This window comes from Trichosurus vulpecula, chromosome 2, assembly GCF_011100635.1.
Source record: "Trichosurus vulpecula isolate mTriVul1 chromosome 2, mTriVul1.pri, whole genome shotgun sequence".
Lineage (NCBI taxonomy): Eukaryota > Metazoa > Chordata > Mammalia > Diprotodontia > Phalangeridae > Trichosurus > Trichosurus vulpecula.
The window spans coordinates 180,808,435-180,880,523 of record NC_050574.1 but is presented as its reverse complement, the minus strand read 5'-3'; the positions used below and the strand labels follow the sequence as shown (position 1 = coordinate 180,880,523).

The window sequence follows — 72,089 nt, the reverse complement described above, 5'->3', positions numbered from 1 at the left end:
AGGAACAAGAATCGCACAATGCAAATGTGAATGGGCTATAATTTGTTCTATCATGGGGAGTTAATCACAAATCCACCAAAGAAGGTCTGGAAGAGAAGAAAAATAAAAGTAGTGTTTTGTCACTTTAGTTATTGCTAAAAAATATTCAACCCGACAAAGTAATACTCCTGATACATATCTGACCATCTGACCATGACATTACTTCCCTCTCTTCAGCAGTTTCCTATAGCACTTCGGATAGAAGGTAAAGTCCTTAACCTGGCTTTTAAGACCCTCTCTAACATGTCCCCAGTTTACCATTCTAACCCTATTTCATGCTCCTTGCTTTCACACACTCCCTAACTATGTCCATAGTTGGATATTCCATCCTCTGCCCCCATCATTTGCACAAGCTGTCCTCCATGAACGCCTCCTTCATTTCCACCTCAGAATCACTGTCTTCCTTCATGGCTCAGCTCAAATACCATGTCCTTAGTGAAGTGTTCTTTGATTGCCTCTCCCAGTTCTTAGTATTCTCTTCCTCCTCAAATTTCCTTCAATTGTACTTATTTGTGCACATGTTGTGCTTCCCTAAGTTCATTAATAATAGGGACTGTTTTGTTTCTATATCTGTCTCTTTATGCCTGGAAAAAATGCCTTCCTTAGTCTTAGTGTAAAGCCACAAGATGTTAAGAGAGCCTATGAAGAAACCTCCAAGATCATCGATTCTAATACTCTTATTTTAGAAGTGAGAAAATGGAGTCTAGTGACTTGCCCAACATCACACAGGCAGTAATCATCAGAGAAGGGATTTGAACCCAGGTCCTCTGACACCAAACCAGTGAACTTTCTACTTTTCCAGCTCTGTCATCAGATACTAGATGCTTAATAAATATATGTTGAGACCCAGGGACTTAGTTAAGGTGAAGTGATTTGTACAAAGTGGTGGAACTGGGAAGAGCAGCAGTTCTACTGACTCCTGGTCCAATGTACTTTCTAGAAGGGCATGATAAATCTTAAAGTGCTAGATAGTAGTAATGATGATGACAATAGCTAAAATATAGGAGATTTGCAAAGTACTTTACAAATATTCTCTCATTTACTCTAGCTGTATAAATGCTAATTCTCATTATTATTATTATTATGAATATTGTTATCATTATTATCCACACTACCTCTTTTTGTCCTATGAAATCAGCATCATTAACTCCATTCCTCAGAAATTAAGCGACAAAATATCCTCCTAAACTGTCAGGACCTGGCTGAAAAGGTCCTGGATTCTGATTCTAGTTTGATTGACCTCTTGAATACCACTCCTGACTGTGTCCTCAGAACGTTTACTACCTTAGTCCTGGACCCTGATCCTTGTTCCTGACTCCTTCCCATAAGTCTCTGTCTCAGTTCACTTCCTTTTTCTGGCTCCCAGGTATGAACCCCAAACAGAGGAACCAGAAATGGAGCAAAGCTCATTTGGAAACTGGAAGCCCCGTTCTATATGTCAGGAAAAATGTAAGCATTATAAAGGTAGATTGATAGTCAATTGAATGGAGAAATCTGAAAGGCTGTAATGCTGTGAGGGAATTGGGGGTGATAGCGGACAGGAAATTAGATATGACTTAGCAAAACTGATACAGCAGCAAAAAAGGCTAATGTAGTTTTGGGCTTTGTTCCCAATGGCTTCATCCACAGAACCCAGAGGTGATAGTCCTTTTTTTTAATAGCCTCTCTCTAACCCCACCTGGAAAACTACATTAAATTCCAGGCACTTCAATACCATAAAGCAGGAGAAAAGCTAGGGGGGAGTTCAGAGGAGAGTAATAAAAATGATGAGGAGGTTAGAAGAATTGATTTATTAGGAAAGATTAAAATAACTAAATAGGTGCAGCATGGCATGGTGGTGACTGGTGAGGAGCAAAGGGGAAAACGTAGCAGCCTATAAATAATTGAAAAGTGTAAACACCGGAGAGAGAAGAGCTAGTTAGCATGGTACGAGGAGGCACAACGCAGAGTAATTAGGATGAGATGGAGAAAAGGAAATTTAGGCAGAATAGCTACAAACCACCTTCGTGGTGTATTTGAAGCTATATAGGAGTTTTCTCCAAATTTAAGTGAAAGAACCACCTTCTGTACATGTTGTCTCTCCCATTAGAATGCAAACTCAAGAGCATAAACTATCTTACCTTTCACTTTGCATTCCCTAAGTTTTACACATAGTAAGCACTTAATAAAGGCTTCATTCATTCATTCAGTAAATTCTATTGTTCTAAGATTCTGAATTACTGAGTGAAAGAAACTAATTATTTTTGGGGGGCCAGATAGGACTTTTCCATCTCTGAAAGGTATTTGATACTTAATAGTTTAAGTTGATTCAGACTCGTGATTTCATAAGTGTGAAAAACCCCTTTTCTAATCCAAATCAACAATTGGTCTGAAACTTTTAATCTTAGAGTCACTCACCCAGGGCATTGAGAGCTTAGCCCTTGGTTAAGGTATTTCTAGAGGCAGGATTTGATTCCTGACCCTCCTGACTCAATAGCCAGCTTCCTATATGTGAACAATTACCACCAAGGAATTACCATGTGCCAAACACTGTGCTAGGTGCTAGATAGACAAAGAAAAGGTTAAAATGGTCTCTACCCTAAAGGAGCATATTGAGGGGAAGATAGAATATGTACATATATGGATATAGACAAGAGACATACAAGCTAGATACAAGGTAACCTTAGAGGGGCTAGCACTAGCAGCTAGGGAAAATGAGGAAAGGCCTCCTGTAGAAGGTAGTGCTTGGGCAGAGACCTGATGAAAACCAGTAATCCTAAGGGGAAGAATGATGGAGAGCACTCCAGTCATGGGCGTATCCAGTGCAAAGACCGAGGAGACAGGAGAGGGGGATGTTCTGTGTGAGGTACATCAGGTAGGCTAGTGTGCCTGGATTACAGAGTGTGTGGAAGGGAACAATCTATAAGAAAACTGGAAAAATAGGAAGGGGATATGTTGGAGAAAGCTTGAAATAGCAAATATAAGAGTGGATATTTGATTCAAGAGGTAATAGGGAGCTGGGAGAGATGTATGGAGAGAGACTTGATAGAGGGAGATCAATGAAGACACTATCACAAGAGCGCAATGACAGTTAATGAGAGTCAGCACTAAGTTGATAACTTGAGTGAGTGGAGAGAAAGGAACATAAATGAGAAATGACACGAAGATAGAAATTACAAGATCTGCCAATGGACTGGATATGTGGGGTGAGTGAGAGGGAGAAATCAAGGATGACACCAAGGTTGTGGGCCTTGGTGACTAGGAGGAGAGTAGTGCCCTTGACACTAATAGGGTGGTTTGGGGATGAGATAGGGGAGAAATAAGATCCATCTTTGACAAAATGAGTTTGTGATGCCTATGAGACGTTCACTTCAAAATGTCCAATAGGTTGTTTGTGATCCAAGGCTAAATGAAGTTCAGGAGAGAAACTAGGGTCATATCTGTAGATCTGGTAGCCATTTGCATAGATATGATCATTGAACCCATAGGAGCAGATGAGATCCCAAAGTAAGAGAGTGTAGAGAAAAAAGAAGAGGGCGTAGGCAGAGCCTTAAGGGAGTTAGTAGGCATTTAATAAATATCTTTTCTCTTCCCCCTTCTTCTTCATACTACATATCTCCTTACCCACATTACCTGCTTAACTGAATCACACTAAGGTTGCAGAAATTCTTATTATGGCTTTGTCCTGAATCCACATCTGGTGCTCCTTCCATGAATTTTTTTTGTATACAACATGAAACTGTATTGTTCCATGAGCTACATGGGCAAATAATCCATTGCCAAGTGGCCATAGTGCCTGCTGGTAATGAGTCTCTCCATGCTTATTTAGGCTGGTTTTCAGAAAGTCTGCTTGGTCTGTTGCTGGCAACATATTCAAAGTCTTTCCAGTATGGCAGGACTTGCTAGAGCTTATGCTTATGACATTTGTGAACTCGAGCTTACTTCCATGCTACAATGAAGCACCATAGTATGACCATGGGGGAAATTATGACAGGAAGCTGAGAGGGAGGGTTAACTATTGGCTAGAACGATCTATATCTTAGTAGATAAAATGCCATAGGGAGAAATAGAAAAAGTCTGACATGGGTTCAAAAATTCAACTTCAAAGGTACTGGATGAGGTAGGAATGGCTAGGCAATAGGTAATATGAAAGATACTTAGGGATTTTAAAAGACTCCAAGCTCAAAATGAGTCAGCAATGGGAAATTCTGGCCAAAAACCTAATGGTCACCTGGGCTTCATTGATTCAAGCGCGGTTTTCGGAACAAGAGAGGAGATAATACTGTAATGCTTTGCTCCTGGCCAGACCACATTCTAAAGTACTGAAAGAACTGGCAAATTTGAATATTGTAATTCTTGGTAATCTATGAAAATTTAGTGAGAATCAGACAGGTGCCTCAAAACAGGATGATAGTAAATATAATCTCAATTTTCAAAGTAAAGGAGAAAGTAAAATCTGCGAATTATGAGCCAACAAAGTTGGCAAAAATGGAAAATGACAAATATTAGAGGAACTGTGAGAAAACAGAAATATTAATGTATTGTTAGTGGAGAATTGGCACTGCCATTCTGGAAAACAATTTGGAACTGTGCACACCCTTTGACCCAGGAAATACCACCACTAAGGCTGTACCCCCTAAAGAGATCAAAGAAAAAGGAAAAAAGACCCTATGAACAAAAATATTTATGGGAGTTCTTTTTGTGGTAGCAAAGAATTGAAATTTCGGAGTGCCTTTCAATCAAGGAATGGCTAAACAAATTATGATATATGACTATAACTGAATACTGTTGTGCTATAAGAAATGATGATGGGGAAGATTTCAGAGAAACCTAGGAATACTTGTATAAACTGATGCACAGTGAAGTGAGCAGAACTAATAAAATAATTTATACAATAACATCATAAAGACAAACAACTTTAAAAGATTAAACAACACTATAAATAGCAACAATTCCAGAGGATCTGTAATAAAGCACACTACTCACCTCCTGACAGAAAGGTGATGCATTCAAGTGCAGAATGAGCCATATATTTTTTGAACATAGCCAATGTGGAAATTTGTTTTACGTAAATAGGTAGGTGGGGGAAAGGGAATGAGCATTTATATAGCACCTACTATGTGCCAGGCACTGTGCTAAGCATTTTACAAATAGCATTACATTTGATCCTCACAACAACCCTGTAAGATAGGTATTGTTACTATACTCATTTTAAAGTTGAGGAAACTGAGGCAAACAGAGGTTAAGTAATTTCTTCAAAAACACACACCTGGTGTCTGAGGCCAGATATAAACTCAGATCTTTCAGACTCTAGGCCCAATGCTCTATACACTGTGCCCCTACATGACTATGCATATTTTTACAAACATTTGGGTTTTTTTTCCAGTGAGGGGAGGAGTATAACAGAGGTGAGAGAGAAAGAAATAGATTGTTGTTCATTGAAAAACAATTAAAGTAAATTTTAAAAAAACAAAATATTGCCTGACTTAGATTCCTAGAACAATTCTCAACTGCATTATTATTAAAGTTGCATTGGGTTTAGTTTGGAGTACCATTTTAGGAAGGACAGAAGCTGGAGCTAAGTACATCCTAAATGATGAATCAACCTGAAGACCATGCCCTAAGAGGATCTATTCAAGAAACTGTGGATATTTATCCTGGAGAAGAGAAAACTTGAGGGATGGAGTAGGGGATGGAGATGATAATTGTCAAGTATGGAGGAGAGAGATCGTCTGCATATTCCCCCCAGGGGCAGAGCTAAGAAAACAAAATGTGGCAGTTGCATAGAAATAGAAAACTCAAACAACTTCCTAACAATTCGAGCTTTCCAAAAGCACCCAGAATTGCCTTAGAAGGTAGAGGATTCTCCTACTCTTTAAATTTTCTAGCAGGAACTAGATAGCCATTTGTTAGGGATATTGGGGGATGGAATTCTTGTTTGGATATGAGTTGGATTTTATAGCCTTAGAGGTTCCTTCCAACTCTGGAATCCTATTCTTATGTGATTTCTTACTTCAAATCTAGTCCTCTCTCCTCTATGCCACATTCTCTGGTAAAGTGGCCCTGGGTTCTGCCCTTGAAACTGTTCTGCTCAAAATTGTTGTTAATGACTTGAATAATGGAATAGATAACAGGCATATCAAATTCACAGGTGACATGAAGCTAGGAAGGATAACTAATACACTGAATGTCAGAATCAAGCTTCAAAAAAATTCTCAACCGCTTGGAAGAGTGGGCTGAATCTAAATAGATGACATTTAATATAGGGCTAAATGTAAAGTCCTACACTTAGGCTTAAAAAAAAACAACTGAGCTATTATAGAATGAAGGTGATATGGCTAGACTGAAACTCACGTGAAAAAGAAAAGACTATTGGGGAGATGATAGTTGACTGTGTTTGAAAAGCTGTCATGAAGGGGTCAACCAAATCAACAGATAGTACTATGATAGCCTCTGAGAATACAAAGATACAAATGAAACAGACTCTTCTCTCAAAGGACTTTACTTTCTCCTGGAGGTTGTAATATGTACACAAGTAAGCAAATACAAAGTGTATATAAGGGAATTTCAAGAAAGGAAACAGATATCTGGGCAGAATAGGAAAGACGTTATTATGTAAGAGAAAGCACCTGAGCTGTGCCTTTGAAGGAACCTAGAGATATTACAAGATGACAGTACATCACAGACATGAGGTTTAAAGGCATGGAGATGAAAAATAGAATGTCATGGATGGGGAACAATAGGCTTTGTTTGACTGGAACAGAATCTATATTAAAGCAAATAACACAAAATAAGATGGAAAGGTAGATAGGAGCCAAACTGTAGAGGGATTTCAGTGACAGAACACAATTTTTATTAAATTTTATTCTACATGCCATAGGGAGCTATTGACAATTTCTGAGACAGGGAGTGACATAGTCAGATTGTGTTTAGAAATGCTAATTTGGCAGCTGTGTTGAAAATGGATTACAGAAGGAAGAGACTAGAGTTTGGGAGACCAATTAGGAAACATTTGAATCAGTGCAAGCAAAACACAATAGGGGCCTGAACTGGGGAAGCAGTGATCTGAGTGAAGAAAAGGGAACAGATACAAGAGTTACTGTACTAAATGTTTTGTTGCTGTTGTTATTGTTTCTGGGTCTTTGGGGGTGTTTTTTATTGGACTCTAGAAGAGGAAATGAAGAGCAATGGTGGAAGGTGAAGAGTGGCAATTTTGGTTTGGCATCAGAAAAACTTCATAAAAATTAGAGCTGCTCAAAGAGAAATGAGTTTGCCATGGGTGATGGTGAGCTTCCCATCATAGTATCAAAGGACGTAGGAGATTTCCTGGTCTTGAGATTAGACTTAGAGTGAGAATGGTCATTGGATTCAAAGGTCATGTAGTCCAACTTCTTTGTCTCCAGATGAGGAAACTGTGTCCCAAAGTGGTAAAGCGATTTTTCTGGGCTTAGATAAGGAGCCTTTGAGAAAGGACTGATTGTCCATTTGTGAGGAACGTTGTAGAGGAGGGGTCCTGCTCAGGTGCAATTTAAACTACGTGATCTTCCTTCCACCTCTGAGATATCATGGAGCCATCTAGTCTAACCCCCTTATTCTATACATGGGGAACTGAGATATAGATAGGTTGTGACAAGGTCACACAGGCAGTAGATTGAATTTTTTCATTTCGGCCTCCAGGATGGAAGGACAAAAGCTCTCTCCTGATAGAAATTCAAAATAAATGTTTTACAGCACAGTTGGCTGGATAATAATTCTATTGGTTCCCATTACAAAAAGGGGATACTGTCTCTCCAATAATTACGTGACTGGAGAAATAGGGTGAAGTTTCAGAGAATGATCTTGAGAAGCAGTAGGAGGAAGATGCAAGAAAGCCATCTTTTCAGTATCTTAGATAAATTCACGGCTCACAAGAATATACAAGGGTTTTTAAGCTAAACAAGGCATTTTCCTCACAATAACTCTGGGAATTACATAATGTAAGTACTTGGTAGCCCTGTTTTACAGAAGAGGAAACAGGCTAGAGTCTTGCTCACAATCATCACATAGCTAGTGTCAAGGGAGGGATATGAACCCAGATCTCCCAACTTCCTGTCTGGTAGACTTTCCTCTATGCCACCCTTTATCTTCCCGGAAGGAAAGGTCCTGATGTGCTGTTGCTTCCAAACATTTTTGCTACCTCCAACTATTATGCAACATTAGAGGTGCCAAGGTGAAAACATAATTAAGCCACTGAGGCTTAGTGATTCTTGTATGTGGAAGCAGCTTGACATAGTGAATTGTACACCTAAATAGGGGCAGCTTGCTAAACATCTTGCCCTACTACTTCTCTGACAGTCAAATGTTGGGCAGTAGAAAGGTACTGAACAGCTAGGTGGTGCAGCAGAGAGAATGCTGGACCCAGAGTCAGGGAAACTCATGTTCCTGAGTTCATATCTGGCCTCAGACACTTAATACCAGTGTGATCCTGGGCAAGTTACTTCACCCCGTTTGCCCCCGTTTCTTCATCTGTAGAATGAGCTGGAGAAGAAATGGCAAACCATTCTGGTATCTCTGTCAAGAAAATCCCAAATGGGGTCACGAAGAGTCAGACGTGACTGAACAACAAACACCTAAATAAGATTCATACCCAGGTTCAAGTCCCAGGTCTGACATTTGTTAGCTAAGTGATCCTAGGTAAGTCACTCAACCTGACTCTCAATTTCACACACACACACACATGCACTTAGAAAAACATGGATAATAACACTTGCACATTTGACCCCCAAGGGAATGTCATAAAATACAAGGAGAAAAAGCACATTGTAACTGAAAAAGATAGAAATAGGACCTACGGTTTCACTGGGATAAGGAATTCCAAATGAGGAAATTCTCTCCAACAATGCAGCCAGCCCCTTCTCCGTAGTTTATGATCTTAAAACAGTGGTATCAGACTCAAATAGAAACAAATCTCTGATGCAGCAGATTGACTTAGGAAATACAAATCAACATTATCTATGTTATATTGTATTTTGGGGGATAGCCAGGTGGTGCAATGGATAGACCGCTCAGTGTGGAGTCAGAAAGACCTGAGTTCAACATACAACCTCAGATACTTACTAGCTGTGCGACCCTGGACAAGTCACTTCACCCTGTTTGCCTCAGTTTCCTCATCTGTAGAATAAGCTGGAGAAGGAAATGGCAAACCACTCCAATATCTTTGCCAAGAAATTCCAAAACTGGGGTCATGAAGAGTGGGACATGAGTGAAACAACTGAACAACAATTGTATTTTTATTTATTTTGTTAACCATCTGCTGGCAGCTGGGAGTTTTGTTTGTCACCTCTGACCTAGAACACTGAAAGATGACTTGCTTAGGGATGTGCTCAAGGCCAGCTCTTCTCAGCCTCAACACCAGTTCTCTGTCTACTACTCTGTGCCGCCTCTAACTGGAAAGTATGCCATATCAATGTGTGTTATTATTAGCATTCTTGGTCCAAACTATCTTGGTCCAAAACAGCAGAAGTGCTGGATGAGCTGTCTGCTTTCATTTGAAGGTGTTAGGGCCAAAAAAATTACCCCTAGATAGTATTCTTCTTACTGCCAACATAACTCTTTGGTTCATTCCAGGGGACTTGCTATTAGGCAAATATTGTAACAATCCAAATACCATTACATAACAATAAAACAAAAACAGATTTTTGCTTTTTTTATTAAATCATTGAGGTAGAAGAATAAGTATGTATATTTGTACTTTTTTTAAATGAAATAATAGTCACCTGAACATTCAAACTGACCCACTCTTAGGATGGCTAGTTGAAAATACCACCTATTCTCCCACTACCTAACATGCTTCTATTTCATGAGATAGCCAATAGCGCTTTCTAACTCTGGTTTTTGGATGTTTCCTGAAGTGGCATCAAGAGGCATTTACACAGTGCAGTCACGGCCCCTAGTAACAGAGCACCAAACTCCAAGATGAAGGACGGGATGCACAATGGTGCATAATCATGGGCTGGATGATGAGTTTTAAACAAGATTGCTCTATTCAAACAAATGTCTCCAGAGCTAAAAATAAACAGTGTGTTTACCTAAGATTACTTTTTAAAATAGCAAAGTCATTTTCCATGAAATTAACTATTCAAGCTCAGCAAATCTCAATGGGCCACACCACTTGAGTGTTATTTTTTTTCTGCCCCTCTAATCCCCTACTAAACAAAATTGTATAGAAATGGCTTTGTGAAAGAACCAGCTTGCAAATACTAGGAGGATAGGAAGTCAAAGTTCCCAGAACAAGTCTGCCACTGGAAGGAAAGAGCTAGGCTCTCTCAGACTGCTCCACTTGCCAAGAGTCTTTCGGCTCTAGAGTGAAATGCATGATTTAAAATACTGACCCAGAAGTAGTGGGATGGTATAAGGAGAGCTGGATTCAGGATCAGAGAGATTGCATGCCTTGAGCCGGCTACAGGCACTGGTTCAAGTCACTGCTCATCTCTGGGCTTCCCTTTGTGGAAAAGGAAGACAACCCTGCCCATTAGTTACCTCTCTAGAATGTGGTGAAGGCAATTGAGATAACGCCTAAGTGTTTTGCATTCTTTGGCAATGGGCACCATAGCCACTCGGTTAAGGCTACCAAAGCAAGGAGACATTTTTGAGGGACCAAGCCTTGTGCAGTCATTAGTTAAGAAAACCACTCCCATCTGGGAAATCCATTAGTTGTTTTCCTAAAACTCAGGGTTGAATTGCTGAATACAGCAACTTTTTGTTGGTTTTATATTATCTAGCTCACTTCAGCAAACAAATATTGAAGAATAATACGATAACAATGATGCCCTTTATATGATGTATGTTTAGTAACAGTTACCGTAAGTAGACATTGATATAATATCAGCTGAACTCCTTGAGGGCTCAGTCTCTCTTTTGCCTTTCTTTGTAAGCTCAACACTTAGCACAGTGTCCAGAACACAACATGTGCCTAATAAGTGCTTATTAACTGACTGCCTGACTGAACTCCTTTGTCTTTGAGTACTATTCTCCACAGAGCAGAAGCCATTTAGGACACGACACATGTCGTCCTTTAAGATCACTAGTGTCCCATTTAGTCCATTAATGATGTAGACTAGTATTATGTCAGAAATATTGTGCAAAGTTCATGAGAACAGGCTGTAACTACTTCAGCTCTAAACAGAGCTTTGCTTTATTCTAATCTTTTTTTTTTAAGTAATCGGGGTTAAGTGACTTGCCCAGGTTCACTAGCAAGCATCTGAGGCCAGTTTTGAACTCAGATCCGCTTGACTCTGGGGCTGCTATTCTATCCACTGTACCACTTAGCTGCCCCTATTTCTTATTAATCTTAAAGATGAAAATGAAGCCGACTATTACTTTCAGATCATATGTGGTACAGAAACTCATCATCTATAACAAAACTCAGTCTATGACTTGGCAGATAAAGAGTATTATTAGAAGCATCTAAATGAGAAATGACTAGCCCAGGTCATAGAACCAGTCAATGACAGAGACAGAATTTGAACCTAGGTCTTCCTGATTCCAAGCACAGCCCTCTATCCTCTAGGCCACACAGAATGGATCACAACCATAAACTTGAAGCACTGGCATGGACTTGAGTCTAATCCCAATGTAATGAATCCTGTCTACAATATCCCCAACAGGGGATCATTCAGCCTCTATTTTATTACCCTTGTGAAGCAAGGGAGGACTTAAAAAGGGCATTTTGGTGTGAAATTCTGTCCTTCCAATGTAGTTGGTTTCCAGGCCATTAATCCATAATGCGTCAGGCATGACCCTTTGTGTCATGTCTCACATAGAAAACCAGTAAAGTACTAATGATCAGCTGTGTAACCCCTTTTTCAAGTTCTCTGCATTCTCTCCTGCCATCTCTCTCAAACCTCACCATTTTTCTTGATGTTGTGGCATGTCCTTCCAATTCCCCCAACCTCTTTATTTTGAGAGATCATTCATCAATAAATTGGGTTAATAAATTGTTCACACATTTATCACCTAGCCTCTAATAGAATTTCCTTCAGAGTGTTCAGAGTTAATGGGAGAGGTTTCCAACTAGGTAAACAGCCATGTGACAAATTGTCACTTTGCTAAGTTGAAAACAGTCAAGCAGGAATCGTGAAAATTAACTACTGTTCTGTCCTAAAAATATACATAACTGCCAGTTGCACAACATGCCCGGATTGGTATGTTAGGTTACATCCTATTGACTTCTTCACACTTTATTTTCCAATGGCCCCTTTGCATTCAAAAGCTGAGAAAGGAAAGCCGATCCTTCAGCTACAACAACAGGGATCTCTGCTCACTTTAAACCATAAGAAGCTCCCCAAATGATCTGAATAAAATGTATTCACTGGAACTAGATGACAGCCTATACTGAATCCAAGTGTAGTACTCCCCCAAATGATGCCACTTCCCTGCAAGACACCTCTACCTACTACACAATCCAGCGCATCTGTGACAGGCAGAGGGAAGGAATGCAGGTGGGTAAAGGAAGAGAGAAGACAACCTGGAGTGGATATTTTTACACAACTTATTATTTCATATTCTTTCTGCCCACCCACAAGGTTCTATACCCTTTCACCAACCATATTTTATCTGGAAGCATACCCTCATCATTCTATTTACACTTTGACAAAGGAGCAAGGATTGACTTCACAGCTAAAGGATATGAATTCAAAAACATCCTCTGACACTTACTACCCCTGTGACCTTAGGTATATTATTTCACCATCCTGATCCTCAGTTTCCTCATCTATAACATGGAGTCTATAACCTGTAGGAGTTTGACTCAATGACCTCCGATGAGGTCAATTTCATTTCTAGGTCCACGATCCTTCCAATGAACTTCCCATTTCTTTCTTCGGTGAGGTTTTATATACCATGCTATACGCAGGAGACAAGATAGACGATTAAATTTTGATGTGGGAACAAGTTGGTTCACCCATTTTAAAAGGATTCGTTTTAGGTAAAGGAGCCCCATTCCACCCCCATTCATTCCTCTTAGTATAGAATCAGTCATGGCTCTAGAGATGAATGAGACCTCAATATCATCTAGTCCAATCCCTTCATTTTACAGCGGCAGAAATGGAGACCAAGACAACGTCCATCAAAGTGACAAAGTCAGGATTTCAAACCCAGTCCTCTAGATTCCAGAGACAATGCTTCTTCCACTACACCATGCTGCCAGAGGCTTCACCTCTCTAAACAATATTTTTACTCACCTTTATTTCCATTCTATATTTTCTACAACAGCTAACGTTTATATAGTGCTTACTATGTGCCAGGCAATGTGCTCAGTGCTTTATAATTATTATCTCATTTGATCCTTGCAATAATCCTGGGAGTTAGGTGCTATTATTATCTTCATTTTACAGATGAGGAAACTGAGGCAAAAAGAAAGTAAGTGACTTGCTCAGGATCACACAGCTAATAAACCTCTGAGATTGGCTTTGAATTCAAGTCTTCTTGACTCCAGGCCTTGTACGCCGTCCACTGCACCACTTAGCTAGCCATCATTACCTTCTTTTAGGTTGAGAAATATTTTTTTATTTAATCAATTAGTTGCTTGGGCACCCAACCCAAAAACATGCTGGGTATTCCCCTACCAGATGCTATGATATTTCAAATAATTAACACAGTCCTGAGGATGAGAGAATTGGGATCTCTATGAACCATAAGACAGTCTTGAAACAACCAGTCCTGAGGATGAGAGAATTGGGATCTCTATGAACCATAGAACAGTCATAGAAGCTGCTTCTGGTTCATGACTTCAGGTCCCACAGGTATTCAATTACACCCAGCTCCAACGTGGGGTTTTTGTTGGTTGGTTTGGGTCTAGACCTGTAATTTCACCTGTATCTGGAACTACCAATGTAGAAACTTCCTATGCTGAGACAAATGGCCTCAAACTTAGTCACAGAGAGTTTCTTGGGGCAGTAAGAAATGAAGAGACTTGTCTATGTAGAGACTAGTTTATGTTAGAAGAAGGACATTTGAATGGAAGTCTTTCTGATCACAAGTCCAGATCTCTACTCCACCACAGTGCCTCTCTTCCAACATGATAAAGGTATTAAGATTAATTCTAGACATGGATGCCAAGTAGTTAGCAGAATATAGTTTCGATAAGGCAGTTGTGCTTATAGAAATTAACATTTCATATGTGTGGGGGGTGTAAATGTCTGTGCTCCCCAAATGGGACTTGGACAGGTACATTTTGATGTGCAAATTCAGCAGTGGGCAGCCATAACACCTGAAAACGCTCCCAAAATGTATTGTTAGTCAAGGTTTGTTTAAGTGAAAAGGGAGTCCCATGCTACCATTGCTTCTCCCTCTCCTTGATCTCTTGGTTGTCGCTAATATTCGCTCTCTTACCAAAGAACACACACAGATTGACCACTTAAAAAGAAATCATGAATCATGTTAGCTATAGACCAAGTCTTAAGAGAATGGCTAACCTAGGAAAGATGAGTAAGGACAGATATGAAAACAAGGGAGCACATATGCTACAAGAAGAATTGATCAATGAATAAATACATTTGTATTTAAATGCTTGCTACGTGCCAGGAAGAAAAGGAAAAAAAATGCTTGAACAAGTATAGGTCAAGAGATGCCAGCAGGAAATATACTACCTTCATACACTAATCTGAGGAGTTGCAAAACTATTTCTACTAGAATAAGGTTCCCTACCCCCACCCTCAGTGCAGGAGCCAGCCTCAGCCAACTCAAGAGAGCCAATTGTTAAATTATCAGTGTGAGCATTTACACCCCAAATATCTGACACAATGCAAAGCAATGATTTAGTGTTTTGTTGATTGTTTACACTGAATAAAATAATAGAGAAAATGTTTCTAATGTAAACTGAAAAGTGTATACTGCGCACATTTTTTCCCAGAGTACCAGTTGTTAAACCTAAATACCCCTGCCCTCACCCACCCACTAAAAGGAATAAGTAGTTCAAAAACCAAATTAAAGTTCAAAAATATTAATAGTGCAACCTACTTGCACGGGAAATGTGCAAGAGGAAATATATGTGTGCATGTATGTGTGTATATATGTATGGTGTGTACATATATGTGCATGTATGTGCATGTATATATGGGCATGTGTGTGCGTTTCTTGTGCCTACCTATCTATACAGACATGCTGATATACCAGTCTGAGGCAGCTGGTGGCACAGTGAATAGAGTGGTGGGCCCAGAGTCAGTAAGACCTGAATTCAAATCCAGCCTCAGACACTTAGAAGGTGACCCTGGGGTCAAGTCACTTAACCTCTGCCTGATTCCGTTTTCTCAGTTGTAAAGTGGAGATAAGAACGGCACCTATCTCCAAGGATTGTTGTGAGAATTAAATGAGATAATATTTGTAAAAAGCCAGTAGGTGCTGTATAAATGTTTATTTCCCCTCCCATATATACATAATATATTCCTGTGCATACAGGTCCCTTAGGCCTATACATATATATGTGTGTGTTTACAAACATATATGGTATATATCTATTCATATTTGTTTTATGTATACACCTATATGTCATACATGTATGGTGTCCTTTGTGCCTATATACAGATATAAACACATGAAATAGATGTATTAGGTTTGTGTCATATATGTGTGTGTTACATATGTATATGTGTGTATATGCATGTATATTAGGTATATACATATAGGCACAAGGAATATGCACATACATACACACCTATAAAACATTTCTATGATAAATCAGAATCACTGCAAAATTCAAATTTGCTTCTGTGGCAGATCATCAGAAGAGATGTTATCATTTCCACCACAATCTCCCTTCACCAAAAAGCCATTCGTGATCCTCTTTGGAAGAATGTGCTTTAGAGACTCCACAAAGGGAAACAGAACAGATAGAAATGTTCTCTCCCTCAGTTTTGCCCCACCAATGGAGAGACCAGCATGATTCTTGTCCCAAAGGATGGAGAATATGTTTTTATGCCAACATGCACTGTTTTGAATGCTCCCCTAATTGGATTAGGCAAGATTTCTTAAGCTAAATTGAGCAACATCAAACTCTTTCAGGCAAGGTCTAAAGTCCCATCAGCTATTCCTTCATGAGCCATCCATCACTCTTTGTCAGTCCTACTTGTTCAGAAACATGTCTCTTCCTAATAGGGGTGGAGCAAGGGGGAGTCATGCCCTTCCCTGGAACTGAAAGAGGAAACCAAAAGGAAGTAAAACTGAAGCCAAAAGTTGATTAACTACAGATTTGTATTTCTGGTGGAGACAAACAAAATGAGATGTTTTATCCTTCTAACCAAAAATACATCATGTTACCCCTCTAGTAATAAATAGCTATGGTGATATGCCCATTTTTCATTGAGCCCAGTTTTCACTGTGTGGAAAACATTTGCTGGGAATTTTTTAAAAGCACTATTGAAAGTTGCATTAACTCTTTCAGGCCATAGGGCATCATTTAGTAACTTATTGCTTCCATCACTTCCATCCGATTCAATTCAGAAAACTCTTGTTAAGCAAGGCATATCCTAAAAACCAAGTAAATCCACAGTTGATCCACTTTGGAATTCTCTGCCTTTTCCTTAGAATTAAAATGGGAAAGGTCCCATTCTGCTTATTCCAAAAGGAGCTATTGATTTCCAAGGAAGAGTCAAAACACTAGAGGAGTCTGATTCATAAGAGCCTAGCATGACCTTTGAAAAGACTATCCTACTTCATGCTTTGTAGCTTTAAATGGGGCTTGCTAACCAGGCTCTTTTACATCAATATAAACAAAATGCAAAATGAAAGAGAACTCTGAGGTTCAGGGACAGTTGCCAACACTGTCCCCAGCACCATATAATCTGGACATCCTAGTCCTACAATAGCTAAATAGGAGCTCTCCAATATTTATTTGTTTAACAATTTACTTAGTGCCCAGTAATGCACAAATGGGCACTTTGCTGATTAACATTTACAAGTGGAATTTCATCTTTTTTTCCTTTAAGATGAAAAAGGCACCATCTCTACAATTTCTTTATAGGAAGTGGTGTAGCATAAAGGAGAGAGTGATGAACTTGGAATTAGAAAGGCCTGGGTTCAAATCTGACCTCTAACATTAATGTATTCAAAATAATAGTATGACTGTGGGTAAGTCACTTAACTGCTCTGAGGCTCCATTCTTCATCAGATAAATGAGAGTACTCACTATAGCATCTATCCCACAGGTTTCAGTGAGTCTCAAACAAATAATACATCATACAAGGTGTCCCAAAAATTTTTGGTGCAGTAATAAGCCACAAGAGCTTACAATTGCACTAAGACTTTTTGGGACATCCTATATAAATGTAACCTATTGTGAATGACAGTGAAAAGAATATTGCATTTAGTATTAAAGGACCTCAATTCAAAGTAGATGGAAGGAAGGAAGGAAGGAAGGAAGGAAGGAAGGAAGGAAGGAAGGAAGGAAGGAAGGAAGGAAGGAAGGAAGGAAGGAAGGAGGGAAAGATGGGAAGAAGAAAGGAAAAATGGAAGGAAGGAAGGAAGGGAGGGAGGGAGAGAGAGAGGGAGGAAGGAAAAAAGGTACACAGGTACACAAGCATTTGTTAAGTGCCTATTATGTGCCAAGAACTATTATGTATGTCACAAATATTTTTTCATTTGATCCTTATATCAACCCTAGGAGGTAAACACTATTATTATCCCCATTTTACAACTGAGGAAACTGAGGCAAACAGGTTTAAGCATCTTGCCCAGTAACTGAGACTGGATTTGAAATCGGGTTTTCCTGGCTCTAGGCCTCGTTCCCTTTCCACTGGGCCCCCTATCTGCCCCTACCTCCAGTGGGGCCTTAGGCAAATCACTTAGCCCCTGTGAGATTCAACTTCTTCATCTATAAATAAGAATATTGAATTAGATGACATCTAAGGTTCTTTCGCTCTAAATCTATGATTTTGTGCATCATGCTTGACATGTTACATGGATGATATGTGAGGAGAAAAGTATGATAAAGGAGCCAAACAAAAGACCTTGGGGCTGGGGGGAGGTTGCACATAGCAAAAAATTCATCTGACTGAAAGAGTCCAGGTTTCAGTCACAAATCCACATAGCAATACCAATGGTAAGGAGGCCATGAGTATTGGTCACTGTTAATCTCCAACCAGTTGGTTTTAAGTCAAACCAACAAAGTCTTTTCCATTAGAGTGGTATGGATACACTCAGCTATGAACAATATTCTTGAAATATGCAGTTAAAGAGTATACAATTTTGGAGTTGAATGACCTCATAGGTCTAGTCCAACCCCCTCATGTTACAAATGAGGAAACTGAGGCCCAGACAGGCAAAATAATTTCTCCAAGGTTACGTAATAACCTTAGTAGATAGTAACAGAACTTTGACAAAAACACTTCTCCTAACTCTTAGTCCAACCCCTCTTCGCTTGACCAATGTCAAATTATCAAAGTATAAAACACACTGTTGGGTTTGAGATGTCATCAAAAAAAAAAACATGCGACTGAAAAGAACAGACTACCATTGTGCCTAAATTAAGTGACAACATAGGCAGCCTTTATGCTTCCTTGATATCCTTGTGATATCCAAAAAAAAGCAAGGAAGATCCACCAGTACATTGAATGGGCCCTCTGTGCTGAACTTACGGGCCAACCTAGATGACAGTTATATACAAGGTCTGTGGGTAGTAATAGTAAGAGCTAATGTAGTGCTTATATGTCAGGCACCGTGCTAAGTAATTTACAATTATTATCTCACTTGATCATCACAATATTCCTGGGAAGTAGGTGCCCCATCCCATTTTACAGATGAGAAAATTGAAAATTATTGCCATTTACAGATGAAGAAACTGAGACAAAAAGAGGTGAAAAGACTTGACCAGGGTCACATAGCTGCTAAGTGTCTGAGGACAGATTTGAAGTCAGGTCTTCCTGACTCCAGACCTGGTGCTCTATCCACTGTACCACCTAGCTGCATTGGTGAGTTCCCAGTATGAAACATTCTTTTAATATGTTTAGAGGCAAAGAGATTACTGGTTTTTCCACCAAAGGATAAATGGAGCTCTGAGTATTGCTTCTCCCCAAACTGGCACAGCTATAAACTTGAGTATCCACATTCAATGACTAAAAAGGCCCTCCTACTGGTTAAGAGATAGTTGGGGAAAGTGCTCAGAAAGCTATAATTTACAAACCCCGGGCACATGTACACAGTAGAAGCACTAGACAGGAGCCAGGTTGAACTTAGGCTGTTTTGCAACAGCCCACAATATGGTCAGGAAACAGGAAAAAGCATCTATGAGTATTTTAGAAAAATCCATTTCCCGATTCCTGAGCCTGGCCTTACATACTGTCAACAATGTTTTCCACATTCTTCCCAACCCGTTGTCCACACTTTGGATGTTCCCATTGCACAACTTTTAACTCCTTGGTACCAGGCATCAGATTTTCCTGGCACCAAGTTCACTCGTGGCAATGAAATGATGGCAAGAACTACCAGTGCCAGAGGTCGGACTGTGTAGTATTAAGGGAACTTCTGGTTGGGAGCAGGGAGAGACAGAGCCCAGACAAATCCAACTGCCAAGAATTGTTAAGGAATTGTACATTCCTACACAAGAAAAGAAAGAGGGATCTCAATATTCTCACTCCCAAGAACAGCAACCAAAAAAAAATCAAATGGGATGAGATTAAAAAGATGCTAATAAATAAATGAGAAACTACTTTCAAGTGATGAAATTAGAAGCAAAATGGAAAGCTCTTTCTCTGAGTTGCTAACTCCAATATTCAAAAAATGGAAAATTTGAACTTGAACTCCCCCTTAAAAAGGTTTTTTTTTATTAGTTTTAATTCACTTGGACAAATCATGGACTCATGGTGAACAAAGCTTCTCTGGGGAAGGAGAAAATGTCTAAGTATGTATCTCAAGCTGGAGAGCTTCCACTGTCTACTGAAACAGCAAGGAAACTTTCGCTCCCAGCATTTTACTCTTCCCCTGTGGCTTTCAACCTGATATCCAACCCTGGCTGGAGATCAGGCACTCACTACCTGGTGACTGCATGGTCTTTATGCCTCTTTAGAGACAGGAAAAAAACACATATTAACGTATTAGGACAGACAAAAAAATTGAGAAAATATAGATTTTTATTTTCTTGGTATATAATCACTACCGCCTTGCCCCAGATATCATATTTAAGACTTAGTAAGAACACTTGAACAGGCAGGAATGACTTAACTTGCTGAAAGAAAAGGAAACCTGCTTAACCAATGTTTACATTTTTTTCAACTGCTCTTACCAAGCCTTCAGAGGCTAGAGGGGAGGGAGGAAATGATGCTCCTACTACAGCTGCTGGGAACCTTGTTTGATGTCTGTTCAGAGAAATAGTCAGGAGGCATTTGTCCCTATAATTCCTCATCAATCCCAATTTAACAGCAAAATATGAGCTTAAAGAGGAGAAAATTTCTTTGGATAGAGATGGTGTATATAATACATAAGTATGTGTGCATGCGAATATATACATATATAACATAAAAAAACAAAACTGCATGCATTCATGAGTTACTTGGAATTGTCTTTTCTTGTCACCTGCAATATCTCTCTCGCTGAGATTTGCTTATTAGACTATTTAGCAAATCACCAGGTATAGCTGATCTAAATCTAGCATATAACCAAGATCAAAAGATGCAGCAAACTAACTATAATTTCTCCTTTTTCCATTCACCTCTCCACATTCACACACACACACACACACACACACACACACACACACACACGCACGCACGCACACCGTCAAAAGCACATGCACATAGGATTCTTTTGGTTCCAAGTACCATCTTGGAAAGCTGTCTCTTCGAATTTGCAGAAAAGAAAAAAATATCTTAATGTGTTTGCTTCCCATCCCCTCCTCCATACCCTCAACACACGCACAACAGCTGTAAGCGCAAGGAGAATATTTTTTTTTCCAAATTCCAGTGGTTCATGTAGGCACAGTCATCTGAAGCAGCTCTAAAATGGACATCAAGTAAAAAATACCATTTTTCAAAAGTCTGTAATTATGTATTTACACAAATTACATAATTGTGTATGTATTTACATACAATTACAGATTATCAGGTAGATAACATGAAGTCAATGTTTAGTGTTCATGAGAAGGGGTGTCATAGAGTGACAAAGCTGTCCATTTCTCTATAAAACAGGCCCAGGCAGGGTAAGCACCCACATAACTCTGACCTGCTCATGTCCTTCAACACCACTTGGGAAGGTTCACATGAGAGATGAAAGGATAGGTGAGTTGGTCCATGCCCATTCAGTCTTTGACTAAGGTGCAAGTTGGCACCAACACACCAAATGGTTTGGTGGCATGAGCATCTGTCTATGAAAAAGCGAACAGCTCCTTCCATAAAGGTTAAGAGCTGCCATCAATTAGACCTTTGGTCACTAGTGACATGAGATGGGTATGAATCAACAAGCTAGAGATGAAACACTCCATAGCCCAGCAATACAATGCCCATGCCAAAACCCTGAGCCAGCAAAACCCCCCTCCCAATAACACCTATTTACATAAATCACATAAGTCAGCACTTATTTATTTACACACCATTATGGAGATTTGAATAATCCATTACAATTTATTGTATCACTTGCCAAAAGCACATAACATTTTACTTGTTTTTCTTTCTCTTTAAAAAGAGACCAGAACAAAATGAACTCCCAAAGTACACATCAAAGTAGCATTCTTGCATGAACTAACTCATAGGCATCTTAGCCTTTTCCATGAATCTCTTTGTGGTTGGGTTTTGTTTTCTTTGAGGCTGGCTATCTGACTTCTAATGCTACTTTAATGAGGCTTTTAGCAATTGACTGAAACGAACTTCTTCAGTGCTGAACGTCATATCTTCTACATCTCAGAAATTTGGTTTTCTCGTGAGCAGATACTTAATACTTTCCATCAAAAGAATCAAATATTTTATGGAAAACTAAAGCCTGAATATGTGCATATTTCAATAGCAGTGAAGGGTTCAAAAATAAATAAGAATCTTACTTGTTGGACTTAAATGCAAGTTACTATTTAGACATATAACTAATCCTAAAACAAGGGAATAGGCAATTCTAACCTCCACCTTAAATCAACTCATTATTATCACTTCTGCCCACTCCCTCCCCCCAAAAAATTTCCTATTTAATACCACATTACTAGATTTAATTTTTCATAATGCAACTCATGAAGAGGGCATTGCTACCTACTCCAACTTAAGGACCTCAGAATACAAGCTCAGGACACTGAGACATGTAGTGATGTTTCCTACCTGCTTTAAATTTGCCAGTGCCATATCTTTGTCCTACATAATGTGCATCAGAGCAAAACAAAGTGGGAATATTAAATTAAAAGTAGTTCAGGAATATGAATCTCCAAACATTTTTTTAACTGTCACTCTCAATTTCCCATCATAACTGGCTAGAAAGGGCTAGCTGTGGTGTGGGAATTTGTTATAAATTCCTTTTTTCTTAAATATTGCTTTAAGAATTTGGCTCTATTTTCCTTAGTATATAGTAAGAAATATTCTCCCTTGCCCAAGGGCAAGTTCCAAAACTATTGCTACTAAAGAAATATGTATTCCTATGCTTGACAGCATAAAACATTATAAAAAGTCTTGTAAAAGATATTATATATTGTAACCTCCCCCTTAAAAAAAACTTGAGCGCTTGTGAAGACCATTTTAAAAAACAAAACACAACCAACAAGTATAATGCTTTCCCCCTCATTGTCATTATCAATAAAGATTTATTAGTTTCATTTTGCAAGTTTTACTTTAAGAAGGGTGCTAGTATAATGTATGATGACAGTTCACACTGAAAGCAGTTTTCCATAGAAGATGTTACAATGACCCCTAAGGAACTTTTATCGTTTCATAGTAGATAGCCAAGTGAACAAATAAAAAGTGTTTACAAGAGTGATCCTATTAACCTGATTCTTGCCTCTTGAAAATAATTCTGTGCTATGTAAGCTTTTTCTTTCTTTTTTCCTTTTTTTGAGAACCTTAAATTAGTACAATGGTGATGTTAGTCCTGCTGTTCTGGAAATCTGCTAAAAATAAAAAGCATATTTATTGTTTAGCTTTGGTATAATTTGCAATAGGTTTAAACAAGTAGAATATATACCAACCCTTATACTTTTCCACAACTGTGAAGTTACAATGATGGAATAAGCCACTTAATCAGAGAGGAAATATTACAGACACAGAATAAGAGTTTGAGACCCAGTTTGATCTTTAATCCTCTGGGGGGTAAGCTATGAAACAAGCAGTCTGAAGAGTGAATACTCAGGGTCATGAGTGGTGTGCATACTTGTACAATAATACGGGCACAAAAGAGATTGTCGCCTTTCAGTACATTAGGGTCACTAGAATTTCTCGTATCCATGCACCTTTATAGTTACTGCATGAATTTACCACAGGTTCGTAGCGGACTTTGCCATTTAATGCTTACATAGCCTAAAGCTTCCAAAATGCCTATCTGGCCTGTACATATTTCATTAAAAATAAACTCTATATAATAAATAAATATATAAAATAAATAAAATGTTGCCTTTGGAATTTCTATAAATAAATTTAACTTTTTATTTTTTTTTTACTAAGAGGTCTTTGCTTTAAGCTCACTGGGATGATACCAGCAAGCAATTAAACTGAAAAGTCTTTTTTTTTTTAAGTAAGACTGCACCCTCCATGCCTTTGTCAATGCAGCGTACCCTTGAGCAGGCCACCAGCCAGAAATCCTGATGAGTCGAAGTATGGCAGCTATGCTGATATATGATGAAATACAACTGTTCAAAAATTTAAAAGCGTGTCTATTTCCCAGCATGCATCAGGCCTTTTTCCTCTTTGCTTTCACTTCTAGCTTCCATCTCCCCCTCTCACACCCATTCACTCATGCACTCATATTCTCTCTCTCTCTCTTTCTCTCTCTCTCTCACTCTCACTCTCACACTCTCTCTTTCGTAATAAATCAAGCGAGTGGGCATAGGCTCTCCTCCAGGAGGACAAACCTTTAAGTGCAGAACAAAATCAGCATGTTCCATCCAAGCCTCCATCATACATTATGCATGCGACAAAGTTTGGCAACAGTGGAGCTGATATGATGACACAGCTAATCAATAAGAACCCACCGCATGAAACCTTTATAGTGGTTACTTTTTAAGGGCTCAAGTGAAGGAATTGTCTTTGTCAACTTTGGCTTAAAATATCCTTATATAGTTCAGGTACTTTCTCAGGGTCCACTGGTCTAGGTAAAAAATGTGTAAATTTTTGATGCCGTTTAGTCCTAGTCCCTTCTCTTGGAGTCCCATCTTTATTTAATGCAACGTAATATCGTCTTCCAGTGTCCACGTGTTTGTATAGATTCGATGAGTATGTATTATACCAATTTTCTTCAAACTGCTCTCTGAATACACATTCTTGGGTTAATTTTTCCTGTGAAGACAAAACAGAAATAAAATACTTTACTAAAAATAATCAACTTTCAGTGACATTTAAAACAATCCTACAGCATGGTATGATCTTGATAAAGAGATGCTTTTTAAAAAAAAAACTATTTTTGCAAATTTCTCAACCATAAAAATTCAGCCCCATTCTTATTTCCCATTTTAATGGCTTACTTAACAAAAAAAAAAAGAATTAAAATAGCCTTAGAATTTTGTTTTGTTTTCTGTTTAAACTGTGGACAGTCTTCCAAGAACAGTAATTTTTCAGCTTCCAAATCAATTTAACCCACATGCCAATCACTTGAGTGAGTCATGAAGTACAGAGGATAATGAGAGACAATGGAAAGTGATTAACCAAGCTTTCTCCTTTTTACTACGGACAATTAAAAGGGTGACTATACAGGCTGGGAAAGTGAAAATTACCCAGCTAATGTCAAAAGTTCAGGTAAATGCTTTATTTTTTAAATGTTTTCTGTAAAGTGCTTCTTGTGTAGCAGTAACCCTGATGGGCAGTGATCTCCATGTGGAGAACCAACACTAGCCCTGGTGCCAAGCATTTTCAATCCTCCTACACAGGTAATTCCATTCATTCTCCTGAGGGATTGGGGAGGGGGAAAACAATTTCACCTCCTTCTTCCTTAAGGCTGACCAGCATGAAAGATTCAGCTGACAAATGTGTACCCTCTCAATATGTATGGAAGGAGCGGCCAAGAGAAGAAAAGAGTATATTTACAGACTCTCTAAAGGGCATATAGCTGCAGTATTCCATTGGGCCAAACATTTACTGCAGAATCACTAACGAATGGTCCACCCCTCTCCTAAAAGTCACGCAGCCAGCACGAACTGCAACGATAGCAGGCCTAAGTAGGGTATTATAGGATCGTAGATTTGGTGCTGGAAGGGTCTTTAGAACCATTAAGTCCATCTTCCTCATTTTTCAGATGGGAAAACTGAGGCACAAAGAGGTTAAGTAACTTGCGTAGGGTCATACAAGTAGTACATGACAGGTTATCAATTCAAGTTTTCCTGACTCCATCTAGAACTCTATCCACTAGGCCACCTATCTGCCTTTATATGAGGATACCCAAAGCATCACTGCATGCCTCTTTTTTTGCTGACCCCTAGAAAAACACAGCCTTAGGATTAGGGATGTTGTTTCTTCATTATTATTAATATGTAGACATATTGAGTAAGTAGAATTATGCTGGATGCTTTGAGGAAAAGGTACCAAATGCACTTAAAGTGACCTGTACTACCTATTTGCAGCTTCACAAAGAAATAATAAAATAAACAATATACGTAAGTATAACCAAACAGGCGACAACAACAAAAAAAGATTAGATGCTGATTTCTTCCATTTACACAATTCTGTCCCAGGACTTAGTGGATGAATTATATGCAGTACTAAATTCTGGTCATCCATTACACACCCTCAATGGAAGACTGTCAGCAATGGAGCCAACTACCCAGCTTAACTGAAGCATCTGAGCTTCCTGAGGGAGGGAAGAAGTAGGGAAGTTTGCAAGAGCCAAGAGAACAAAACCAGCAATATGACCTCAGTTAACACTTCCCCTTAGAGCCCAGAGTCCTATACCCAACAGTCCGGGAATCACAATATCCCCCAGACCATCAGTTCTACTTCTAGCTCAGCCCCCTTAAGCTATCATTTAGAGAAGCAACCATAGAGGAGAAAGAGCCCCTAATATCCCCACCACCACTAACATCAATCATCAACCACCACCAATGTGCAGGTAATTCCATAGACCCTAGGAATAGTTCTCCACAGACACCAAGACACTGATCCTACTTCCAGCCCATTTCCCAAGCTTTCATAAAGGGGAACAACCCTTGTGGAGATTTGACCTAGCTACTTTTTCTGCAGATGCTCCAGCCTCCACCTTCTCAGTAACTACAGCTACTGAAGAGTAAAAGAAAGTTCTCACTACAAAGTCCTTGGCATATCAAATGGTTCAACCTCAGAAACAGATATCAGTATAAATGACAATAAAAAATTACTATCCACTTTGCCACTGTACTCTGTGGGTCACTGTGTCTTTCCACCTTACTTGCAGCTGAAACTTCCTGTATGTGTTGTCTTCCCCAATTAGAATTCGAGTTCCTTGAGAGTGGGGACTATCTTGTTTTTCTGTTTGTAACCCCAATGCTTATTAGCATGGTACTTTGCATATAGTAAGTGCTTAACAAATACTTTTTCCTCTGATTCTGAACTCAATGATCTTTCTATCATGTCATGCTCAAAGACATGGTTTAAATTCCAGGAACCCAAGAAAAAAATTGCAAGGGGATTACCCCTCCATGCTTCTATATACACCCAAAGAAATACCCTCAGAGTGCAACTTTGTGGGATTACTGCTTTCATCAATTCCCAAGGCCTGTAAAGTCTTCTTAGCTTACAGCTATGTTGATGTTTAAACTACTTCTCTTTTTACCAGTGCCTCCACCCAAAGATCTAGGTGTCATTACCCATGTTGATTTCTTCATGAGTTTTTCAAAGTATAGTAAAGTAGGAAAGTTTTAGCCATTTTAGCTATGTGGTTTCTAGTGTGTATATTTATCTCAAACAACAAAGCAGAACTAGTGTCTTCAAGTGTTGGCCCAGCCAGTCCTTGTCCGTTCTTGGTGTGGCTTGTTTCAATTAAATCTCTATCTTTAGTTGGACTGGAAGAGTCCTAGTGGTAGAGTTCAGTCCTGTTATATGTCCATACAAGCATATTTATCTGCTTCAGCTCTTTGAGTAAGCAAAAGAAACCCAATGCACCATGAGGAGCTAGTAATCTCAAAAGCTACCTTTCCAAATAATCAAGAAGAACTCAATAGGTTAGAATTGTTTTATCTCACTGAACAGAAGAAATTTTGCCAAAAGTATAGGAAAACCATGAAGAAAGGAGCAATCAGGTATCAGGTCAGAAGAAAAGGCTAGGTAATCCTGAGGTTAGGTTGTGAATACACAAGCAAAATGAGACCAAAATCTGAAACCAAGGAATTACCTACAATAGATCAATAAAGAGTGTCAACTAGATAACAGACAATGACAAATTAATTTTACTCAATTGCAAGTTTAAGGTATGAATTATGTGAATAATTATCTAAGTTTTCCCCCTTTCCTCTTCTCATGTAGACTAGGCCCAGATATATTATGGCAGTCAATATGGAAAAACACCCCCACACACACATTATAAAATGTCAATCCAATTATACAAATGTCTACTTCATAAATATTGGTTAAAATTTTACTTTCCCATTTGATGTATTTGGAAATTTTTAGTTTAATCTTCCCTTCAACCTTCAGCAGAGTACAAGGAAAGTACACAGCTTGTACACGGAGGGTCCCATTCAAGTTAATCCCACTATGGAAAGTATACAGCTGGGTGTACACTTGGGAATAGTTTCCACGTCATCTGCCTCTGCACAAGGGGCAGATAATTTCCTCACCAACACACCCAGCTGAACCCAGAGAGGGCATCCCTCTGTGGATATACAACAGCCCACTCTCCTCCTGGGGTGGCAAAAAAGTAGGCTGAATGTGTTTTCTCTTTCATTTGTATTAAAACTGACAGAACAAAAATAGTGTGTTAAACATATTAGTAGCTATCTTTAGGCTATACCTCCATCTGTGTAATGAATATTTTCCTCACATTAAAGATTATTCCTGGCTAAAAATCACTAGTTTGGGTTTACTGCAATTAAATAAATTTTAAAAACTTAAAACTAAAAGCTATGTTGCATTCTTTAATTACAAAAACAGACACTGAGTGGTATTATACACTGAGTCTGCAGTTCCACAGGGGACATGAAACTAATCCAAATGAAGTTTTCCTTTTCTCTGTGGGAAATCAAATCACCTGACAAGCACTGCAGAATCCATCCTATTAAAAATAGAACTATTCCTAAAATGTCACATTTTCTTATTTCTTGGATCCACTCACTATTCAATATTTTCTCTATATTTCATATATTTCTCAAACAGTAGTCTTTTGATTATAAGGGGCAGAATGCCTATATACAATACACACATATACATATATGTCATATATCATAGATTCCTAATGCTAAAAGGTATCTCATAGGTTGGTCATCTAGGCCAGGGGTTCTTAACCTTCTTTATGTCATAAACACCTCTGGCAGTCTGGTAAAACCAATGGGCCCCTTCTCAGAATCAGAATCATGGTTTGTTGGAGGCAAGAGGGCTGATTCATAATTGAAGGAAATGCTAGATTTGAGTTAGAGGTTAGTGGAAATAGAGATGTAATTTTTTTCCCCATTCAGGTTTGTGTGGGCCCCCTGAAATCTATCCATAGCCATGGACTCCAGATTAAGAATATTATTGTGCGCTGTGTGTGTGTGTGTGTGTGTGTGGACACACACAAATATGTATATGTATGTAAATATCTACAAATATAATATGTATGCAAATATATATATATATATAAATATACATTCCTATTACTACCTACTACCACTAAAGGTGATTTTCCTAAATTGAAAATAAAATCACTTAATTAAATATAAACATACATTTGTTTCTATTTTTACCCATAACTATAATATAATTATCTCTCCAACAGAGGGGTTGGAGACAACCACATTGTTATGACTTGGACCTCTGGGTTTTGCATGTGTTTGTTGTTGCTGTTACTTTTCAGAAAACACTGTGACAGTTCTTAATCTTCTCTCCCAAAGATCCACTAGCTTATACTGAAAGGTTAAAAAAATGAGACAAGAGGAAATAACTTGGACCTTCCTTAAATAGAACTACATGCTATAACAGAATATACTGTAGGAATCTCAAGGGTAAGTTCCAAAAGCCCTGTTTCCCCTACTATCTCCCCTCCCCCTCAAAATGTGAAAAATGCAAATCTTTTTGGGCAAAGAAAGGAGTCAATGACAAAAAACAAGGAGTAGAAATAGTACTAGAGGAAATGTCATAACTTGAGCTCTAGTAGTCCTTATTTTGGTAAAGATTCTCATTTTCTTTATTTTCTGTCAGAATGCAAAGACTTCCTAAACATAAAGGGGGGAAGATCGAATAAGTGAAAAAAGTGAAGTGGCATTTTCACTGCTCAGTAAACACTGTTCTATTTCCCCTCGTAGGCTATTACAGCACAGTTTACACACACATAAAATAGCTTTCTAGGGAACCCAGAAAATAAAATGGATTATCCAATGTGAGCATTTGTCATAATCATGAGAAGTTCAATTCTCCCATATGAACTTAAAGACTATATCAGCTGCACTGAGATCCCAGATACCATAAGATGATAGACCCAGAGATCAAAGGGACCTACCTCAGAGAGAGAGAGGGAGGAAGAGAAGGAGAAAAGCAAGAAAGGAGAGAGGGAAAGAAGAGAGAAAAGGAGGAAGGGAGGGAAAGAAGAGAGGAAAGGAGGAAGAAAGGAAAGAAGGAAAGGAGGGAGGAAGGAAGGAAAGTAGGGAAGGAGGGAGAGAGGAAGAGAAGGAAGGAAGGAGGGAAGGAAGAAAGGAGAGAAAGAAGGAAGGGAAGGAAGAGAAAAAAGAGCGAGGAAGAAAGGGAGGGAAACAGGAAAGAGGGAGGGAGTAAGGAAGGAAGGAAAGGATGGAAGGAAAGATTTATTAAGAGCCTACTATATGCCATTCACTGTGCTAATTGCTTAACAAATATCTCATTTGATCCTTACAACAACCCTGGGAGGTAGGTGCTACGATGATCCCCATTTCATAGTTGAAGAAACTAGGGCACACAGAAGTAAAGTAATTCGCCCACGATCTCACAGCAAATAAGTGTCTGAGGCCAGACGTGAGCTTAGTTCCTGCTGACTCCAGGCCCAGCCTTCTATCTACTTGGCCACCTAGCCATCTAGTCCAACCACGTCATGTTAATAGATGAGAAAACTGAAAAGGAAAAGGACTTTCCCAAGTTCACACTGGAAGTAAGTAGAAGAGAGCTAAGATTCAAACCTTGGTCTTCTGAGTTCAAATGTTTCACTTAGCAAATGAAGTTGTCCAGAGACCAAAACACGACCAAAGTCACCAACACACTGCAGTTCTGTAGCATTTACAACCCCTACTCTTCCTCCTTTTCCCTTTCCATTTCCCTACAATGCCCACCTCCTGCTAACCTCGAACAGCCCACACAAAATGTGGGAGGAAAAGAGCATTGACCCACTTCAGCTCTTCTTCTATAGCAAAATAGACATGTTTTAGTCATTCTTCCTCTTGTTTAGAAGTATCGATGCCACTAACTAGAAGATTTCACTGTATGCATAGGCACTAGTATTACAGCTGACTTGGGAAGACTTCTGGAAATCAGCTTCATTCAATACTTTATCCCAACATTTTTGTACATTTCAATTAATTTTTCTTTATTTTTTATTTATGCTCCAGAGTAATTCTTACAAATTATAGTTTTTTTAAAAAAAAGGTATATCAGTGGAACTTTAAGAGAAATCTCGATCTATGCTCTGACACATGAGCAATGGTGGGGAGAGTAGGGGGGATACAAAAAGTGTCTGCTTGCCCATAACTATACACTTTAGAATTATGCAACTCAGATGTTTTCTTACTCACCACATGTTTCCAATGCAGACAGTTTATAGAGTATTCCACTATAAAGTGATCAATTCGTGTTTTACTGTATTTCCACGTTTTAACTGCTTTTTTAGATTATTTAACTGTAGCTGTTTATAGCATACCTATCTTTGAACTGTTGGATTATATCACCAGGCCTGGGTGGAGAATGTGGACTTGATTCAAAAGTCTACTGAAGCCCATGCTTTGGAACGCAATCTGGTGAATGTTAGCTACTATGGAAACCCCTTTTTATTCCGTGTCATCCAGTCCTGAGCAGTGAGGAAAACTGAAATTAAAACAGCAAAACTTGCACCAGGCCCATTAAAACTCAAATATGAGTTAATGATGGGAAAAATCACAGTACGTCCCAATGCATATTGAGGAATGTTATCTTACAGCACATACCATTGGGGAGGCTAATTTGAAAAATAAGGAAATTAGAAAGTGTGGGATCCATGTAGACATTACTGTGCCCAATTTGTATCTATAACCATAAAAAATGGAAAACGGAGCTGATTTGGAAGTTTTCCCCCAGTGAACAGTAGTTCTCTGAAAAGGCATAAATTGTAGTTCTGCAATGATATTTTCAAAAAGGATTTCTACATTAACATATGTATGTTGTGGATCTGACAACACATTTAGCTGACCAACTGTACAGTTGACTACATTTATTTCTTTGTGTCAAAGAAATGTGTGACAAAAAAAAGAAGCCTAGTCAGAGAGGAAGAGTGAACCAACCAATGTTCTATCTGTATACAAGTAATATAAGGAGAACTTGAGGGAAAATCCTCAACACATCAGTACTGAGGCAAATATGGACAAGAGTCACAAAAGAAAGGCAGGCAAGGATGGGCTGCAATCTGTACCCCTGGAATAAACACCCATGTAGATAAGCACACAGATCCTTTGGAGTATTTCAGCAATAGTCAGCTTACATAAATCATATTTTTAAATACTAAGAGTGACTACTCAGGAACAGACTTAATTGTGGAGTCCCTGCACATTTTATAAGTTAATGACTTTGATGTAATCACTCATTTTCATATCTACTATTCATTAGAGTTATGGTATTTAAAACTTCCTTCACCACAGCACCTCTTACAGATAGGTTCTTATTCCTTCTTATATTCTCATATAGTTTCCTCCCTCTCTCTCTCTCTCTCTCTCTCTCTCTCTCTCTCTCTTTCTCTCTCTCTCTCATTAATAATATAGCAGTAAAGTCTTAATGGGAGTTGTTGTAAGGATGGGGGTGATTAAATATAATGACTAAAGGACCTTAATAAGAAGCCCAGTCTTTTAACTCCCCTCTCCAGGGAGACATCCCCAATGAGGGAAGCAGATGAGAAGAGAAGGAAACAAAACACAGGAAATCAGCAGAGGAGAGCTGTTTCTCAGTCTACTTCGAGATCTGCCTGAGATCAAATACCCCTTCAAAAAGCTGGATTTTCCTCAAAAGACTAAAAACCACAGAACGGTCAGCTTGTCAGCTTTTCTATTAAATACTGATCACTTGAACTAGGACAACAACTAAAACACTTAGGTCAGGTCAGCATGGTCAACCTAAAGCATGGGGTTATGTAATGATTCACCTTAGGTTAGACAAAAAAAAGCCTCAGACAATGAGCACACGCGCGCACGCGCACACACACACACACACACACTTCCATTAAACGCACCCCTAAATAACATCAAGAGCAATCTGCTAAATATGTAATAGTATCCATTGGCTTCATGTAGCATATGTTCCTCTAAAGAATATAAAATGAACATTTGAACATCAAATCACATTTTCCTATTAGATTTCACTATAATTGCTGAAATATAGTCCCACAAAAAGTGTTTTGCCCCCAGCACACAGTAAAATTCACACTTAAGAGTCTTAATTCACATTAAGGAGCATTTAGTATTTGTGTAGTCTATGGGCATTTAATTTTTCCATACAACCCTTTCAGGAAAAGCTTTTCAAATTCAGCCATATAACTTTGCATACTGATTAAAAGCACATATGCTATATATTACACTAAACAATAAATTTCTATTTCTTTGGGAATTGTCACTGACATATGACTTGAATGTCTCCACGTGAGATAAAAGCCATCATCAAATGGGTTACCATTTCTCCAGGTTACAGAAATAGCCATTAGAAAAGTTACAGAAAGAACTAAACAGGCTCACTTGTTTTTCCAAATGGTCTGTGTAAAGTACAAAGGTATTTCCATCTACTAAAAGAATCATTGTCTATTGGCACCAAGAGAGTCTTAATTTTGATAAACTGTCTTCCATCAGATTTAGTACCACATAGTTCCCGGTAGCACAGTGCCAGTGGATCCTTGAATTTCATTTTAGCTTTAGCCGGAGGGTTAGATGCTTTGGCTCCTCCAGGTGTATTTGAGATTTGCTTCAACATGGAGTTACAATGGCAGCACTCATCATGTAGGAGTTCCCAAATGTAAGCTAGCCAATTCTATTATTTATTAAAGGTACTAGGCAAGAAACTGTCCCCAAATAGACTTTCATAAAGTAAGGATCTCTTGCACTGAAATCTTAACATAAAATTCCTTTTAGATGCTGCTTCCTTATAATAAGATTCAAGAGAGCCTCCAACTTTACTCATCCATCAGCTGGCACCAGAAAATATTGTTGGGGAAGAAGACAAAGGCTAAGAGGGAAAAGGTATGGAGGGACTGACTGAATAAGGGAATAAATGGAATGATGAAAATGGGCAAGGTCAAGAGGTGAAATTCAGAGAGTCAAGGCATAAAGAAAGAACACATCAAAGGAAATTTGGGTTCTAACTTCCAAACGCTAAGTTTCTAATGTGATTTTGAAGAATTAGATATGAGTGAGAAAAAGACTGTGACAACCACTTTCTGTGAAGTATAAACTGCTTCAAGAAGTTTTCCCTTCAAAGGTAACAATGCCATGCTTTTCATAAAGACTAAAATTCATTTCAATTGAGGCTCCACTTTTCAAATGCAGTGACATTTAATGTGAGTGGCATTCATCTTTTAAAAGTTTCACATGGGCTCTTCAGGTGGTCATTTAATGAGATCTCCACATATCGGCCAATAATAGCAACCATTTACACATTCTGACCCCCATTTTTGTTTGACTCTGTGGTCCTGGCAAGCATAGCATTTTAACAAATGGTTAGAAATATGCAGCAAACATTTAAATACCAAATGATACAAGCCTGAACTACTTTAATTCTACTCTATAAAGAATCAATTCAAAGAATATACACATACCACCAGCCAGCTATTTCGTTTTAGAAGTCACTTGATAATCTGAAAGGTCAAAAGTCAAAGTCTAAAGTCAGACTGAAGAGACCTGCTAAAAACATCTTCAAAGGTAACTTTCTGTTTCTAAATCTTCCAAGGTCCTTGCACAGAGTTGTAATTAATGTCTGTTGAATTCGCATTCTGGATACAGAGGAAAGAGCAATGGATTTGTGCTCAAAGGATCTGGTTCTGCAGGACTCTGCCACTTGCTGACTCTGTGACCTTTACAAGCCATTGAATCACGCTAAGCCTCAGTTTTCTCATCTTTAAAATGGCAAGGTTGAGGAGTTTACTAGATAACCTCTAAGATCTCTCATTGCTTTGAATTTATTAATCCTATAAACTGGCAGATGTTGGAGGGAAGGGATGATATCGCATCCAAAATGCTCTTTAAAAGGCATACTGAACAGGAGAGGGTGAAAAAGGGACTGCAATAAACATGGAGAATAACCATAAAAACAAGGTGAGAATTTGCTGTATCCGTTAACTCGTACAAAGAAACAACAAATGCAGCAGAAACACCAGCTTGATTTATGTTCTAAGCAGCAGGAACAAGAATGAAAAGGCTTTGATAAAGGACAAAATAGAGAAAGGAAAGAGGATGACAGCTTTATCTTCTAAGTGCTCCCAAAGTGATAGCTAAATGGAGTGCAGGGTGAGTGAGTGAGAGACAGAAAGACAAAGACTGAGACACTGAGAGACCAAGAATTCTGTGTCTCTGCTACATGATCTTCCCTCCTCCTGGCTTTAGAAGATCTGGACCTCATCTGTAAAACCAAAGCTTGGGACTACTGGGGTGTGGTAGAAAGAATGCTGAATCTGAGTGAGAAGAGCTGGATTTAAATCCTAGCTCTGTCACTCACTGTGTGACTGTGAGTGAGACATTCAATCTCTGGCCTTCTGTTTCTTCACCTCTAAGATGCCTTTTCACTGGCTACCCTCTATGCCCAAAATATTCTCCCTTCTCACCTTCCACCTTGGCTTTTCTGACTTCCCTTAAGACTGGATTAAATCCCACCTTCTGCAAGAGGTTTTTCCCAGTCATTCCTTCTTCTTCTCCCCTTGCCCTCCGCTACTGCCTTACTTTTGGGATTACCTCCCATTTATACTGTACATATTTTGGATGTATATAGTTGTTTCTATGTTATGTCTCCCATTAAATTGTGAGCTTACTGAGGGCAGGAACTAGGTTTCCCCTCCCCCTTCTTTCTATCTCTTGCACTTAGCACAATGTCTGACATGTAGTAGGCTTTTAATAAAGGCTTGTTAACTGAATGTTCTTCTCAGGTCTGATATTTATGTTCATATGAGAGGTGATCTGTAAGCAAGATCACTTCCTATTCCAAAATGCTACCATTCTACATAGTAGATATATCCCTTTCAGGGTTCCACTATATCATGTTAACTAAAGTGAAGGCTCAATGAGCACTGCTGACTGATAAAGTGACTGATAAAGTAACGAGCTGACTAGGAGACCTGACATATTGAACTATTTTAAGAAAACTCAATTAAGAAAATAACCTAAAGATGCTAAGAAATTGGTAAGGAGCAGCTAAGTGGCACAGTGAGTAGAGCATTGGCCCTGGAGTCAGGAGGACCTGAGTTCAAATCCAGCCTCAGACACTTGACACACTCACTTACTAGCTGTGTGACCTTGGGCAAGTCACTTAACCCCAATTGCCTTGCATTCCCCTCTCCAAAAAAAAGAAATTGGGAAAAGGTGGATGCAGAAAAAAGCCATATATATATAGACACAGATATACATATATATATATATATATACATACACACACACACACACACACACACACACATATATGACAAATGTAAAAGGAAGAAAATGCTGCCCTAAAAAGAAATAACTTAGCAATTCCTAAACCACCTTGTCTGGCATCTCCCTGGTCCTTTCTGATTTTCCATGAACATTAACAGCCAGATCAAGTACCATTCCTCAGCACCAGTCTCAGGTGAAGCAGTTAAGTAGTTAGAGTTTTCCTTTGGCTTCTCCCACCCAAACTCAATTAAATTCAACAAATTTCTATTAAACACCTACTCTGTACAAGCCTATCACTGGTTATGGGAAGATAAATATAGCACAGATTCTGCTCCCAAGAAGCTTACCATCTAGGGACAATCAATATACATACATAAATAACTGATACAATGGAGAATGTGATGAGTAGAGTGCCACAAAAGGAAATATTATGAGAAATCTAAGAGAGAGGTAATTCTTATCAGGTTAGACAGGTTGGAGGGAGGAGTGTAGCACAGGGCAAATGGAACATGAAGAATGGCTTCATGGAAGAGGTAGCACCTGAGTTGAGCTCATGAAGTAAGAGGGGACCTTCAAAAGATGGAGGTATGAGGGGTGGGGAAGACAAAGGGTCCATTTCAGATATGGGAGAAGGCTTGATAATGGAAGAAGGCAACATGAAAAGAGGAGATAGTCATCTAACCATACTGGAATATAAAGTATGTTAAAGGGAATAATAGTATGAGATTAGACTGGAAAGGTAATTTGGAGTCCAACTGTAGAGGGCTTTGAATGGCAGGAACCAGACTTCATGTTTTATTTGATAAGCTATAGAGAGTCACTAAAGGTTTTTGTGTTGACCAATGACATAGTCAAAGTGCTACATGAGGAAGATTACTTGGGCAAAGATGGAATAGGGAAGGTATAGACTGGAGACAGGAAAATTACTCAGGAAATATTATAATAGTCAAAGCAAGAAGAGACAAGGGCCTGAATTAGAGTAGTTGCAGTGGAAGCAGAGAAGACACAAGGGAAAGATATTGTCAAAGTAGAATCAATGGGAGTTGGCATGCTCCATGTCCCATTCCTAGTTCCCAGCACCATCATGTACCACCAGTGGCTGAAGCCTTCCAACTAGGCCTACCCAGGCCTAAAGCCTTACAGTCCTCTTTTAACTTCCTCCTCTTCTCCATAACACGTTACCTGTCCTGTGCCAGATTCTCCCAGTCTTCTATGTTAGGTCACAGCTGTCTAATTAATGTGATAATTGGTGATAATGACTTAATGTGTTAACCCTCTTAGGGGACATATTTCCATCCTAAATTGTGTTTTCTAGAGACACAATGTCTTAACTCAAAGGAATGGGAACTCTACACCCTATAACAGATGGGGAAGGGGGTAGATATTTGCCATTTGGGTGCAGTAGAGCAACATATAAATTGCAATATGTAGTCAATTACCTATTCCAATCTCCCATATTATGTACAGAGAAAATTAAACCCCTAACAAATTAAAAATAATTTTAAAACACTAAGTAGATAAAGGAATAATTAGATTCATTTAAGAACGAAGCAGAGAAAACAAATTCCAACAGAACAGCTTCTTTCTGCTGTTAAAATTTGAAAAACATCCTAAATTATAAAATGCCACATCATGACTTGAAGGAATAACTTCATCTGCTTCATTTGAGGGACAAATTTGAGGACTGTCTTGAATGGCAAAAGCAAAAATCTGTTACTTCACTTGGCCCCAGAATGTGCACATACATCATCAGGATCAGCATTTCCATACTGAGAATGCTCCCCCATACTCCCTGAGACTTGCAGATGATGCTAAATAGGAAAGTGCTCAGGATAAAACAAAGGACCAAGAGGTGACTCCAAGGGAGAGTATAGAATAACAGGACCAGGGGTAGGAAACAACAAACTATAGAAATGTTTTATTTTTTAAAATGCAGGTTACTACAAAGAAAAGATTATGTGAAACACAGCTGTTCAGAAAGAGCACTCAGTGAGCAGTAATGCAGAAAGAAGCCCAGGGCTGATTGCGTACAACAAATTATGTAAGAATTTACAATGCAACACGGTAGCTAAAAAGGAAAAACGACCAAAAAACCAGTTCTAGGGTACAGGAAAGGACTCACATTATGCACCAGAGAGAGCAATGTGTCTGCATGACCTTGGCTAGTCTGTTTTTGGAATGCTGCATTACGCTACTGGCCCTTCATTCCCAGAAAGAGGAAATATGCAATGGAAAGCTTATGGAAGACTAACAAAATAGATTAAGAAAGGGAGGAATTGATTAAGAACAAAAAAAATAACCCTTTCTGGAAAGGGTGAAAGGAAACAGTTCTATATACTACTAAACCAATTCATTTCTTAATACTACTTGGAAAGGAAAATGCTAGCCATTTTATGGTTCCTTCACATATCCTGCCATTTTTCTCAGCTGGCTGAGAAGGTTAAAAAATCCATAGGTGTACAATTGCCACTTTTGTATGTAACGGGTTCAGAGCTAGAAACAATCAAGGGTGTCTACTAACTGCGGTTCCTGCTCCTTGAGGGTCTGTCAATAGTCCAGTGGCTCCAGTTCCAGCTCTGAGTGGCTGCCAATTAGAGCAAGTTCTTTGGGTGGCTCAACTGCAATCCCCAGGTGACACCAGATTTTAGGACCAAGGCACACGCCAGACCAGCAGCAAGATATCAAGCGGTTCTGGCAGCGGCATGCCAGGTTGAAAGAGCAACAGAAAGAAGCTGGGGTGGGGATTAGGGGAAATCAAAGCAGGGACATAGCTCAGGAAACAATTGAGGGAGAAAATATCTGCCTCTGTCCCCATCCCCACCCCACTCCCCAAAAACCTCGTACCCATGTTTCCAAATCCTGTAATCAAGGGCATGGCAAAAAAAGTTCCACATTGAAGCCTAAAACTTAGGGTGGCTACCAAACATATCTTGTGAGCCAGACAGCAAGAACCATGGGAGATTCTAGTCCCTACTGGTTATAGCAGTGACTGAAAAGCAGATGAAGAATTTTCTAGGGGCTTGGTGAAGCCTGGGCCTAAAAAAACCTCTCTGTAGGTTCTCTCAAGGTTCTGGAAGGAATTGAGCCATTCATTTACTTGAAGGTGGGCCAGGGATTCGGATCTGCACTTCTGCGAAAGAGATAACCTTGGACAGAAGAGTTAGGACATCAAAGGAACTAGTATGGTTAAGGAAACTAGACTGAGGATTACAGAATTTATACCTTAAGGGGCCTGTAGGGACTGTCTAGTCCAATCTGCTCATTTTCCAGATGACGAAACTGAAGCCAGAAGTAAGTTGACTTTCCTCAAAGCTACGTAGGTAATTAAGTAGCAGGTGTAACATTTGAACCCAGGCCCTTCCCACTTCAATTTCAGCAATGCTTTTCCTACCACATAGCCTTAGGAAGAATGGAAAAATGAAGGGACAGACTGAAGTTTCCCTTTCTGATGCTTCTTCTACTGTGTATTTCCTGTTATTTGTAACTAGGCAGTCCCTAACTGGTCAAAACTCGGAATGTGTTTTTCCATAGAAACAGTGTTGTAAATGGTGATTAGGTTCCCAGGCCAGCCCACAAAAGTCCATTGAACCTATGATATATCTAAAAGTAGAATACTTGTAATGATGATCTTAACTAATTGAGAAAATAAAGAAAAAACACAGACCTAGGTTTGAATCAATTCAATTCAGCCAGTATTTTTTAAGTGTATACTATGTGCCACATATGAACTAAGTGCTAGACACAAAGATAAAAACTAATCAGTCCCTATCTTCAAGGAGTTTATATTCTAGAACATGCAACATGTATACAGATAAGTAAATTAAAAGTATATACAAAATAGGGTAGTTATGGGGAAACACTTACAACTTGAAGAGGGCATGGGGTAGGAGAAGGACAAACAGGAAATCCCTATTGTAGAAGGTAGCACTTGAGCTGATCTTTGAAGGGAGGTGGGGGTGGCTAGGTGGTGCAGTGGACAAGCACTAGTCCTAGAGTCAGAAAGCTCTGAGTTCAAATTCAACCTCAGACACTTACTAGCTGTGAGACCTTGGGCAAGTCACTTAACCCTGTTTGCCTCAATTCTTCATCTGTAAAATGAACTGGAGAAAGAAATGGCAAACCATTCCAATATCTTTGCCAAGAAAACCTTAAATGGACTCATGAAGAGTCAGACACAAGTGAAATGACTGAATAACAACAAAAGGGGTTCCAAGAGGTAAGACGGGAGAGCATCTTAGACATGGGAAACAGCCTGTACAAAGGCACTGAGGTGCGAGATAGGATGGTGAGGAACAAAAAAGCATGCCAGTCTGGCTGGAATGTAGGGCATGTAAGGGTAAATAAGGTACCAACGGTAGGAAAACAACAGCTTGGAGACAGATTGTGGCTTTAACCACCAGAGTTATCCTAGAGGCAACAGGAAGCCACTGAAGGACTTAAATTTCTTAGTACTCTTAGGAAAGTCACAATCTCTCTGAGGCTGTTTCTTTATCTTTTTGAGGGAGAGGACAGTGCATACTTTACCTTGCTCACAATTTTATTGTGAGGAAAGATCTTGTAAACCTTAAATCACTATGAAAACATAAATCAGTCTTACTTAATAATATTGCTTCAATGGGGAAAAATAGTTTAAAGTTCCACTTTAGCATACCAGAAACATATCTACTACACCATAAGTAGCAGGTGGCCTCCCTGGAAGCCGTATGGGAGAGAGGAACATACCTAGTGTGACAGCCAGAGACACAGATTCCTGGGTGATGGAACCTTTTTGTAACTCTCTACATGGCTCCGTATACATAATAACCTACATAAGAGAAGACCCCTCCTTTCTATTTCTACATCTGTAGTCAGGGAAGTCACCTCCCTGAGTCAATCACTCTTAGGGTCCTGAAAAGAAGGAAAAGGGTAACAACCCCATAGGAGGAGGAAGAGTTCCAGATACAACCTACCCTAATAATTTGTTTGCATGTGCAGGGCATCCATAAGTCACTACCTGCCTATGATCCATTTTACATGAGAAGAGAAACAGATAGAGTAAGAATCATAACAATGCCAGATGTGGAGCTCTCTTCCCAGCTTTTCTCTCCCATAACCTGGGAAGTGCATGCTTCAGAAGTTTCTAAAGTGAGGCTTGCGGAGACATGAGTACAAATAAGATCTGGTGAGTAGAAGATAGAGCTATGTATCAAGGGTATGTCCATCCGATTGCAAAGGCTGTGTTTTGGAGACCACAGGAGGACTATATTCTTAAGCTTCTCCTCCTTGGTTTGTAATCTTTGACCCACTTCCATCAAGGGGCAGAGAGTATTTTTAAATTGAACTGTTGAAATCTCCAAAACACAGACGATGATATAGAGATAAAGATAGATCTGATATACATATACTGTGTTTGTGTGTGCGCATGTATATGTGTGTATACGTGTGCACACATCTTTACTCTGCTTGAAAATCCTAGAGCCCTATAACCCACGACTCTGGCCACACCAATCCAAAGGTTGTCACGTATGATTCATACGAGTTTGGCTACCCTGCTCTATGATCATAGGATTCAGAGCTGGAAGAGATCACAGAAATCATCTTGTCCATCCCACTCATTTTCCTAAAAATTCGAACAGCCAAATAAAAAGGGTTTTCAGAAAACTAAAGGCCAAAAGTATAAATGCTGAGAAGAAAAATAAATTACATGTAGGCTATATAACTAAGGCTACAGAGAAAGGGGAAGCCTGGAACTTTAGTAAAGGAACTTCAAAATAATTAAACCTAGAATGAGAGAAAAAATATGAAGGAAAAATTTCAACCTAGTAGAGAGATCAAAGAGACCTTCTTCACTACTAATTTTCCCCCACTATCTCTAAGTTCCAAAATGTTGTGGAATGAATTCAAAAACATTTGTTTGGTTACATATTTGATCCTGGCAACATATTTTCTTATTCATGGAGAGCCACATGTAATGTGCATGCAAATCAGGGAAAGAAGTACACTATCTTTCCCACCCACCTCCCACCATCATACACTATGAATTCACTCACTTCCTACAGCAAAATTTTGTACACAGGGTTAGAGTGGGGACCTTAGAGATTAACTGATCAACTGTTTCCTTTTGCAAGTAGAGAAATGCCTGGTGCTCATTCTGATGAACTGAGGTCCTGAATTACAAGGTCTTGAAGTACCTTCTCAATCATCAAAGAGAGAATGTGCTTTCTATAGGCTGCTTTGACTGTTTAATATATTTCACTGCGTGCATATCCTTTGGAAACTGGTAATTCATGAGGCTGTATGTGGTAATCCTCGATTAACCAAAATATTTGGTTAACTAAAACATCCCATTTCCTGATCATGCTGGATATCAGATAGCTTACCTATTGACCTGGTGCATTCTTTTTAATGTGAGCTGACTTCCTTAAAGAACTCCATGAACTCTGAGATTCTGTGATTTTATATGACAAGTTTAAACTTCTACTATCAAAAAAATCTTTGAACAAAAAATATTGGTAGGTTTTTAAAGTAATAGCACCCAGCACAGTACTCATTGCATAAATCCACAGCTGTGTGTAAAGAGGAAAAGGTGAGCATATCTCAAAAAAACTCCAGAGGGGCAAAACCATCAGCTTCCAACCCAACATACCCTTGGTAGGGGTCGTTTCTAGGGTTGTGTACCCAGAAGACTCCTTCCTTCCTCATGTCTCACTATGGGCTAGAATTTCCTTTAGCTCTCTCCCTATTGCACAATAGACCAAATTTGTGGATCCAGAGCGCTGGACTTGGAGCCTCAGAAACTTACTAATTGTGTGACCAGGCATAAGTCACTTAACTTCTCTGTGCCTCAGTTTCCTCACCTGTAAAATGGGAATAATAATAGCACCTACTTTCCAGGGTTGATGTGAGGATCAAATGAGATAACACATAAAAAGCAAATTGCAAATTTTAAAGTCTTATATAAATACTAGCTATTATTATTATTTGGTGGATTTGCATTGCCATGGATAAAATCATGTGTTTTAATAACTATATCTAGTAAAAGCCACATGTTCTGTTTGTTCTATTTGGAAGTTAGTTCCATCCTTTACCACCAGCGTTTCAAACATATTCCACAATCTATGAGAAAATACATGACCATACTGTGCATACAGTTCAGTGACAGGTCAAAAAAAAAGTCAACTAAGTAAAAGTTTCATTATAAATCAGACAAACTAGCAGTTTTGAAGCAAATTATTTCTTTTTAAAATTCAATTAAACATTAATTAAGCACCTGCTATTGTGCCAGGCACTCTAGTAAGCACTGGGTTTATAAAAACAAAAAATTAAATAGTCCCTGCCCCTCAAGGAGGCTTACATTTTTGCTAAAATGGGATTAATAGGCATTTAAGAATTTTCATATTCTCAGTTAAAAAGTGCTCAATGAAAGCAAACAAGGCTTTTTAAATTATAGGACATATTAACACTTGGCTATATTATAACACCAAATTTTCATAAGCAAATTACTATTGACTCCCTTTGTGTTTTGGCAATACTCAAATATTGATTACTGATACTAAGAATGATTGGGGCACAACACCTGGCCTGACACTGTTTCTAAGAATAAAGATACTAAATTTATGCTAATACCCTGGCTCATTTCCAACACACGTAAAGATATTAGCTTTCAAACATACCTTACCTAATCCCTTCCACTAGTTCTAATGAAGTAAGATATTCTCTTTCCACTCTAAAAATGTTATATGTACTAACCACAGTGTCCTATTCAACATATTCATGCCTAGAGTTGTCTGTACCTAGGGTTTTTTTGTTTTCCAGTACCTGTATCAGTTTGGGAAATTCCACCCACAGTCCAGATGAGCAATTCATTTCTAACTTATAGTGATAGAATTACACTGCTGTTTGCATGCTTTCTCCCCCATTAGATCATGAGCTCCTTGAGTATTTTTCTACTTTTTTATATCTCCAGCACTCAGCACAGTGTTTGGCACATAGTAGGTGCTTAATAAATGCTCAAGTGGCTTGAATGGCTTGAGCCACTGAGAGTTTAAGTGGGCTGCCCTTGTTTACATAATTAATATGTGCCAAGGCTGACCTATTATTCCATAATTTCATATTCAAATAGTGGAGGATAAACCTATCTAAAGGTACCTCTTAAAAGAAAAAGAATGACTTTCATGAACAAAATAATCATCCTAGGTCTCACCTCCAAGCTCTGTCATTTCACCTTTTCTATTTTTAAATATTAGCAGAACTGGCATCTCCACTAACTCTCTGGGGAGTTGTTAGGCCACCAGTCCATTGGCCAGACTGCCCCTAATATGAGGGTAAGTTATGAGACAGCAACTCAAGGTTGGGAATATAAAGTTAATCCGTAAGTCCAGGTTACTTGTTTAAAATTGCATTTTCTGGCCTCAAAGAGTCAACTGGCTTTACAGAAGTAACTACTATATTCCTAGGGATAGTGGATTTACCTTGCCTCACCATGGAATCAATCTTAATGCCGACAAGGTTTTTTCTAATGTTTAGGCGTAGCCAGAAATTCTACTTCCTTCATGAATTTTAGCTCTTAGAGCCTTGTGCCATTTCAGAAGAGATCGAGACAAGTCTGTTTTTCTTTAAACTATAACTTTAATGTTGTAGTCACTGTGAATTCTACCCTCAGCCAATCACCAGGCTCCATCTCCTCTTCCCTATTACCACTGCCATAACTCTAGTCAAGGCCCTCATTACCACCCACCTGGAGCACTGAAATTGCTTTTCATCAAGTCAGCCTCCTTCCACTCTCTTCACAAATACTCCTACCCCATAAACCTAGCATCCATCCTTCATACAACAGTTATTTGTTATTTTTATGCATGAATCTGCATTATGCAGGGTTTTAAACAGAATTCTACTGCTCAAAAATCTTCATTGAACAAATGATGGTATATGAATGTAATGGAATATTATCATGCTGTAAGAAATCACAAAGGGAATGGTTCCAGAAAAACCTGGGAAGACATTATGAACTGATGCAAAGCGAAGCGGACAGCACAAGGAGAATATTTTATGCAATAACAACAATATTGTAATAAAAAAACAACTCTGAAAAATTTGGGAACTTTGATCAGCACAATAACCAATCACAATCCAGAAGATTCATGATGAAACATGCCTCTCACCTCCAGATAAAGAGGTGATAGACTCAGGGTGCAGATTGAGACCTTTTTTTGGTCATGGCCAAATAGTCATAAAGAATTTGTTATATTTATAAAAACAAATATTTGTAACAGGGTTTTTGTTTTTCTTGCTTTCTAGGGTAGGGAGGGAGAAGAGAGAGAGGAACTGGAAAAACAAGGCATCTTTTTTTAATAAAATAAAATGTAGTTTAAAAAAGCTTCAGTGGCTACCCATTGCCTACTGAATGAAGTTAAAAATAATTAGTTTAGCAAGTCTCTCACAATTTGATACCACCTTTCCTTTCAACTACAACTAATGCTACTGCCCACTATGAGCTCTGTGTTCCAGCCAATTTCAACTGCTCCCCGCCCCCAATCAAAGCTATATACCTTAAACACTTTCCTCTTCCCTCTTTGCCTGTTGAATTCTGAAACATCTTTTGAAGTATAGCTAACATGTCTTTTCCTCAGTTGCTCCAATTCATAGCAACCCTTCCCTTTTTAGGTTTTATACGGCATTTTGCTTTGTACATCTTTTATACGTGTCTCACGTATGATTTTATATTATAGTTATCTACGTGTCATATCATCATACAAAACTGTGAGGACATCTTATCTAAACTTAGTATTTCTCCCAGGGCCTAGCATCATGTTCTGCTTATTAAACACTTACTTACTGAACATTTGTTCATTGAATTGGATGTATTCAGTTACTATTTCCTTTCTGTTGTTAACTTTCTCACAATCCAAATTAGATCTTTTGATCACTCTTCTAATTCTTTCTCTCTCTCCACCTCTGTAATGGGCTAGACTTTACCCCACTGCAAGAAGGAAACTCATGGCTCCCAGTCACCAAGTAAAGTGGATCATTCCCTCTTCCCTCTCCTATATGCCCTTTTTCATCTAGGTCAGGGGTTCTTTTTGTGTGTGTCCTGGACCCCTCTGGCAGTCTGATGAAACTGATGGACCTCTTTTCAGAACAATATTTTTAATTACATAAAATGAAATACATTCCCTTTGTAAAGGGAATAAATTATACTGAAATATAGTTATCAGAACTCTTTTCTAAAAATAACTCATGAGCTCAGATTAAGAATTTCTGATTTTGGTTTAAGCATAGACAAATGACAAAATAGAGAAAAGCTTTCTATCCTTAGGAACTTAAACCACTCAGTCTCCCTCTTCCTCTCCCCCAAACTCGACGCTCTATACTCAGGCTACTAATAAAACTCTTTATACCCATTTTGCATGTGTGTGTGTAGATTATAGACCATCTTTTCTAGTGGTATGCTGCAAGCAAACTCATAATATGCAGCAGATGAACATGGGAAACAAAGAAGGATAATTCTTCCCTTGGACCCCTGACTACATGTTCTCAGGCCATACCAACAACAGGTACACCCAATCCTGTACCTATGTATTTAATGCAGCACATGAATAAACTGCTAAAAGATCCTAAATTTTAAAAGCTTTTCTATAGGAAAATTATCATGGGAAAAATGGTATGCTGCTTATTTTCCTCAGAACAGCCACTGAAATAGTATCATTCCCATCATCCCAAGAAGTAAGCATTTCTCTCAAGCAGAGAAGGAAGAAGGGCCTCTTTCATCTCTGGACTCTCACTTTGCCCAGATTTAAACATTAGTGAAGGGACTATCTATTGGCTACAGGAGTGGGGCATCCATAACTCATGCTTGTTTACAGTAAATGGCCCTAGGAAGGCCGGAGAGAGTTCCTGTGAAATGCACCAGAGCAGCATTCTCTTGACTCATCCCAACCACACACCCCTACGTGAGGTTGTATGGAGGCTCCATGACTGAGCAGCTTTCCACTGTGGCCTTGTGGAAGAGTCAGACTAAATCACTTCAACAAACCCAGAAAATGTTTGTCAAAAGCAAGGGAGTGCTCTTCAATCAAAATTATATCTGCAGTCTGAAATCTGTCAACTACTTAACCTGCTAGACCATGAGCCCTAAAAACTGCTGTTTTCTAAACTTTCAGCATCAACTTAATACACAGCTAAACTATCATAAAACTACTGACTCTGCCCTACAAGCAAAGAGTACAACTACAGCTGCAGCTAAGCGGCATAGTGGATAGAGTGTCAGACCTGGGGTCAGAAAGACTCAACCTCCCAAGTTCAAATCTGACCTCAGACACTTACTAGGTATGTGATTCTGGGCAAGTCACTTAATCCTGTTTGCCTCAGTTTCCTCATCTGTAAAGTGAGCTGGAGAAGATATTCCAGAATCTTTGCCAACAAAACCCCAAATGCGGTTATGAAGAGCCAGACTTATGAAGAGTTAGGCATCATTCCAAAATGACTGAACAACAACACAAATGCAACCATTGACACAGAAACCACCACTAAGTCCTCACTTACTACAAAATGGTTCCCCCGAATGATTTATACTTTAGATTAACATACATTCCTAAAATAGGAGAAATTACAAAAGTAGAAAGGGTGATTAAAATGTCTACATACGTTTAATAAGAAGATCCTTGCTCACCGTGGAAAAAAACATAGATATTTTACAAAGTAAAGCACGTTTTTTATTATTGCAAAATTGAGAGGTGGCATGACATAATGGCTAAAAAGTTGGACTTGGAGGCAGGAAGACTTAGGCTGAAGGTTCACTTCAAACACATACTAGGTATGGATCCCTGACAAGTCACTTAACTTCTCAGCATCCCAAGCAACTCAATAAGACTATACAATAGTTGCTATTCAGCACTGGTAGAGGGAGATTCGTCACTGGGCTCTCCCAACAATAGTGAAATAATAGTCCTGGACCAAATATGACTTATTAGTACAGAATCTGACCTATGCTACACCTCTGGCGAAGCTAATTCTTAATTTATATAAATCCTAGTTTTAAAAAACACACAATTCGAAGGTATATACACTAGCAAGGACATGTAAACATCTAAAGAAATCAACTCAAATTTCCTTCCAAGACTGTCAAACACCTTACACCATTCCAAACAACATGTTAGTTTCAACTTAAATAGACCATGGTTTCCTATGATCTGGGGTTCTTGGGCTGCATTTCTTCTAAGGTTTCCATCTCGATATACATTTGTCATTTTGTATATGATGATGGGTCTAGAGATAGGAAGGGAGCATATTTATAAAGAGGTATCCCCAAGTGCTACGTGAAGGTAATTTTCATTTCTTCTGATTTGGATATCCCAAGGATTTTCCTGTCTAGGATTGTTAGACTTTTTGTATTTTCAAAGTATCATTTGCTCTGATGAAAATTCTTAGCTTTCAGTTAAATCTGGACTAAATGTCCTTCATATGTAAGGTATAAAACTATAATTATGAATAAACATTTTAGCTAAAATTATATATTTATCCATACATACAGAAAATATTTATTGAATACTTCCTGTTTGCTAATTACTATGCTAACAGCCTTGAAAAATACAAAAGCAAAAAAGACATAGTCTCTGCCTTCTATGAGTTTGCAATCTAAAAGGGAGGCTAAAACATGTAGCAAAAGTAATTACAATACTCTCAAATTCTTATTCAAGAGTGAGAATTATACTAGATCTAAGGCCACCTTCTCTTCCCTGCTTTCATAAAGAAAATTCTTTGTGGTCTGAAATTTGGTTTTAAACTCACTTTTTCATCCACATCCAATTTTCACTGGGATTCTTGAGAAGAGTGACTTTAATACTTCTCAAAATTAGCTTCTATTCAATTCTAGGTGAAGAATTATTTTCATACTTGCAGATTTTCAGTGTAGAGGAATAGTGAATGTGGTTTGGTACATTTTCCTGAATTTAAGAGCATACTTGGTATATATCACATAGATCCAAAAATAATGTCCATTTACAATTAAATGGAATGTTTTCCACTTCATACATAAAAGTAAGCACTTTAACTCTTCTTCAGAATAAATTTTTACCCATTTTGGGCTATTTTTAAATCTTAATAAAATGTAGTGCAAAGATTAATAATAGCACACAGATAGGCAATGCCTCTCAGAATACTTACTGATCCATACAGCTCCCCTTTCTCATTCATTCCGAGGTATAGTCCACTGTCCACGCCTCGAATGCTGACCAGACCTACTGCTATGCTGATAAATTCCAGAATACCTTTTTTAAAAAAAAGGAAAGAACAAATCAGTGTATAAAAAATTTCCTCAGAAATTTATAGACTCTAAACGAGCAAGAAAGTAGCATCACATTTAGCTCACTATTTAGAAAAATATCTTCCAAAAGTTAAAGTATATTTTGATTTTAAAATAATGACACAAAAGAATCAGCTTTAACAAGTTTTACAGTATGACGATCAAAAGATAAATCTTGAACATTTTCCCAAAGTTTTAACCAAAATCTGCAGTTAAATAACGTTACACAACTTATCAGCATCCTGATTCATGCCAAAAACAACAAATTCCCTGAATAAAATACGAGGAATGTAGATGGATGCCCATACCTATAAATGCTAATTGTCCTGTGAAATGTTTGCCAAATAAACCCACAAAGGGCATTTTCTAATTAACCAAAATATTATTATACAGATAGATAACAATACCATCAGGGAAAGAAGCATATATCTACTCATATGGATCAAGGACCAATTCCCCTCAAAATGTTGTCTAGTGTACCCACATAAACATAACAGAGATTATCTAGATTATCATTAATCTCAGAGAAAAATTACCTAGTTCCCTAGTGTTGCTTTGCTAAAAAATAATAATAATAACTTTGAAAATTGGAATATTCCTGTTTTATCCCAAATATTGCTGTTATTCATTTTTCTTCTACATTTTATCTGAAATTTAAAGAGGTATGTGGGCAAGTCAGTTAACACTACATTCTACACCCAAAAAAATAATTCTTTATTCAGATTCAATGAGCATTTATTGTGCTGGGAATTGGGAATTTTTTTTAAAATACACAAAACAGTTCCTGCCCTCAAGGAATTCACTATCTACTGGACACAGTCCAGTATCTTCACAAATCAGCATTGAACTTTATCATTACCTTGCTTTACTGAAGCTTGCTTCCCACCACTACCCAAGCACAGAGATGGAATTTTACTGCAACAAACCTGAATGACCTTTCTAATTGTCTGTAAGGTGACTAGCTCACAATATCAATTGGGCAAGGAAAATACAGAAGTAATATAATCGTACTCAGTCATTTCCTCATTGATATAATAAATCTACAGTGCACCATTTAGAATTGATGCATTCTAGTATAATTTAATATTTAACAACTTATAAAAAGAAAACCTTCAATTATTTAAAATTTTAGTTACATTTAACAGTAAAAGAACTAAGTTTAACTCTGCACTGTAGGCAGTCCCATGTGACTAATAAAAAAGCACTTACATGGATTTTTAAACAATTAATTTTGCATCTCTCACAAAATAGACTGTGTGGTAATCAATAGCAGACATGGACCACATAAATCTAATAAAGCCTAGGATAAAGCCCCGAGAGAAATTTTTGTATCAAAGCAATGTAAAGATAAAATCTATTTCATATAAGGAAGTGTTTGTAATTCCTTTATGGTGTACACAATATTACAAATACTGGAAGTCTAGTATTTAGAGAGTAAGTTTCTGCCAACATAGGTACTCTATAAGTACCATACAGTTTAATGGAAATTGAAATACTGTGTGAGAAAAAATACGAGAAATTATTTTTTAAATTATGTTTGTAATATAATAAATTATGCATGGGAGGAGTAGTTCGAATAAAGCCGATTTATTGATTCCTGCTTACTTCACAAAGATATTGTAAGGTCAAATGAGGCAGTATCACTATATATGTGATGTTATTTTATGTAATGTGCACTCCTATTTTCAATCCAAGTAATTATTTTTATTTTATTGAATTATCCATACACATAGGAGGAGTGGAACCTAGATTTCTGAATTTCAAAGAATTAGAAATGCTGCATCAAATGGCAAATATGTTTAGTGGTCCCATTCTGCCAAAGCTTTTTCAGCTAGTTAAAAAACACCACCAAAGATAGCATATGTCACAACTAATGCTCAACAATAGGCTAATGTGTAAAACTACCCAGGGGAGTGCCTAATGTTCAGTTTTCATGGGAAATTTAAACAAAAGAATCCCCTTGTTTTGTTTGAGGGCCAACAATTCACTAGGTCAATCAGAAAGTACAGTTATGAAATCAAAAGTATGTTGATTATAGTCTGACATTGTCTTATCCTTTAGGTTACATCAAATACTAGCCAACTCTGTTCATTCAGTCAATAAAGTAAGTTGGGGCAAAAACAAAAACAAAGAAAAATGTCACCAGTTCTGCCTCTCACACCAAGACTGGTATGTCTGAAGACCGTTACAATGACCATTTGAGAAAGGGGGAGGGGAGGAAAAAACTCACATTATTATGGAACTTTAAACTTATAAAATGTTTCCACATTCTGATTTGAGCCTCTCAACTATTCTGTGATGCAGGAAAGGAAGGGCTTATCTCCACTTAATAGGTAAAGAAACTGAAACAATCTCACATAAAATAATTGTTTTTCAAGTTTTTAATCACCAAAGTATTTAATAGACCTGTTATGTTGTTATAATTTATATATAACTCTGCCTTTAGAAGATAAACAGTAACTGCTCTTCTGTTGCTTTTAATTCAATTAATGAGCAGAGTTGAAAGAACAAAGAATCCTGGGAATATTATAGAATGAGGAACTTACTCCCCACTCCCTATCCCACTAGCTTTTTTAGTTGTTTGTTTTTTGGTTTTGCCTGTTTACAGAGTATCAATGATACATATAAAGGGAAGACATTGCTATTCACTGAAAGACATCCTGGGCATATGGCTACATTTATATTTTGACAGTTACTTACACAAACTTCATTAACATACATTGTTCTGAAGTATCTCCAAAAATAAAAACCGTACTTTCTGCTAGATTTACTTGTTAGACAAACTCAGTTATTGTATCTGGTATTTTGTAAATGAGTTATTTAATAGTATCAAAGCAAAGATAAAATATGTCTTCATAGTCCAGTCTCATCACTGGGGATCTTGACAAGCAGGAAAGTAAAAGGGCAGTTTGTGAACAGTGCGTGTGTGCAGTAACTAGTAATGAGCACCCACAAGTTTGAAATCAGAATAGGGATCTGAGTCAAAATATGTCTCTACCAAAACCCTATTCCAGCTCGCCGGCCCAAACTAACACATACAAATGCATTGTATATCTTATTCTCCCCCTTATAGCATAGTTATTTGTGTGCATGCCTCATTCCCTTCCATTACCCTTCTGTGTCACTTCTACCCCTGACTCTCTAGTCGTGAACACAATACTTTGTACATACTAGGTGACCAGTGTTTGTTGAATTGAACTGAAAAGTGAACAACAGGATCTCAGAATTTCCTAGTGGCCATCAGTGCCCCCAAGGCTTGCCTGAAAAAGAAATCACCACTACACTGTACCCAACAAGTGGTAGTATGACCTCTGCTTGGAGAACGCTAATGAAGGGAAACCCGTTATTTTCAGGCTTTTCCATCCTAGATAACTCTAACACTAGGAAGTTTTTCCTGACACTGAGCTTCAATAGATTTGGACATTTTACAGCCAACATTATGCATAATTTCCAATATCTTAATTCAGTTAGAATTTCTTTCAAATTTCAGAAATTAATTAGCAATACATTTTATTCAATATAAGGGGGAAAGTTTTAGTACATTTACCTCTCTCCAGCAGGCTTATCCTTTCTACTAACAATCATATTTTGTAGTTACGTAATTACTAGTAAAGTGTCAAATGTAAATTCACCTCAGAAGAATGGTAAGAACACCTTTACGGGAAGCAGAGAAACTATGTGTACTAAGAGAAGTAAAAACTATTGCTGGATCTTCCCCCATACCCTACTGGCAATGTTGCTGGGACAGGGGAAACAAGAATTACAATGCAGATCTTACGGTATCCAAGCATGGTGAGATAGACAATTTTCTACCTCACACCTGGGCACAAAGAGGGCATCCTCAAGAATTTGTACACCTGCTTCTAACTGCACTGCCTCAGAAAGAGACTCCCCATGGCAAAGATTGGGGTGGGGGCATTAATTCAAGAGTTTATAAGGCATAGCAGGTAACTGACAGCTGAATTAAAGACATCCAAAAACAGGTGGGGCAGTCATTAAGCTACAATGCCTTGAGAAGTATACTCTTTGCCCAAAGTTTACTAAATAGTTTCTAGAGCAATTTGAAGTTAAGCTTAAGAAAGAATGGAAAGGAGTAGCTATCCACCCCACTTTTCCCCTAGCTGGGGTTTTTCTGGCATCTTGAAGCTATCTGCCATTGATATGAATGTGTTTTGAATGCCCACAAGTCCTTCAATAAAAAGCCAAATCATTTTGTGACTATATTTTTCCATCTATAGTTATTGATCCTAACATTAAATAAAATGACTACTTTCCTAGAACTAGAAAATTACATCTTTCTTGTGGGGAAATAACACAACCAAAATTTATCAAACATGGAAAGATCTCAAATTTGGGACATTTGGTTTAGTTCAACACTGATTTGAAAGCTAAAAATCTAGTCATTTGTCTATATCAAATTCCAAACCACCTTAGATAGCTAAGTGTGGATTATTGGGCGGGGGGAGTTGTAGAGATTTATTTTAATGTCTTCTTTTCTGTTTCTACAACTTGTACTTTATCATTCAACAAATGATGATTTCTATCTTAAGAGAAAAACAAAGCATTCCTCATAACATTCAGGCATTCCATTTCCTAGCATATCCACGGCCTGTGGAGGAATAAGGGAGGAGCAGGCAAGGTATATTACTGTCAGCAATGCAGACAGTTTCGGAGTGCAGCAGTTGTATTGAGTGAAGTTACTTGTGACTCCCCACCCCACCCCCACATCCCAGCAGTTGCAAGCACAGTACAGTTTCAATGAAAAGAATAATCCTGGAAAGTGGAAGAAAAGTTGAGAGAGAATTTTTTTTCCTTTTGCACCAAGAAGCACATAGTACTACTTTCTGAAGTTTTTTGGGGGGTGGGGGAGGATCAAACTTAATAAGATTTTCTCCTTGCTATGTGAATTTTCTTGTACTAACGATATTCTAAACATGCTCCAAAACATTGAGAATCTAAGTGTTTCATAGTCTAAATACCAACTACTCTTTATCCATCCACATATCCACATCTCATTTGAAACTAGAAGATTGTGGCCATTTTATATTTATTCCACTTTCTTGCTTCCTATACTTAGAATTCCTCAAATAAGGTGACTAAAGAGATACTATTTCAAAAAGAAAAGTACTCGAATGCAGTGAGAACAAACTGAAAATGAGAACAACACTGGAATGAATGGGATTTTTTGGAACTGTATATATAGAGGGGCTCTTTTCTGGAAGTGTTATTTCAATTCACCACATCATGACTTACAGTGTTATTTAGTTATTAGTAGTCAATAGGAATATGGGAATGGATACATCATCCAATCGTTACAGTCTTGGTTGTCTCCTATGCCTGGAATGCCCTCTGTCTGCTTCTCTTAGAATTCCCAACTTCCTTCAAAACTTTGCTCAAATTCTGCCTTCTATAGGAGGACTTCCCAAATTCCCTCAGCTGCTAGAACCTTCCCCTCTACATTTATTTTCAATATATTTTGTATACATATTGGATATATTGCTTCCCCCACTCGATAATAAGCATCTTGAGAACCAACACTATGTTTTTGCCTTTTTTGTAGCCTCAGAATTTAGCACAATGCCTAGCATATGGTAAATGCAAAATAAAAATTTGTTGACTGACAGAAAGACTTGACAATCCTCACTCAGGAAAGGATTTTGCCATTATCAATAACATTTTCTTCATTAATGGACTATTTGACCTTAATCAAGTAAGTTAACTCCTTTGTGTGTGGCTGTTTGTGTCAGACCAGTTTCCCTGACTGCCCTCACTTTGGCACAAAATTATTTCCATTATCCCAATCGTTCACATAGAAGTAGAAGAAAAAAATTGCTACATGTTTCACCTTAGCTACTGGGAACCTGACTTACCCTCTTTCTGGGCCTCAGTTTCCTCATCTATAAAATGGACAAGATAATCTCTAAGGTTTCTTCCAGCTCTAGCTAAGGAAGTGTCTTTTATCTGGAAAAGTGACACTTAATAGGCAAAAATAAATATTCATAAAACAAAGGTTAAAAGAGGTTAGAACTGTTTCCAAAGTTGAAATAGTAAAGCTTGCTACCATATTGCACTATTTGTTCCCTGCCAAAACATCCATTTCCTCCTGTGTAGATACAGCTTCAATGTTCTTAGTCATAATATCACAGAACAAAGAATAGAAGGCAAAAAATGATGAGCCATTTCCCCTGTCCTCCACCTTCCAACATGCTCTATCTGGGACCCCATCACACAGTAGATAAATAAGTTCTAACATAATCAAAAGAGTTTAGAGATTCACATTAGGATGGTCCTTGAAGGTCCACTTGTACGCTGAATCATGCAGCTATGGCCTTTGATAGATGTCTCTGATCTAAAGGAGCCCAAGAAGATCAGCTCAGTTCTTGAGGCTGCTTCAGTAATTCAGGGTTGGCCTGAAGCATTCAGAATTCCTGTACCTTGGCTTTCTCTTTTCTTCTCATCTCCCTCTATTGCCCCCTACTCCTTCCCTCACAGATCTCCCCTCCCACTATTCCAAGGCCAATCAGTCCCAGAGATGATTGGGCTTCTCTGATTTTCTTCATTCAGTCGTTCATACCAATTAGATATTTACTGGAGTCATACTATATGTAAGGACTTGGAGCCAGATAAACAGATTGATAAGATATAACCACTGCTGTAACAGAGCTTACAATCTAGAAACAGCTCTCATCTAATTAAAAAAAACTTCCTATTTATATAGTAGCTTATGGTATAAAAATTGCTTTAGTTACAACAATCTTTTTAGTGGATAGTGTAAGTATTAATATGCTCATTTTTCAGTTGAGGAAATTGAGATTCAGAGAGATTAATTTGTTCAAGCTCATAATAAGTTGTGAGGCTGGAACTTGAACCCAGGTCTATTGGTCCAACATTCTAGCATAAGACATCCTGCCTCTTAAGGTAGGAAAGCTTATAGTTTTTTCCAAGTGAGCAGTGACCTAGAACTACCTTGAACCAGGCCAAACCTTCCAGGTCAAGCCAAGACCATCACTTGAAGGGAGGAAAAGGAGAATCTTGCTGCATTCTAATCCAGTGTTCGGTAACCCTTATTAACATAGACAAAAAACAAGACTTCATCAAAAGATATTTGATGGGGAACCTTCAGCCTTGAGGCCCCACATGGCCCTGTAGCTCCTCAAGTTCAGTCCTTCGGTCAAAGGGCCACAAGGGGCCTAGAGGCCTAAAGTTCCCCACCCCTGTGTTAGACAAAATAACCAACATCAAATACGGTAATTCAGGCAATTATAAAAATATACAGTTTTAACTACTCTAAGAAGCAAAGTGTAATGCTCTTACCCACAAAGCTCATTCATTTCCAAGGGAATTCCATACATCAGGTCTACAGAATAAATGGCTGACAAACCCTAGGACATATTGTAAGTCAGAACTGGGTAGCTAAAGCAAGTTCTACAATTTATTCATGATAATAGAGAGTCAGAAGCAACCATGAGAACAGCTCCTAAGCATGGTATATCTAGCTGGGAAGTTACCGAATGGACAGATATATGGAACTTGGGGAAACAAGACAGAATACAGGAGGGGAGTGTAATATCTTCTGCCTTCTCTTAAAAACTCTAATGCCCATTGAATCAATCCTCTTCCCCCTGAAACAAACTTTATTTAATATATTCTCCTTGACTTGGCAATGATGCCTATCTAACTGGTGTTCCATCCCTTAGTTTCCAATTCTTCTTTACCTCCATTGATTGACATAACAGTAGAAACAGTACAACCATCTCTCCTGAAAGATTAGCACCTACCTAGTTTTAGCTTCAGTTGGGTCTCTAGACATTCTGCAGGCTAAATAGCAGGTAAGAGCTAAAACTCATTTTGGGGGTTTGCACTGGTCCTAACAATTATTTCTTTTTTTTCTTTTCTGCTCTGTGAGACTCCAGTATTTTTTTTAATTATTATATAAGTCCCCTTTCCCTCAGGGCATCAATCAAAAGTAAAATGTCAAAATCTTTATATTCCTAATCTGTCAAATTCCTTATCTATATTCCTAATCTGTCTCACCCCACCCCCAACATACACAAAGAGACACATATACCAAAAAGAAAAAGAAAAACTCAATCCTCCGGGCCCCACCCAATTTAAGCCCCACTGCTGTCACAGCAGTAGCTTCTGCCAAGATTAGTGTCCCCTGCACTGCTGCTGCTGTGTCACCACCAGGCTTGCCAGCAGGAGCAGCAATCCCCTGCAGCTGTGTGGAGGCAGGTTTTTTTTTTCTCCTCCAGAAGGTTTAAAGATACAGTTGAAGTGGAAAATGCACCTTCTATTTTTGTCAAGAAAGGAACCTTCCCCTTATTCTCCCCCACAAACTCTTTTCTAGGGCATCCAAGAGAAACTGAGGCTAAAGATCAAGTCCTCTGAAGGGGATGAGAGGGGAGGTGGAGAAGGTCCCCAAGCATTCAGATGTGGGGGTGGAGTAAGGAGAGTAAAGAGGCGGGCAAGCTAGGAGGTTGGAGGTGTGAGAAACTGCAGCAGAATCTCTACCCTCTCACTTCCTCCCTTCTTGCCTCCCTCCCCCTTCAATCAGGTCCTCGTTCTCACTCCAGGAAGGGAAGCGCCTGTCACATGTAGGGGAAGAAGACTCTGCCCAAGGCTCTCTGCAGAGAGTTGCTATTATTGGGATATGCAGCAGCAGCATGAGACAGCGGCAGGGCTCCTGTCACCCAGGAGTACAATTCCTCCCAGAAACCTAACCCGATGAAAGATTTTAGATTTAAATAACCATCCCGCCTCATTGGCCCTCCCCCACTGCACACAGATATCTATTCAATTCATTTGAAAGGAGTGAATATGAAGGGGTCGGAGACTAAAGAGGAAGGTGACTGCACCTAGTTTGAGGTATCTAAGAAATGCACAACCCTCCCAGGAGGGCCCACCATCCTTCCTATCCCCGGACACAGACACCACCACCACCACTACCACTACCCCCATCCCGCCTGGGGTGGGGGAGGAAGACCCACAAAGGCTGCCTACTTCTCTCTCCATCCTCTTCCTCCCCAAGGCGGTTGGCAGTGGTCCCGGCCTCCTTGCAGCCCCCAGCCCCACCACTTCTCAACCCCACGATTTCTGCTTCGACTCTGAATGGTAGGTTCCCTTTCTTCCCTTCGATGTAGCCTTCACCCTGATAGTACCGACAGCCAAGTCTCAGGAAGGGGAGGTCACCTCTTGGGCGAAGCGTTTCTCCCGGGTCTTTTTTTTTTTTTTTAAATGCTGTGCCTGCAGTACTCTTCTGCTGACGCAAGACACACGCCTCTCTCCTCTCCTCCCCATCCCAGTCTCCCCTGCACCCCCACCCCACACCCCATTACAGAGTTACTGAACTGACAATGACTCCATAGTGCCTGGCAGATACCCTATACTGCGATATATTTTACTTACACACACACACACCGGCGGAGTAGGGCCCTAGTGCTTCAAGGGTAGTGGAATGGATGACAACGTTGGAACAAATCATCTTTCACTGAACTGAGACTGAATTGTACTGGAGGTGGGGTGCGGGGCTTTCCGAAAGCCTTCTCCACCTTCTGCATTATCAAGACAGACTGGCTAACAAGCACACAATAAAACCTGCATTGCCCAACGAAACTGGGTTCATTAAAGGCCATCTCCCGTTCCATGGGGATCATTCTATGAAAGGGGGGGCGGGGACACTGAGGCAGAAGTGGGTGGTCGAGGAAGGACAGAGAAGAAGCTTAACCTCCAGTCCCCCGAGGTTTTTCACACTGGGAAACTAAAATGAGTTGTAATCCCAGGAAGGGTTTTGACTGTAGCATCTCCATGTACCTTATCTGGTTCCCTTTGTCCACCTCCGCTCCAACCCCAGCTCCCCCTCTTTATGCCCCTCCCCCGAGCCCCAGGTCCCTGCACCGCAGCAAAAAGGACCCAGCACAAAGCTCCCTGAACAGGCAGGCGAGAACCTTTAAATATGTTTCAAGCCCTTCAAAAAGAGGGTGAAAGGGACCTGACAGGGATTAGGGGAGCAAGGGAGGAGGGTCTTTCCCAAACCCTCGTATATATAGCCTACAGGAGAGAATTAGCCATTCATCTAATGTGGATGACACAAAAGAGAAATCAAAGCTGACACTAAAAGTTTAGCCAAAAGAAAAAGGCATGAGCTTTGCCCAATGAGGCTAGAAATCTGCTTTTAAAAATAGATGTTTCAAATATGCGGTCACTACGGTACTAGACGGCAGCAGCTGATGGTACTCGGAAAAGAGGCAGAAAAGTGGAGTGGGAGAGGAGCGTGCTTAGGACCCCGCGGAAATCCTTGCTGCTGATGCTAGTGGTGCCGCCAATGCCGTAGCGGTGCCGGTAAATGTGCGAGCGCGAGCGCCGTGGCCCCGCGCGGCGGCAGCCGTGCACAGAGCAGGCACCTGCTAGGGACAACTTGAACCCCACGGCGAGGGGTTGCCGGGCACGCCAGCTATGTCTCACCTCCTCGGTGGTTAACTGCAGCTTTTGATCTCCGTGCCAAGTGCTTCCGAACCCACGGAAAAGGAAGCAGCTTAGGTCCCTAGAGGCAGGCAGCCGCTCACGCACAACACACACGCACACACACGTATCCCACTCCCAGGGATTGTAGTATTAAGCTGTAAGCAAGGTGGCAGCCCCTAACAGACGTACATCAATGTCTCTTTCCTAAAGTTTATTCTCCACTCTGCAGCATCCAATAGCTGCATTTTTTCACCTCTCTGAGAGAGCTATTTTCAACTGGATGACTATCAAAAGATAATTTTGCAAAGCAAGGAGCTACAATTCAAAATTATTGATGGTGCTTCCCTAGACGGGGAGAGGGGGCGGGGGAGGAAGAACCCTGTGTCCCGAGGCTCAGAAAATCTCTTTTGGCAAAGCGGCTGAAGAACATCCTGAAGGAGCCTTTTATACCGGTGAATATTCACCTTGCAGGCTCTGAACCTTCCATAATGAGCCCTCTGGCTATCACCCCTCAGAAGACTGGCATCATCTACAACCCACGAAGCAATAACGTATAGTAGTTAAGAGCTTGTTCAACATCTGGCTAGGGGGTGGGGGTGGGCAGTGGGGGGAGTTTCGGATCACCGCAGGACTTTCTTTTTACGACCTAGTTTAAGTACTGTCAGGTGGGTTCACTCAGAAGTTAACTCCTTCTAACAACCTGGTTGCCCAAACTGGCGCTTAGTTTCTATTTATTTTAAGAGACGAGGGGAAAAAATAATTGGAGTCTACACACACACACACACACCCCACACACACACACACACACACATATACAGTGACTCAGTTATTTTAAATCATCTTGTTGGGTCTTTAAGGTTGCACCAGCAGCAGCTCCAGGCCTATTTGACACGTGTGTGCCTGTGTGTGTGCAGGCACTTAAAAGTGGATGAAGCCACGAGACCTCCAGTCTGCAACCCTCAATGCTGAGTCACAAATAGCGTCCTCTGGAAATGAAATCTTCGGAATGCTCTTTAAAATTAGCTCACAGCTTTACACACATACACACACACACAAACACACACACACACAAGATATCCACTTTTTTCTGCATTTTATGGTAATTAAAGAGTATGGATCTTAAGTTGATTCCTGCAAGCACAAACATTTTTATCTAACCCTATGCCCTCCAAAAGTAATTTCCCTCACATGCCTCTGACTCCACCGCTCTTTGGATTTAAAGTATGACTTTAGCCCCTCAGCCCCATAGGCCATTCAGTCGGACCTTACAATGGGAATAAACAATACAGTAGATTTGCAATTCAAGCAAGTTTACTTAAATGAACATTAATTAAAAAAAAAAGAAACCTGTCTCTCATTTTTGGTACAGGATGATGACCACTCCCTTCAGGAAATTGAATGTATTTTTAAGTTTTTAGTGGTTAATTATTAAAACCTAGTAATTCTTGGAATTAGTCAGTTCAACAGAAACTTCCTAAGCACGACCTTCCCATAGATCTGATCCCAAAAGAATTAGGATCTTGTTTCATATCCCGCCTCCTCTCCCCTCCCAAAAAAAAAAATTATTTGAATTGCAGCTGTACCAGCTGTAGACCTGCAATTCCGGAGGCATTTTCTTCTTAGCTGGCAAAGAAAAAAAAAATTTTTTTTCCAAAAACCTTCATTCTAATCCCTTCCCAGCCTCCACCAACACTGCCACCACCTTCTTGTTAGTTATAACCAGATCATTTTATCACACGACCACTAAAGGGTTAATTGTATACCTACCAAATCTGCTGTGGTCTTGCCTTGTTCCCTGGATAGTACCATTGGGGAAGATTTCTAAATGAAATCCAGTCCTGCAGTATAGCTGCCTCCGCCTGAGAATCCCCTTTAAATGATCCAAGTCCGTGACTGCAGGCCCCCTGGGCAGCCCCCCTGCTTCGGACTGACCCAGGTGGTCACTTAACAAAACCGGGCTATCCACCGGCAAAACGGGCACATTCCCAAAAGGGACTGCTGCATCCTGCACACCAAAATAGTTCCCAACTTCACCTAAGGGAGCCATCAGAAGATTCTGCTTTTAGAGAACAAGAATAAACAATAATGATGGTGTCAAACCCGGGAGATGTTAGGCGAGGTATATCCAACTCCCCTCCCTTACTGCAGTTACAGAGAGAAAATGTTCTTTTCTTCAATCCATTAAATGCATAAATAAAAGTAATATGCTGTTTTCACTGGCACAGGTTCAAGGTCAAACCACTGATAGTCTAAGAAACCACCACTTTATACTCACACACTGACATATTTATAAACATATATATGTATTTCTATAGATCCCCAGCGCTTAGCAGGCAGTAAGGTCTTCATCCCATCCGACCGTGATAAGGAAAAAAATCCGTAGTTTCTCCATTTGGTTTGAGATCAGAATGACCATAGCAACTTAAATACCTAGGCGTTATTATAGGGATTTTTAAGATGCACAGGCTACGTCAGAATTTATGGATCCTGACTCCAGGAAGGCATGCGCTGTTTTTACTCTCTAACAGACTCTGCAGACATCAGCATGAATCCTTCAAGGGGAAAAAAAAAAAATCTCACGTTGTAGGCTGAAATAAATCTTCCCCTCCCGCCCCCCCTAAAAAGAAAAAAAAAACTTTTGACGTCCAAATCTATTATCCGGAATTCTCCAGCAGGTCAGAAGATGTCCGTTGGCTTATAATTATTGACGACCAACAAGCAGATGAGGAAAACGTACGAGTGCCTGTATGCCTTCTTGGCTGGCGTGAAACAGGTGTTGCTTCTGCAGGGCTCCCAGTGAAATGTTGAACTCCAGCACTGAGCTGCGGCTCTTGACTGTATATCTCCATCCAGCACGCAGAGTGGCGCAGGAAGAGGCATTGGGCTGGGTTTAAGGTAGTCCTGACTGCTTCTGGGAGCATTCTCCAAGGTCCTAGCGCTCACCCGTACCTGCTGCAATACAGAAATTCAGTTCTCGCTCTGGGCTCTAGTGGGGTAGTCTTACCGCGGCTCTGCGGCAGAGCAAACATTTCAAGAGCTCGGAACTTCGTTTGGGATGAGGAACACTTGCGAAAAAGGGAGGGAGAGGCAGGAGGCAGTGCAATGCTATTGGAATCACAAGTGCTTTGGCCGGAAGGTTTCTTGCTTGGATTCGCAGGCTGCAGGAATCCTCTCCTCTAATAACGTAAACCGCAGGTTCATGCCTAAACTGAAAAATGAATTTTCGGGTGGAATTTATAATTCTTAATATTGTATTATAATTGTAAAACAAGATTTAAATATTAGTAGTAGTTTGGGGGACTGAGAGGGACTGATCTCACAAGTATGGACACAATGCCCGATTCCTCTTCTAATCCTATTCAATTGCTTACCTTAAAGAATTGCAAGCAGGTAAGCAAGGTAATTTGTACTTAGTGACTTAGATCACGGACCCTGTTCATATTCTCTATATTCTCCATATTCTTTCCATCTCTCTCTCTCTCTCTCTCTCACTCTCTCTCTCTCTCTCTCTCTCTCTCTCACACACACACACACACACACACACACACGACATCATATTTGATTGCCATTTCTGCGACTCTGGTGCCTTGGCCACCAACTTTTGCTGCAACCCCTGCAAGTAGTCAATCCTATAGGAGAGGCGCTAGTGAATTGCTGCTGGTCTAAGAGTTCAACTCTCACCCTAGAGGGCACTTTGGGGGAAAAGATCAGCATTGTCTCTCACCTCCCCCAAACCACGCCATTATGACCAATTGTGTTCATCTCGACCCCTAGGAAGGCTCCCTAAGTCTTGGGAGGGTATGCGGTCGGGGGGCGCGGGGGTGGGAGGAGACGTGGAGGGTTGGGCTTTAGTGTCCCCAAAAAATGTCTAACTGAAAAGAAAGCTGGACTTTTTTTAACCTGCCTTAGAAGCAAAATCGCCAGCGGAATTGGACGCAACTTCTTTCCCTTAATCTCTCCAGTGGAAACTGCACATTGAAACCTTTCTATAAACTGGGACTTTGAACAAGTTTCTGATAGCAACCAGCAGCGTACACGGGGCACAACCCAAGCGCGGAACAAAGAAATCCGCAGACCGCAGCCGCCGATCCGAAAGCACACAGCCCAGCGCAAGACTGGAGTCTTCCCAGTACTAGACACGTTCACTAATGCGGCCACAGAAAACACTTTATCTAGCCCGCTTTTGCATATTTCACTGCAACTCCCAGAAATAACTGCTCCATAAATTCTCATTCTCTCTTCTCTCTCTCTCTCTCTCTCTCTCTCTCTCTCTCTCTCTCTCTCTCTCTCTCTCTCTCTCTCTCGCTCTCTCGCTCTCTCTCTCTCGCTCTCGCCCCTTCGCCCCCTCTCTCCCTTCCACTCCTCCTTCCTCCCATTTTCCTCTCCCGCCCCCTTTCTCTCTTCTTTGTTCGCAACCCTTGAACACCGGCGGAGTTTCTTCCGAGTCTCAGCAAAGAAACTGAAAGTTCTCCAGACTTTCGCGAAATCCCCGCAGACTGCCAAACTCAGGACTGCAGGGCGTTCAACCGAGAAAGGAAAAGCCAACGGCGCCTACTGGGCAAAACAAAACAAAAACACTCGGGGTGGGGGGGGAGAGATGGAGGAAGGCGGCGGGGGGGGGGGGGAGGGAGAGAGAGGGTGAGAGAGAGAGAGAGAGAGAGATATTTTCGGAGGGGAATTTGGTTTCATCTTATTACACCCCCAAAAGTCAGGGACAGGAAAATGTCCTGGATGTTCCAGAGACACGCAGGTTTTGCTGGAAGATAAGAGCAGGGAGTGAAATTGCAGATTTCTTGGGCGTTGGCGGTGCCCGTGACCTAGAATGACCTTCCCCCCGCCCCCAGGTTGACGGAGATGTAGGGGGTTTAGGCTTCCGAGGGCCACCAGGAGGGGATCAAGGCATGGGGTGGAGTGGGGAGGGGGTGGTGGAAAGGTGGACGGAGATAGAATCATCTTTCCTCCCTCTCCTACACCTTTTTCCGCAGTGCCGGGTCAGCGAGCGTCTTGGGTTAGCTGCTCAGTGCCTCTTGCTTACTTTTATGAAGCATAATTACCCTGCACCGTAGTGGTATTTACAACAGTCACATCAACTATGGTACAGAGCAGACTGTTAACGATAACTGCTCAGTGGCTGATAAAAGCTGAGCAGGAAGTGTCAGCTCTCATAAACCACCCCAATAGCTTTCAGTAATCACCCTAGACACCCGGCCAGCATTACAGAAAACAGGGACATTGCTGGACCACTTGCATTCAGTGTTGTTGAACTTTTTTCCCATGACTTGGGTGGTGGGAGGAGTGGGTAACATATGTGAGTATCATTGTGCTTTGGGAGGAATCTGGACACATTTACAGAGGAGCAGTAAGACTGGGAATCTCCCTTCTGTCAACAGGAGCATTCTTCAGACTAAGTTTAGATTGTGAGTCCTCAGTGCGCAGGAACCATTTCTGGGTTCTGTAATAAGGCTCATGAAACTTTTATTATTGCTTCAAACTTCATGACTGTCATTTAAAGAAATGATTTAACAAGATCTTCCTCTCATAGCTTTGTTCTCTCTCTTTTTCCCATGCTTCATTCGCCCTCCCTTTAGCTACTACCATCTTTTACGCCTTAAACCTCCCCCTAACTTGTTTTCTTATCCTACTCCCTAGGTTTTCATTGTTCTCCTTTACCCATTATCTTTTTCATTATTTTTGCCCTCTCTTTTTTGGTCCCTTCTTTTCCTCTTCCCTTACCACATCTCTTTTCCTCATCCTTTTTCCTGAAGCTGACTGACTTTCTCAAAGCTCTCTCACATCTCTTCTTAGGGGAGCAGGGAGCCATCTCACGCTTTCAGTGCCACCAATATTTAAAAAAGAAATAACAAATGTCACTTGGTAAAATTGTCTTTGTGTTAATTCTTATGTTTCTTTACAAGTTATGTGTCTATTTCTCACATGTTTGTCCTCTTTATGAGTTCAGAAGAGGACAGAGATCCTGTATTTTTTCACAGGCTCATTGATTGTGAGAGCTAGAAAGGATCTCACAAATCATATAGTACCACTGCCTCCTTTTACAAATAAGGACTTAGATCTTCCCACAAGGTTCCACCCAGTGGGAGGAAATCAATTCTGTTAACAGACACTACTTCCAAACCTTATTGGTTTCTCCCTCCCCTTTCCCAGGCTACCAACTGCCCTCTGTAAAATGCTATTGTAATGTTTTCTCTTTCTTTCTTCCTCCATTCACCTGTGCTTGCTACCAAAAATGTAGACATCTGTCTTCTTTGGTTTAAACTTAGTAATTTTAGAAGTCAGTGATGACATTAAAAATCACTGTTTATTCTTATAAGACACTCTATCCTCTGTCCATCTCTATTCCATTATCACTATCTTCTCTATTTCCTGAACATGTAGTTTGGGTACGTCTTTGATCCTTCTGTTTCCTACTTACAAGCTCTTAGAGAATCCTTTCATTTTTCTCCCTTTTCAGTGATACTAACACAATAAACATTTTAAACACAAAATAACAAATTCCTAATTTAATCCACATATGTTTAGTGCATGGGATAAATATATCACCAAAAAAAGAACACGTTAGTTCCTCCACAAAATCCCACATACCTGACTATAGCTTCTACAAAATGTGGAAAAGTTAACCTCACTGAAGATACCCTGGAATGTGTATATGACATGTGTTCCTTTTCCTTCTTTTGTGAAAATTCTGGTCTCCTCCTTAATTACTTTCCCCTTTGTTTCTTTCAGTCTTCAACTTGGGGCTTCCTCATCTCTCTCAGTACAAAATATGATTCCCAAATCACTGTAATTATTATCTCTTATCATTGTAAAATTAGTAGTGGCACAGTGGATAAAGCACAAGGCATCAAGTCAGGATAGACTGAAGTTCAAAATTGCCCTTAGACACTTACTAGTTGTGTTATCATGAACAAGTCACTTAAATTCCGTTTGCCTCAGTTTTCTCAACTGTAAAAAAACTGTAAAAAAAATAGCACCTACTCTCAGGGTTGTTGAGAAGATCAAATGAGATATTCATAAGATGCTTAGCAATGCTCTGCTCTTAGTAGGTGGTATATAAATGCTAGCAATTGTTATTGAGTTAAATTCCACAAATATTTAATAAGCACTTTTATGCAAAGTTGCATCTTTTGAGGATATTACCTCAAAGTTCAATTCACTTGTTTGAAAAATTCCTAATGTTATTATTAAGATCTTACTACTTTCTAACTCTACTTCTTATCTCTTACCTTTGGATCCACATGTGTGATTTCATCAGAGTATGGAACTCCTAGTGTGGAAACTTGCATCATTGCTAGAGATTGGCAACTCATTGGTAATCAATAGACACTGATAGATTACGTGACTCATCCATAGTCACATATATCAGAAGCAGAACTTGAACCTGGATCCACTTGACACTGTTATGCTGCATTGTCTCTCCTTTCTTGCTTTCCCCTTTCCTTCCTCACTTTCCCTTTTCCATTCATATCATTTTTTTTCCTACTTTCTAGAGCATTTTTCATTTGGTCTCTTCATCTCTTCCTCCCCTCCCAGCCCCATGCAATCTTTATTGTCAGGCAGGTAAATAACGTAGTAATGCCTCCATTGCTTGTACAAGAAGCTGCTAATTTCAAATTATGTTATGCCCTCCTTGAGATTCTTCCATGGAGACTTGCTAGAAGCATCTTAATTTTTTCCATGTATGCCAAATAATAAGATACATGGTAAATAGAATGCTTACTGGGTTCTTCACCCCATCATCACCTACTTCCTTATGGAACTTATTTTCATACTTTTTTGCCTTGCAAATAGTGGCTGCTCAATTTCAAATCCAAAAAAAATGTATTGTCTATTAAATGTAAAGCACTGTCCTAGGCATTAGAGGTACAAAGATTAAAAACTGGGAGTGCCTCTCTTTGCTCTGGGGGGAAGATAGACCTTCAGTTTATTAGGAGGATATCTTATAAACAAATGAATATTATATAAACTAGAATGAAAAAGTCAACAAGAGAGATCTGATAGACATGATGGATTGAAGAAAAAGAGATTTACTACGAGGGGTGTGGGAGCATGGAAGGTAAAAGAAGAGATAATATCTAAATTGGGACTCATAAGGAAGAGAAGGATTTCCAGAGTCAGGGGACATAGAAAGAATATATTCCAGTGGTAAGAGAAAAACCTTTCCTCAAATAATCAAGAGTGGCAAAGAACAGTATAATATCAAAAAACCTAATACCCCAGTTTGGCCGAAGCATTAACTACAAGTAGTAAAATAAGCCAGACCATGGAAGAACTCTGATGTCAGAGCAAGGAGTTTTCAGTTTTTTCTTTCCATTATGGAAACCTACTGAAGGTTTTAAAACAGGCACAGCAGGTAAAGCATAGGACTTGGAGTCAGGAAGGTCTGAGTTCAAATCTAACCTCCAACATTTACTAGCAGTGTGACTCTAGGCAGTGAGACTCCTATCTCAGTTTCCTTATCAGTAAAATGGGAATAATAATAACATCTCTTTCTAGGGTTGTTGTGAATATAAAACAAGATAGTATTTGTAAAGCACTTTGAAAACCTTAAAGTACTATATAAATGCTTGCTATCATTATGGTTGTTATTTTTGTTATTAGGTGATATGATTACACCTGTGCATTAGAAAGATTTCTTTGGCACTGGTATGGAGAATGGTTTGGAGAAGCAGAGAGGCTAGAAATGTAAAGTTATTAAGCTCTTCCATTTATCTCATCCCTCACATCTAATCAGTTGATTAACCCTATGTCTTTTACCTTTGCAATATTTCTTACATCCCTCCCGTGATCTCAGCTCCCACTTGAACTGCCCTTGTTCAGGCCTTTGTCTTTTTCCCCATATGCTATTATAATAGGTTCCTAACTTATTTTTCTGCCTCTACATCTTTCTCATAGATGCCAAAGTGATCTTCCTAAATGCATTTCTCTCATCATGGCATTCCTTTACTAAAAAATCTTCTGCAATTCCCCATTTTCTACCAAATAAAACATAAATTCCTGATCCTTCTATTCGAGTTTCTCAGAAAGCTTTAGAAGGCAAATTTAGCTCCTTAGAAGTTAGCTTAATTTTCAGGTTCTATCAGAACAATGCTTTGACATTCTGGTCTCTTTCCAACAGTCTTACAGAGTACCCCCAAAGACTTGCAGTACCACCTTGTGGTTTAGGCTCCCATTTTGAGTGCTACTGAATAAGCAATCCTTTTCACTGTCCAAGTAACTCACTGTCTTTGATTCTTCAAGGGAACTATACAAACAATACTCTTCCTCATTCAAGGAGCATGCTTTGTGAGGAAATTCCCTGTTTCTCAAGGTCTAATATTTGGAATTTAATTTCATAACTATTAAATTTGGAATTAACCACAAGGTGTTATCTAGGAATTCTTTCTTTTCTGGCTCAATACCTAGATTTTAGGCTCACACTACCTAGAGAATTCAGAATCTCCACCCCCTCTACACAGGACTTGATGTTCTAGAATGTTATCCATGATCTACTTCCTTGAGTCAAACAAGGACGCATAGGTGTTTGTCATGTGCTTCTAAAGGAAAGCTATTCATGCCCTTGTTGACAATACGTGTGGAAATTGAAAAGTCTGCTCTCAGGATCTCTAGTCTCTGAACTATTCTCAGAACAGAAAACTCAAAGGTAGAATATGGTCAAGAACTTGAGGTTCATCAGCTTCCTCTTAGGATGCCTGGACAAGCACACGCAACTTAACATGTCTTTACGCCACAAGTAGTCACCTGCTTTCCTTGGGAGGAAAATATTACACATAGGGACAGGTTTTCCTTCTCCCCAGAATGAAATTATATTCTACTCTAAAGGAAGGAAGGAAGGAAGGGAGGAAGGGAGGAAGGAAGGAAGGAAGGAAAGAAGGAAGGAAGGAAGGAAGGAAGGAAGGAAGGAAGGAAGGAAGGAAGGAAGGAAGGAAGGAAAGGATGGAAGGATAGAGGGAGGAAAGAAGGAAGAAAAGGAAGAAAGAACCAATTGAAATTTATAAGAATTAGAGGCATTCCCCAATTAATAAATACTCAAAGGGTATGAACAGACAGTTGTCAAAGGAAGAAACTCAAACTATCACCAATCATGTGGCAAAATGCTCTAAATCACTAACGATTAGGGAAATGCAAATTAAAGCAACTTTGAGGCTCTACCTCACATTTATAAGACTGGCGAAGCTGACAAAAAGGGAAAATAACAAATGTTGGAGGGGCTGCAGAAAAACAGATACACTAGTGCGCTATTGGAGGAGCTTTGAATTGATTCAGCCAATGGAAAGCAATTTCCCTTTAATCAACTCTACCAGTATAGCTAACCAGTATAGCTGGTTAGGCAAGGATAATAATACATACCATATCCCAAACCATACTACAAGACAGTAGCCATTTAAAATTATTTGGTATTGGTTTAAAAAAAATAAAAAAGGACTGGGGTATACAACACAGAAGCAAAGAAACACAGTAGAATAATATTTGATCAGCTCAAAGGCCCTAGTTGCTGGAGCAAGGACTCACCATTTAAAATATCTGCTCTGAAAACTGAACAGAGGTCTAACAGAAATTGGATTTAGACCAACAGCTGAGAAAAAATAAAATTAAGGGATTTATATACAACTTTGAATATGAATAGCAGCTCTTTTCATGGTAGCCAAAAATTGGAAACAAAGGGAGTGTCCATCTATTAAGAAATTGAGGCATATGAATGCAGTGGAATATTGTTGTATTGTAAGAAATTATGAAATAGACAATTTCAGACAAAACTAGCAAAAAACCTTTATGAACTCATATAGAGCTAAGTAAGCAGAATTAGGAGAATAATTTCATCTATGATAACATTAGAAAGAAAAATAACTTTAAAAAACTTTAAAACTCTGATCAATGAAATGATAAACTACAAGTCCAAAGAATGATACTTATTAAACTCATGACAGAAAGATGATGGACTTAAAATGAAGAAAGAGATGTATATTTTTAGTTATGGCTAGTGTGAGAATATGTTTGGCCAGACAATCTAGAATTGTATTGAGGATTTTAAAAAGTTGTTCAGTGGATGAAAGGATATAAAGGAGGAAGAGATTTTAAAAAGGAAAATTTGTTTCTTGAAAAGTAAAATGAACTAATGAACTAAAAAAATCATTATTAGGTGCTCTGAAAACCAGGGCCAAGAGAAACTGTTTCAAAATCATATTTTAAGAAATAATAAATGAAAATGCCCATATTTACTGTAACCAATGAAATAACTAGGGTGGGGGATGGGGGGGGAGAGGAATCTACTAGTCACCTCCTAAAAAAAACTCCAAATGAAAACCATCAGGATTGTCATAGGCAAAACCCAAAGTTTCCAGATCAAAGAAAAAAAATACTACAATCAGCTAGAAAGAAAACAACTAAAATATCAAAGACCCACAGTAAGGATCACACAAGACTTGGCAACAACTACCTAAAAGAGAGTAGATCTTGTAATAACATATTTCAAAAAGCAAAAGAAAATTATCATAGCCCATAATAACTTACCTTAAGTAAAATCCCATAGGGGAAAAGATGGCTCTTTAATGTAATAATTGAGTACTGAGTCAAAAGACTAAATTGCAAACACAGTAGTTAAGTGAAAACTAGAGAAGTAAATACATTTGAACCTTTAGAAGAAGCTGAATAATGATGAGGAACTTACATTCTAATGATGGAGAAGAGACAAGAGTCCTTTCAAAATCTTAAATTCTTCAAGTGTCACACTGAGAATTAAATAAGACAAACAAAAAAACTGACAGATGGTTTTCTTCTGTTCTGAAGGTCTTAAGATAGGAAAGATGAAAGAGTAGAGAAAAGGAATACACTGAAGATTAACAAGAAGGAAGGGGATGAAACTTACCATGTCTAATAATTGGGATGTTCAAGAACAATATAAAAACTTGAAGGCAGGAATTAAGGTAGCAGGCATTACCTGAGCCTTGTTTTTTTTTTTTGAACTAGATAATGAAGAATTGAACACACACTCATACATACACACGTATGCAAACATTTAAGTGTAGCAATACATTAAAGTCAACAGGGAAACAGAAGGGATAGAAAAAGGAGTTTGAGAGAGGGTAGGGTCATAAGTAAATATTCACAAGTAAAACAAACTTAAGCTTTCAAGAGTGGATCATAAACGGGAGATTAAAAGGAAAGAAGGAAAGTTTAATAACCAGTGATCAGGATCTTTCAAGAGGAAAAGAGGGGCAGCAAAGTGGAAACAGATTGCTTCAATTATTGATCACTAGT

General features: G+C 39.2%; 1 protein-coding gene across 1 annotated transcript; it reads right to left on the bottom strand.

The window, feature by feature from the left end:
- Nucleotides 1-24,194: 24,194 nt before the first annotated feature.
- On the bottom strand, nucleotides 24,195-61,893 carry FGF9 (fibroblast growth factor 9). The gene is made up of 3 exons (XM_036746858.1): nucleotides 61,584-61,893; nucleotides 49,214-49,317; nucleotides 24,195-24,440 (listed from the first exon to the last, which is right to left on the bottom strand). Exons 1-3 carry the CDS (start codon nucleotides 61,861-61,863, stop codon nucleotides 24,195-24,197), a joined length of 630 nt encoding a protein of 209 aa, XP_036602753.1. The 5' UTR covers nucleotides 61,864-61,893.
- Nucleotides 61,894-72,089: the final 10,196 nt, after the last annotated feature.

Coding starts and splice junctions, on each gene's coding strand:
- FGF9 (XM_036746858.1), bottom strand. CDS start 61,863: ATGGCTCCCTTAGGTGAAGTTGGGAACTATTTTGGTGTGCAGGATGCA. Junction 49,318..61,583: donor GCAAGACCACAGCAGATTTG/GTAGGTATACAA, acceptor TTTTTAAAAAAG/GTATTCTGGAATTTATCAGC. Junction 24,441..49,213: donor AAGGGGAGCTGTATGGATCA/GTAAGTATTCTG, acceptor TTGTCTTCACAG/GAAAAATTAACCCAAGAATG.